Here is a 72,089-nt window from a genome sequence, read left to right as displayed (position 1 = left end):
AAATTCCAAAGAAGTAGGTTCTAATGCAAGTGAAGGAATGAACTTGTTAGCAAGATCAATAGCAGCCAGGTGAAGAAAGAGCAAGATTCCTTCTTCAATGTCCTTTATAGAGGCTGCCAGCAGAACGTGTGGCCCAGATTAAAGGTGGATTTTCCCAGCTCAAAAGATCTGAATTAAAGGTGGATCTTCTTGCTTCAAAAATCCAGAATTTTAGAAGTGAGTCTTCCCACCTCGAGTGATTTAATTAAGAATGAATCCCTCACAGTTTTGCTCAGTCATTTGGATTTTATTTAGTTAATTCCAGATGTAGTGAAGTTGACACCAAGAACAGACATCATTCAGTGCCTGAGGAACAAACAACACTTGAGGTTGACCCAGAGGTTGTACACTGGTGATGAGGGACTGTACCTCAATCAAGACGTTACCAGATATCCCCCAGAAACTAGTTTTTAGAACCACATGGCATGTATAGGTGTAGTGAGCTAAAATGTGTGTCTCTCTCTAGTGGTATCTTCTCTCTCTCTCTCTCTCTCTCTCTCTCTCTCTCTCTCTCTCTCTCTGTGTGTGTGTGTGTGTGTGTACATTTTTGTGTTTGCAGATGCACATGTTCATGCATTTTCAGGTACACATGTAGGTTTTAATGCATATGTGAATGTCAGGTGACAATTTAAAATGTGGTTCTACGTGGGCAGTGGGAGTTTAGACCTTTAATCTCAACAGTCAGGAGGTGATGGAGGAAGGTCATTGGCTAATAAAGGAACTGCCTTGGCCCATTTTATTGGTTAGAACATAGGTGGGAGGAGTAAACAGAACAGAACGCTGGGAGGAAGAGGAAGTGAGGTCAGACTCCACAGCTCTCCTCTCGGGAACAGACACCTCAGAGAGATGCCATGCCCCGCTCCCGGGCAGACACACGCCATGAAGCTCCGACCCAGGATGGACTAGGTTAGAATCTTCCCGGTAAGACCGGTTCTCACAGATTATTAGAGATGGGTTGATCAGGATATCAGAATTAGCCAGTAAGGGCTAGAGCTAAAGGGCCAAGCAGTGTTTAAATGAATACAGTTTGTGTGTTGTTATTTCGGGCATAAGCTAGCCGTGCGGGCGGCTGGGGTGCTGGGGTGCCCCGCCACCCGTATTACTACAAGAAGGCAGAGGCAGGCAGATTTTGAGTTCAAGGCCAGCCTGTTCTACAGAGTGAGTTCCAGGACAACCAGGACCACACAGAGAAACCCAATCTCAAAAATCAAACTGACAAAGAAGAGATGTGGTTCCTTAGGTGCCATTCACCTCGTTGTTTTTAAAACAAGCTATCTCACTGACCTGAACCTCACCAAAAAGGTTAGACCCACTGGCCAGTGAGCCCTGGGGCTCTGCCTCTCTCCCCCTCCTTAGCAGTATATAAACACCTGGCACCATGACTAGCTTTGCTTCTTTAGGTTCTAGGGATTCAAACCCAGGTCCTCGCACAGCAAGCACCTTATCAATTGAGACACACCAGAGTCTCCAGTAGCACTTTCTTTCAAGGGAGTACCTCTTTCTTTCTTCAAAGATGCCGTAGACTTTCTCAGGTTTACATAGCAACACTTCAAATCACGGTTAAGATGGTCAAAATGGGCGGTGGTGGCCCACACTTTTAATCCCAGCACTCAGGATGCAGAGACAGGCGGATCTCTATGAGTTTGAGACCAGCCTGATCTACAGAGTGAGTTCCAGGACAGGCTCCAAAGCTACAGAGAAACCCTGTCTCAAAGAAAAGAAAAAAGAAGACTAAACTTTTGCACCAAAGAATGATCTCATCTCTTATTTCCCAAGGGTGTTCCCTTCAGTGTTCATGCAAGGGTAGCAAACCCTTTATTCTGTACATCTCTCGGGAAAGTTGTAGTCCAAAAGAGTGTGTTGAGATCTCTAAGAAATGCCAAACTGGCTAGGGCAGTGAAGCATGAGACTCCTAAAGGCTGTAAGAAGTACTGATGTAAATAAAAGTTTCTTTTCTTTCCATGCCCTCTAAACTCGTTGGTGCTGAATACTTTTATCTATATGAACCTTTGGAAGACAGCAGTCTAGAAAAATGTCCTTCCTAACCCCACATGCATGGAAACGGAGACAAACTCAAGGGAAGTAGCTTGACTAAGATGTGTAGATTAATAATAAAGCTGAGACCAGGGACAGCTCCTTGCTACTGAGCTTCAGCCTTTTCCATCTCAATCCCACATTAATAGCTTACTGCGGCTTACACAATACAGGGAGAGGATGACAATGAACCGACTCAAGGCCTTCTCACCATGGCAGGTCATCCTCTGGGAAGAACTTCCCGGCTCTGCAGCTGATTCCAACAGCAGAGATCTCTAGGCAGAGTGTTGTCAGCTTTGAGACATGGGAGTGTTCCCTGAGGCAGAAGGTCAAGAGAGAAAACAATGCCTCAGGCATAATTTCATAAATTGTCTCTGAGGACCCAAGAAGGTAGACAGGTGATAATAGGGGAAAAAAAGCAGACTGACTTACAGGTCACCCTCAGCCAATGGACAGTTCTACCCAGGGAGCTCTCTGCCTCTCTGCTGGGGTTGGGGAGGAAGGCAGACATGTGTAAGCCAGGCTCCCCTGGAAAGGAGTTTAGGTCAGGCCTGCCATTGAGAAACTGAGGCAGATTGGAACTGAGAGAAATTAACTTGGAAAAGGTACAAGGATAAGGCCAAGACCCAGGCATCACAGAATAGAAAGAATGATACTCCTAAGTTCTGAGTCCCGGAACAAATCATTCAAACAAAGGCAGTCACACAATCAAGGAGCTATGAGCCCTCTAGCGGGGAAAGAGATGGTCCTGATGCTGGGATTGTGATGGCAGTTTGGGTAGACAGGCCAGTTTTTCCTAGCAGGTCTAACAGATCCTGGATTTTCTCAAGACAGGGTTTCTCTGTACTTTTGTAGCCTGTCCTGGAACTAGCTCTTATTGACCCAGCTGGTCTCAAACTCACAGAGAACTGCCTTCCTCTGTCTCCTGAGTGCTGGGATTAAAGGCGTGTGTCACTGCTGCCTGGCTAGATGCTGGATTTTCTACATCCAAGCTGCGAAGTGAATGCCACTTGCAAACCCTGCCTGCACATCACTCAGTGTCATTGATTAGGATAGCATGAGCTGTGTACCATGTTTGGGACTGAAAGAGTGAGTCTAGATTCTATGGCTCAGCAGGATACAGAGACATTGATTAAATGGCCCACATCATGGGACAGACATTGCATGCGTGATGGGTACTACAGAAGGACAGTGTGGTGTGCAGAGTTTATATTAGAGGCATGTGACCTGGTCAGGAATGGGAGGGGATGATCGCCTGGCAGCTGGGAGTAAATACAAAGGAGCAAGGCCAAGAAGAAAAACCTAGAGGGTTAGGGGTAAGAGCTCCAGGTACCATTTGGGCCTAGGGGCTGAGGAGATAGCTTTCTTGCTGAAATTTTTCTTGGGCTAACATGAGGACCTAAGGATCCTGGCACCCTCATTTAAAAAATAAAAAGTGAGCTATGCCTAAAAAGTCAGCTCTGGGTAGATGGAAACAAGAAGATCCCTGGACCTTGCTCACAAGCCATGCTATCTGAATTGTTGATCTCCAAGTTCCATTAGCAAACCTGTCTCAAAAACTAAGGTGGAGAACAATTGAAGAAACAGACATTGATCTCTGACCTCATTGCACACACACACATACGAGGCATAGCTGCACACACTCTTAAATGTGCAATCATAAACCATGCATCAAGGACCATCTATGGAAAGACTACACAAGAAATTGAGTTTTTATTAGAGAGTTTTATCATTGTATTATAAGGAAAATGAAGCCAGCAAATGTCTTAAGCAAGAAGATATCATGTCTACATTTGTGTGTGTGAAAGTGTTGACATCTATCATGAGACATTTTGAAAACACATCAAAATATGCCAGTGGAATGAATTCCCATTCCACACAGTTCCCATCTTCAAGGACAACCACAGACTCACCTAGCCTGTTTGATCTTTCTTCTGCCTGTTGCTTTCCTGAAATACTTGAAAGTTAATCCCACTGGTACTGCTTCATCTAGAATGCATTGGTATACATCCCCAGCTGATAAGACCATTTTTAGATATATTTTTGAAATAATAGCCCTTGATACATCCCCAAAGAAAAGGCAATATATGACCCAAAAAAGTCACATATGGGTCATTTTGCTGACCTGGGCTAGAAGAGAGGTTTTCTTGGACACAGTCAGTGGAGGCAGCAGGGGAGATAAAGAGTGAACTTGAGAGACAAATACATATTACAACCAACAGGATCTGGAAATAAACTAGATATAGTAGGTAGGGAATAGAAGACCTCAGACTCGTGAATAGGTGAATGATAGACCAAACCTGGAAGGCAGGTGTGAAGTATATCTAGACCCTTGCTGAATATGTTAGCTTAGCAACCTTGAAGACATGCTGTCTGGTAATCGGATGAACATAAAGTCTTCTTCAACTAGGTAAGTCTTGCCTGCATGTGTGCATGTGAGAGTATCCATCAAAGAGACACCATGATGGCCATGGGCATGTGTCTTAGGGTTTTTATTGCTGTGATTAAACACCATGACCAAAATCAACTTGAGAAAGAAAGGATTTCCTTTATCTTACAGTTCTCAGATCATACCCCATCGCTAAGGAAAGTCAGGACAGGAACTCAAGGCCGGAAGCTAGTGGCAGGAACCTCTGTAGAAGTCATGGAGGAATGTTGCTTACTGACTTGTTGCCCGTGGTTTGCTCAGCCTGCTTTCTTGTACCATCTAACACCAGCTGCTCAAATGTGGCGGTGCTCACAATGGGCTGGGAATGCTTGTATTAATCACTAATATAGAAAATGCCCCACAGGCTTGCCTACAAGTCAGTCTTATGGAGGCATTTTCCCCAAATGTTATTCCTTCTTCTCAGATAACTCTAGCATGTTCAAACTGACAAAAAAATACCAACCAGAGAGCAAAGCTGAACTGAGAAAGGAAAGATGCTTGAATGAAGAGAAGGAGAAATGCCAAGACTAAGGAAATCTACATTTACCGACTAAGTACAGGAAAATATTTCTGAGAAGAAAATTAAAGAGAATTCATCTCAGAGATAGGAGAAAATTCAAGAAGTTAAAAACTTTGGTTAAAAAGAAAACACCATAAGCCTTTTCATGGGTGGTGACTAATCTTAATTTCTCACTTGATTAAACTAGCCCTAACTAAGAGACATTCTTCTGGATGTGTCTGTGGGGTCATTCCCAGTAAATAAGGCCCTGCCCTGTAGCTGCCTTAATTGACAGCCAGACTCTAGAGAGACCCGTGGAAGGCAATGCTGCTTGCTCCCCTGCCTTTGCTTCTTGCTAGTAAGTGTATCTCTCCTGTTGTTTTTGCTGACTGCCGCCCTGCATCACTGCCGTCAGAACCCAGCTCCTTCAATCTTCCTAAAGGACTGAAGCTCACTGGACATCCAGGAATCCAGGAATTCATTAGCAGAATATTTCTACCAAGTCATCTAATCTTGTAGACTGAACCAGACCCAGATTTCTAGCCTCTCTGATATGCAGACAGCTGTGACTAAGTTATCCAGACCATAACATGGAACCAATCTAATAAATCACCTTTGTAATATATATCTACCCTATCAGTTCTCTTTTTATGGAGAAAATTGACTCACATTCTTGGGGTATACAGAAGGCCTTCAGTGACCCTATTGCTCAACCCCAGGAAAGAAGTATTCCAATACTTGGAAGGCATGGATATTCCCAATCCCATTCTACACTATTGTGAAATATTTGTTTACGCTATGAAGATGTGTCTTTGTCAAGGCACCTTCTGATTGGTTTACTAAAGAGCTGAATGGCCAATAGCTAGGCAGAAAGAGGTTAGGCAAGACTTCCAGAGACAGAGAGGACTCTGGGTCACCAGCCAGACACATAAGAAGCAGGATGGGCGGTATGGAAACACCAATAAGACTCTGAAGAAGTCAGACATATGGTACACAGCAGACGTAACTGAGCCATGTAGCAGAAGGTAGATTAATAAAGACAAGTTAATTTAAGTTATAAAAGCCACTAAGCTAAGGCTAAGCTTTCATAATTAATAAAAAGTTTCCATGTTGTTAGTTGTGAGCTGTTTGCTGACAAAAATCTTGCTACACACTATCACACATGTGTAACAGTTGTGGTCAATGTGGGATTTTCCCTCTGTATGCTATAATTATCATTGATTAATAAAAAAACTGCTTTGCACCTATAGCAAGGCAGAACTTAGCTAGGCGGAGAAAATTAAACTGAATGCTAGGAGAAAGGAGGTGGAGTCAGAGGGGAAGCCATTGAGCCACTGGAGACAGACATGCTGAAACTTTGCTGGTAGGCCACAACCTCGTGGTGATGCACAGATTAATGGAGATGGGTTAAATTAAGATGTAAGAGTTAGCCAATAAGAAGCTAGAGCTAATGGGCCAAGCAGTGATTTAAATAATATAGCTTCTGTGTGATTATTTCAGGAGTCTAGATGCCTGGGCAATGAACAAGTGGCCTTTTTACTATAAACCACCTCTGAATGTCCAGGGATCTTGATGCCTCCATACTGAAAATCAATAAAGTAGATCATTTATCTGAGAGAAAAATTCACCTTCAAAAGAGTGGAATTCACGGAGCTGGAGAACAGCTGAACAGCGAAGGGCACTTGCTGCTCTTCCAGAGGACACAAGTTCTATTCTCAGCACCCACACTTGGATGACTCAAAATGTCTGTCACTTCAACTGTGGGGATCTGACATCCTTTTCTGCACTTTTTGGGCACCTGCGTTTCCATGTCCACATGCCCATATGTAGAGAAACATGCATACACACAAATAACAATAAGAAAAATAAATCCTATAAACAAACAAGTGGGATTTGGGGTTGGGGAGTTGGCTCGGTTGGTAAACTAACTTGGTATGCAAGCATGAGGACCTGAATGCAGATCCTTATTTATTACTCACATAAAAAGCACATATGTGTAACCCCAGCCCTGAGAAGCAAGATGATGGAGACAGGAAGCTCCCTATAGCTCTTTGGCTGGTCAGTCTAGGCAGATCAGTGAGCTCCAGGTTCAGCGAGAGAACCTTTCTCAAAGAATAAAATGGAAAAGCAACTCTGAACGACATCTGGCGTCAACACCTCTGAGCTCCACTTGCACCCGCACACATGTGCACCCACATATAAAAGTGCACACACACACACATACACACACACACGAACACATAAAACACACGCAGAAGCACTCATGCATGCAAGCACACACGTAATTCTTGCTCACCATAATTCCCACAATGATCTCTACAGGGTCCGTCTTCAGACCTAGAGCCTCCAGCAGAAGCCTGTACCTGCCCTCTGAGCCCCCATGGTCACCCAGAGCTCAGCATAGACAGAACAAAATTAAATACAACTGACATTTGGATTATCTGCACTGCTGCCCCTGCCATTAGCATGAATAGAAAGCTAGCTGAGTTCACTTATTAAAATTTTTCTTTGCCAGAAATATTGTTAATGGCATTTTTAATCAGAATTAGCCTGCAGCGTGTGTCAGTGGTATTTATCAGCTTCCACCCCTGGGCTCAGGCCTATGTCACTGGCTTCTGTCATTTTAGTCAAAGATGGAAGTAAACACACAAGTGTCTCTGGACGGACAGGAGCTACTCTGAGCAAAAGATGCACAGAACTACTATAGCTCGCTGCAGCGGCAGCAACAGAGCAAGGACGCTGGTCTCACTGAACTCAGATAAAGGGAGAAAAACAATGTTGTGGGAATGGAGAGAGGTCTCACATTTAGAGCATACACTGCTCTTGCAAAGGACCCAAGTTCTAATCCCAGCACCCATGAAGCTCACAACCTCCTCTACCTCCAGCTCCAGGGGCTCTGATGCCCTCTTCTGACTTCTGTAGGCACCGCATTCACATGCACGTTCTTACACATGGGACACATTATTAAAACTACCTTCTTTACAGTACATTGTGGATAACCAAAAGTCATGGAATGTCTGTGTATGTGTGTGTGTGTATGGAATATGTGTATATACTTATATGGGGTTTATATATAATACTTGTCCAAGTATTTTCTTCTAGGTGTCTTCTATTGCTCTCTATATTAGCTTTCGAAACACATTTTCTCACTGAGCCTGGAGCTCACTGTTTCTGTTAGACTGGCAGGGCAGGAAGCCCCAGGATCTGCTTGTGTCCTCTTAACCACCCAGTGTTTTTTATACATGTTGCTAAACATGCATGCCACCTTGGCTGGCTTTTATCTGGGTATCCGAACTATGGTCCTCATGGGTTTCTATTGCTGTGACAAAATACAATGACCAGAAAGCAAGATGGGGAGAGAAGGATATCTTTGTCTTATGTTTCCATATTGCTGTTCATTATTAAAGGAAGTCAGGGCAGAAACTCCAACAGGACAGGATCCTGGAGGCAGGAGCTAATGCAGAAACTATGGATGGGGGCTGCTTACTGATTTGCTTCCCTTGGCTGTGAACCCAGCACCAGCAGTCCAGGGATGGCACCACCCACAATGAACTGGACCCTCCCCACTGGTCACTAATTGAGGAAAGGTCTTACAGCTGGATCTCATGGAGGCATTTCCTCAGCTGGGGCTCCTTCCACTTTGATGATTTTAATTTGTGCCAAATTAACACAAAGTCAGACAATACAACGAGCAAGCCCTTTACCCACTGAGCCATCTCCCCACCCTTCGTGGAATTTTGATGAATGGATTACAGCAGAATGGATACCTAGATGAATGGAGGAGGCTCCATTCAGAAGCTCCATCTGTGCTTTCCCTAATATCACACAGGTAGAAACTTCAGGATGTCCTTCTTCTGTTTATGAACCCAGATGAAGAACAAGGTGGATGTGTAAGCTCGGAGAGCGTGGCAAGCTGAGGGCCGCTCAGCTATAGAGATGGGTTCTGTATATTTGTACACAGAACTCCTGGGATTCTCGGATCACCATAGAGCCTAACAAGAACCTGGGACGGTGGCTGCTTGTTCCCTGTCCACCTGCCAGTGCCTTCACTATATGCTGAAGATAGAAATGGGGCCCCAGTTCAGGGTGGCACGAAAGGCCTGCCCTTCCTCAGCAAGCCTCCCTGCCATGAAACTATCTACTTAAATCAAACCTTCCCTTCTCTGTGCTATATTGTTTCATCCGGTAACATAAATAAAGCCTCTCATCAACTAAACAAAATGCAACAGGCCCTCGCACTGTGATTGTCCATGCTGTGCAGTCAACATCTTCCAAAGCTGCCCGCTGCGTGGTCTACGTAAGAGTGAGTTATCTGAAGGCAGAGACCATGTCTGTTTAAATTTCTAGGTCTTCATACTGCTCCTGTTCATTAATTACTGAAACTTAATAAACATCATACTTTAGTAAATGAAAGAGGCAAATACCCCAGTTCATTGGCTTTATCATTCAGTTAACTTGAGATACTCTCATGAATTAGATCTGCAAGGGTCATAAAATTTATCTAGTTCCATCTTCTCAATTCACAAGGAAGGAAACTGAAACCTACCAGCTTGCCTCACACCACTGACCATGGTGGTTTCTTACTGTGGGGTGCTCTGTGTTCACAGGGACATCACACCACACATGCTTTTGTTGTCCCCTTCTAAGCACGAAACCCACAAGATGACAAGCCAAAGAATGTGCACTCAGCTTCTCCAGGAGAGATCCTGCCATCCCAGGCTATGGGGAGCTGGAGAGAAGACAACTATTGCAAACTGTTTGCCAGGAAGCATGATGGCCTGAGTTTTATTCCCCAGCACCCATGTAAAGAAAAACCCTGGCTTGTTCCTCAGTCAGTCTCAGCGGTGGGAAGGCAGAGGCAGGAGAGCCCCAAGGCTTACTTTATGAGCAAATCAATCCCACACCAGTTAGGATTTAAAGGGGTATTTATTTAGGGGGGTAAAACTCACGAAACACCAACCATCAGGAAAGGAGCCTAGTCCCTGGAGCAGGAGCAGGAACCAAGCGCTGGAACCAAGAGAGTGGGCCGAGGCTTGCCACTCTTTTTTAAAAGATAAATAGACCACGCCCCAGTGGGCTGGTATTTCAACAGCTATTGGCTGAAGGAGCAAAAGGCGCTCCTGCAGCACAATGGGCTAGTACGTCAGTGGCTATTGACTGAAGGAGCTGAAGGTCCTCCCGCAGCACTTACTGACCAGTCTGTCTATCTGAATTGATAAGCTTAGATTCAATTAGTGACCTGCCTAAAAACATACGTCTGAGAATGACTGATGAAGACATCTGGTAGCAACCTCTGTCTTCCATGTGCATGTACACAAATGTCCTCCCACTCCTAAAAATAGACACAAGAGTTTTGAGCCCTGATATTTTCTCATCACAAAAACCAGAAGGTCTCTACAGATAATGAACTTTCAGCATCACTATTTAGCAGTAAGCTAACTAGAGACCCAGACAGAAACATCTCAAGGATGCTCGCTCTCAGCCCACCTCCTCCTGAAACTTAGAACCTATTTTCCAATTTTGGACTTTCTATCTTCAAAGTCTCTCCAGAGCCTATGACCCAGGAAACTGAAAGAAAATGTGTCCTGACTCATTCACCTACACAAATCTAACATTGGATGTCTTTTTCAGCCCTGTAATAAAAATTTCTGCCCGAGGCAGCCACCATTTATAGCACAACTGTAATGTGCATGTCAGACCCCAGCACACCCCTCCCCCGGATGTCTAGACAGACTAGACTGACATTTCTCCCTTTCTCTCTGCTGGTGCACTTGAAATCTTGAATTGCATCTCCATTGTGCTCCACTTTTTGCCAACTGTTGCAATTACGTTCTCAAGCAGAGTTGGTCTTTCCCCGGTCCAGCATGGGGTGGGGGCTCTTCTTGCTGATCCATGGATAACCAGCAGCTAAGAATTCCCAGATTGTCTTCTAACACTACTCAGTGTTTCTTCCAGAGCACCCCAGAGTTAGTCCTTGACCATGGACACTGAGAACAGATTGAATCTGGCATCTCACAGAAATCTTCAAGTCAGAAACTGAAGGACTTGAGTCTTAAGGTAATAGCACTAAGACAGTGTGCGCATGTGTGTGGAATCCAGGTAACAACCTCAGCCACCATTTCTTAAGAGCAGCCCACCTTGCTTTGTGAGACGAGGGCTCTTGCTGGGCCTGGAACTCTCCATGACTCTGCCCATCTCCAAATCCCTCGTAATGGAATGATTGGGATGCCTCTAGGAATGTCTTGAATTGAACTCAATTCCTCAGGCTTTCAAGGCAGTTGCTTACAGACCAAGCCCTATTCCCAGCCTGTCTTTCATGACTGTGATTCTTCCTTTACTACAGGGAGCCGATCTTGTCCTGAGAGACAACTTCTTCTGCACAGACATCTTCCTTTTCTTGGAGGTATCAAAGACTGTCAGTTTGAGTAAAGATTTGGAGACTTAGGTATTCAGCTGTGATCTGTCTCAAGGTGATTCTTATATTGCAATGACATGAATCACTGCTCCAGAGGCAGCCAAGTCCAGAAGTAAACTCAAAATAAAGAATGGCTATAAATTCAGGCACCCAAGGGGCCAGCAGGACTCTGCAGACAGACTCTACCAACATTGTAGCACAACACATTGAGTTGGGATTTTAATTATGACAATAAAACGTTGAGTCTTTGTTTGCAGGATGCTCCTACTGGATAAACATAGCTTTTTAGTCAGAATCCCAAAGCAGTTAATGCAGCTGAACTTAATCTCAGGCATTCTTTAGCTAGTCAGCTACAATAGATAGAGTGCAAAGTTGAAGTGGTCAACTTCAATCAGACAATCAAATCCCTAGTCCTCACCCACACCCAAAGATGAAGATTTTAGCATCCACGCAAGTGCATGCCAAGGCCATAGGAACACAAGTGGAAGGAGATCGAGGGGGAGTTTGTCGTGGTAAATTTACTAGATAACAACTGGACACAAACATGGAGATGCAACATTTGTCATAAAAAGAAGTCATTTCCAAAGAGGTTACTCTCATCTCACCCTTTCTTCATCTGGGGAAGAAATTCGCATATACAATCTGCTATGAGCTTGTGTGAAAAATTCAGGCAGATTCACTGAATCCTTTGACAAAAGTTGATCAGCTGCTGGCTGGCTTCTGAGAACCACCCTAAGCAGTGCTCTAGGCCCTGGGAATGTGGAAACAAAGAGAACAAAGCCTCGTCCCTCCCTGTTGGGTGGAGACAGGAATAATCAAGTACATAAAAAGATAAGTAACCTTAGACAGTGGTGTTAGAAATATCCGACTATGGGATAGAGAGTAGCAGTGTGTCCCGTCTGGAGCTGCCGAGGTGCAGACCAGGCGCTTGGCAGGAGGCCATTAAGGTGGGTGAGGAGGCTCAGAAGCAGGCCTCCTGCAAAGATCAGGAAGGTGATTTGAAATAAGACAAAGGCCTGAAAAAGGCCCAGGAAGACATAAAATGGAGTGATGTGCAGAGAGGGGAGGCTGGTGCCGATTTAGGTAAGGGTAAGGACTTTCCCTTCTATCCTAATTGCAACCTAACACTGCTGCAGGGGTGATACCCAGAGATGGCTGTCCGGTGTCTCCACCTCCCGAGACTGCAGAAGCTGAGGGCTGGAGAGGTTAGTTAATAAGGAACTAGAGAGATGGGTCAATAGTTAGAGGATCCAAGTTCAGGTCCTAGCCCCCACGTTGAGTGGCTCTCAACCACCTGCAACTCCAGCTCACTTTCCTGCTCTCTCTGTGACGGTGAGGTACACAGTCACATTACCCGACAGTGCCTTGCATCAGTCGCAGCGCGTCTCTTGCTCACTGTGCGGAGTTGCTTGGGCCCACCACGGAGACCCCCGGAGAAACTCAGTCAGCTGAACTGGTGTACTTGGATGCCAGAAGCGCAAGGGAATTGGCACCACTGCAGGTCTTTGACCAATGGGGGACAGTAGCTAGTGGACAGACACACGCTTCTTTGCTGCCTATGACAGACGCCTACCAAGAGTACACTAGGGGCTTTTAGGAGGCTCCGTGTAGCCCTCAGCTGCTCAGCAAGTCACTCAGCAGGACTCTATTTCCCCTCTGTTTTAACTCCCAAACCCTTACTTCTGCTCCATGACGTCACTTCCCAACATAAACTGCAAGTTCTCAGCTTAAGGTCAGATTTTTGAGAGAGCCAAATTAAAGTCATCACATTTCACATGTGGATGAAATGACGTGCATAAGATAGAGGCCTACCTCAGAGATTCCAGTCAGGCGATTCGGGACAACACCTGAACTGGACCCTGCTTCTATTGCTCACTCTACTTAAGGAGAACACATAGTTTCTCTATGACTCGTTTTTCTCATCTAGCTAATGGAAAGAACAAGATTAACGCTTCCCAGAGTGTTGGGAGAAGATGGGTATGAAGACAAAATAGCGGACATGTGTAGGGTTGGTCAATAGAGTCTTTAAATGCTCGCATGAGCATGCGCTTGTGTGTGGTGATGGTGGTTCTGGTGTATTCTTTTTTAATAAAACTTTCTCTTCCCATATTTAAATTGACATGAATAGAACTAAAGGTTTGTCAACTCCTGGCCTATCTTCTTCATAATTTCGTCAGACCATCAATTATGACCTTGCCCCTAGCAGATCCGTAAACGTTGGTCAATAAATGCATGGGTGTGTATGTACACTTGCAATCTCAGCAACTGGAAGGCTGCAGCAGATGAATCATGTGTTCGAGGCCAGCCAGGAAGACCCTGCCTCAAAATAAAACTTCAGCTCCTCCATCACACCAACCTCAGCTCGTGTCCAGTAGCTGAGCGCAGTTATTAGACAGTAGAGATGGCGACTCCTTCTCATACCATAAAAAGTTCAATGGGACAGATTTGCTACACAACACTCTTACAGCTAAGAAATATCAACAGAAGTGAGGGAATCCAACTTGTAAATTCTCCAAGGCTCTGTCAGTCAGTCAGCTACCCAGGAACATTTCCCCCTAAAGCTTTCTGTTCATCTAGGAGTCAACACCTAGACTTTCTGGGCTTCTGCCAATCCATGCCTCAGAGTCCACAGCTTCTGTAGGTCAGACAACCATCCTCTGATTGACACAATGCCACCCTACCTTAGCCTGCTGGTGAGAACAGTAGAAACCGTAAAAGGAATCAAGCTCAACCTTGCTCCAGAGTCACAATCACCAAGTGGGCCCTGACTGGCATATGGACAGCTATTGGCCATACCATTCTCATACCAAGTAGGATTCCTGAAAGTGGAGGATGTCTCCATGCACATTGATGCCTGCCTAACAAGATACAACAGATCATACTCTCCATAATGTGTAGAGAGGTTTAAGGGTAGAATCCCTGTGTGCCTCGATGCCATTTGCTTCCTGAGTTTTGGGAGGCTGGGGAAATTCCACCCCCCCTTGTGTTGTATTTGCTCCTATACTTCTGTTGCTATCCCTTAGTTTAAACCTGCTTAGAGACAGAGAAGAGTTGTAGTAGAGAAGAGGCATGGAAACTGTGGACAGTTTCTCCTCCAGCCTACTTTAGTCTTCCCACCAAGTTCCCACTACTCTGGTATAGGCCTGGGCCCCACCTATACAAAGCCTGCCTATGTCTACCTGCACAAACTCAAATGGTTAGTGCCTATGATGGTTTGAATAAGAATGGCCTCTATAGACTCACAGATTTCAAGGCTTAGTCACCAGGGAGTGGCACTATGAGGAGGTATAGCTTTGTTAACGTTGGTGTGGCTGTGTTGGAGGAAGTGTGTTACTAGGGGTGGGCTTTGTGGTTTCAAATGCTTAAGTCAAGTTCTCTCTCTCTCTCTCTCTCTCTCTCCCTCTCTCTCTCTCTCTCTGCCTACTACCTGCCAATTTAGAAAAAGAACTCTTAGTTGCCTATCCAGCAATGTATTGGCCTTCATATTACCATACTTCTCACCATGACAATAAGTAAAGCTCTGAACCAGTAAGCCATCCCCAATTAAATGTTTCCCTTTGTAGAGTAGCCTTGGTCATGGAGTCTTTTCACAGCAACAGAAACCATAACAGTGTCGTAGTTGATTCTCTCCCTTGCCCTTCCTTGCAGTCAAAATCTATCATGTCTAAATAATCCATGCTAATGCAAAAATGAAAAAAAAGGCTTTATCTTCAAGGAGCCCAAAGTTAGCAAAATAGTTCTTAAGATGCAGAAGTCTTTAGTCAATATTTCCCCAAGAGGAAATCTATTTGTTGGTCTGGGAGTGACTCATCCCCATCAACGATGCCCTCTGTTTCAGTGGCCACCTCCAGCTCCCATCACAGCCACTCATGCACGAAGAGTAATGATCACAGTGTGTAGAGAAATGAAAAATAATAGCTCTCTCAGTATGGAGAGATGGCTAAGGAGGTAGGAGTTCTCACTGCTCCTGAAGAGGGTTTGAGTTCAGTTCCTAGCGTTCATATTAGGTAGCTCACAACTGCTGGCAAATCCAGTTTTAGTAGATCCAGTGTCCTTTTCTGGCCTCCAGGGGCACCTGCAGTCATGTGCACATACTGACACAGAAACAAGAAGACACACAGAAATAAAATAAACCTTTAACTTTAATAAATAGCTCTTTGTGAGAATCTTTGCCTTAATCCATACTTCAACAAGCTTAGCGCAAGCTCTCACTGTTTCTGCCACCCACACTGGATGGGAGGCTGGTAAAACTCCGGATCATCTTGATCTTTGCCTCCTTGCGGCTCACACAGTCACACTTTTGACTGTAACACCCACTAGGATGGGACATATTTTTCCTTGCCACCTGCCTTTTTTATCACTACCTGACCACTTGGCTGCTCAATTCCATGATCCTGGAAGAAACACCTGGCATGTGCCTAACTATTCATCCCAACTGACTTACCAAACCTAGAAAGCAAGGCTTGAAATACCATCTATATAAAGTTTTATATCTGAAATAGAGGATGAAGGGTTAGATATCACAGTGTCTATTACACCAGTATATAAGCCTATGATAAGCTAGATGTTTGTGGATTCAGAGTCAGGGTGCCTTAGTTCAAAATATCACTATATTACATCATACCTTCAGAACCCAGTTGAGTTCTTCAGCTGTGAATCGTGACCATTATATCATCTTCATGAAAGGGAGTTTTAAAGGATTAAAAGTGGGATAGAGAATAAAAAGCATTTAGCATAGTGTCTTCACGATAGCCAGTGACCAATGGCTGTGATGACTAATAGTATTGTTACTTTATCAATACTTTCATCATTATCATTATTATCCAGTTAATAATTCTCAGGCTTCCTTAATGGTCAACTAGAGTCAGCATTCAAAAGGATGGTAACAAGAAAGCTGAAATCCTTGCAGGGCTGGAGAGATGGTTCAGTGATTAAAGAATATGTACCGCTCTTGCAGATGACTCGAGTTCAGTCCCTAGTACCTGTGCCGGGTAGCTCACAGTGCCTGTACCTCCTGCTCTAGGGAGATCTGGTACCTCTGGCCTCCAGAGGCATTTGCACTCACAAGCACACATGCATAGACACACAGACACACACACACATAGGGCAAATATTTTCTTAGAAGAAGAATGTCTCTGTGGAGCTGGGGAGATAGCTCAGTCGGTAAAGCATTTTCCACTCAAGCCTTAGGACCTGTATGTGAGGTCCAGAATCAACGCAAAAATTAAAACAGTGACGGGCAAAGTCCACATGCTTGTTATCCCATAGCTAGGGAGCAGAAATAGAAAATGGCAGGCTCCATGTTTAAAAAATGAGGTTAGAGTGATAGAGATGACAGGTGCTGGCCTCTGCCCTCCACACATGTGCACGTGTGCATATGAACTTGTATGTACATGCACACACACCTTAACACATTAACATCTATAACACATACACACACACACACACACACACACACACACCTCGCAGGCACCAGGGCACAAAAGCAGTTTGTTTTGCCACTTTTTTTCCTATTCCCTGGACTTCTCCAAGAAAGAAAGGAGAGGAGGAGAAGGAAGAAGTAGAAGAAAGCAGAGGAGGAGAAAGAGAGAGAGAGAGAGAGAGAGAGGAAAGAAAGAAAGAAAGAAAGAAAGGAAAGAAAGAAGAAAAGGAAGAAGAAAGGAAGGCAGAGAGAAGGATAGAAATTGCTGTTTATTTAAACAAATAGTTGAGGGAAATGTCCTTTGTTATTCTCGCAGAACTGAAGAGGGTAAAGAATGTGATCATTTACAAAATCAGAAGAAATGGCTCATTTTCCCTTAATTTTCACCACATGCTTCAGGTGATATTTTCATGAACAGGGCAAAAACAAAAAATAAAAGAAAGATACATTCCTATTTTCTCAGGCAGATTTTTACAGTGACATTTTACAGCAAGATAGAAATTACTTCTCGGGGTAAAAAAAAAAAAGAATATCTCATCTTCACACACACAAACAAAAGGAAGAACAAAACTCACAAAAGTAACATTTTTCTTCCTAGAGAACACGGTGCTTTTTGTGAGACCCGACTTTCACCTCCATAGTCAGCTCCAAGTGTTAATAGAAAAAGCTTTGGTGTGTCCAACTCCTGCGTGCCGTGAATCACTTCCACTCCCCACAGAAAAGAGAATTAACATCCCGTGTCGAAGGAGCCATTCACCTACAAAAATCAAGCCTTGCATTTGAATATAAATATTTCCTGATGCAATGCAAGGACTGAAGAGGACAATCCCAAACTTCGCACACAGACACCCGGCTCAGCCTTTAGAAAAGAAAAGCAGACACGTGCCCAACAATTCTAGACCTTTTGTCCTGATACCCTTTGTGCTAGCTCAGAAATGCTGCTCCTCGGCAATCAAGCAGCAGAGCTATTTGCCCCGACAAAACCCTTTGAAACATCTGGCTGAGCCGTCTGAGAGGGGCATGCTCTGCTCTTCCCTTTAATAGCCAGGCCACAGGTATGTGGGTCATAAATAATTATTGAAGGTGAGGTACAGAAGGGAAACCAGATGAAAAGCTGGATACCGGTTCAACGTCGGTGGCCACAAACAAGGACAGAGCTGCTTTCTGTGACCAGCGCATGCGTGTTCATCCTATTCAACCTGGTACTGTGGATGCCATATTTTTCTAACTTCAGGCAATGTGCGGGAGATGAAAGCCAGGATAAAGACAAATACTTCTGCTTACTCCAGTTGCACAATAACCACTCCTGGAATCCTGATGTGGGGAGAGGGTCCAGGAGCATTCTGGTCAGACATTTTGCCTGGAATTGCTCCAAATTTTGAAAAGGCCCAGCATGTTCTACTACCCAATTCACTAACAGTTTTTTTAAAATATAATATATTCTAGCAATTCTCTGAGAATTTTATACATCCAAAGATAAGCTTTTTAAAGATTTAATTTTATATGTGTCTGTGTGAATGCCAAGTTGAACAGGGGCACAGAGACCAAGAGAGGCCCTGAATCCCCTGAATCTGGAGTTATATGTGTGTTAGCCACCCAAGCTCGGGGAACTGAGCTCCTCCTGTCCTCTGAAAGCACATTAAGGACTTGAGCCACTGAGCCATCGCTCTGGCCCCATACGATGTCTCTAGATCATATTCACCCTTTAGCTACTCCCCTGGCTAAACCCAGATCCACATCCTACTCTCTGGTTGTGTCCTTGCTCCCTCTGGCTCCTAGGATCCTTTATCTCCCGCTTCTGCAGGATTTTCCAAGCTCTGGATCATGTTTGGCTGTGGGTCCGCATCTGTTTACATCTGTTGCTGGATGAAGTCTCTCTGGTGACAATTGGGCCAGTCTGCTCAGTGAGTTAAAATGATGAGCCAATGAGCCGGTATGTCTAGTGCTTTGGTAAATTTTAAATGTATGAGTAAATGTATGTATGGTCATTTAGAAATATGCTATTGGCTAGAGAGAGAGCTCAAGAGTTTAGCATGCTCACTGTTCTCCTAGATGACCTATGTTCAGTTCCCAGTTCCCACACTGGGAAGCTTACAACTGCCAGTAACTCTAGCTCTAGGGGAATCTGCATCTTCTGGATCTATATCTCCTGGATTCTGTGGGCACCAGACACATAGGGTGGGTGTGCACACACATGTACACACAAATAAATAAATAAATAAATAAATATTTTTTCAATATGAGTCTAGAAACTGTTTGAATGTCTGATAAATAAGTGTATGCATATAAAACACAAACATACACATATATAATCTCTGCTTCATAATTCCATCTGTTCATCGATGTTTTTAATATATTCATATATTCATTATGACAAACACGGGAAATAACAGAGTAAGGCCAGACCTCTGACGGGAAGGGCAAGAAAAACTTTCTAGAAGCAGAGGATGGTGGGAAATATTGCATACCTTATTGCTGTAAACATCTCTGTCACTCACGCACACACATGTTCACTGCACAAATGCCATCTCAGAATGACTTTCACTTAGAGACCAACAGGCTCTGCTCTCATTCCACTGTGGACGGTTAGTCTCTCCCAGCATAAAGATGAATGAATCGGTGAAAGTGAGGCCAAGGGAGAGATCTGACTGAAATGGTCATTTTCAAGAAAATTGGTTTCCTCTTCTTGTGTTCTTTGAGGTTTGATCGTATAAGTCTAATCTTCATGCAAAAGATTTAAACTTTTCAAATTATATTATCTTTGATAAGGACCAAATTTATGCTTTAATCTTCCAAATTACAATTAATCAAATTTCAATCAAAATCAATTTCACATAACAATTATCCTTTTCAGCCAGCTCTCTACTTTATTCCAGCCACCAGAACTGCATAAAGTGTGGCCAAAAGAAGATAAGCATGCATCAAACATGGAAATCCAAGCACAGCTAGCATCAGGAATGACCTTAATGAGGATGGCTCGTCAGAGAGATTAGAGAGATAGAAAAACAAAAAGGAAGAGAAAGGAAAATGTTAAATTCAACATCAGTTGCACAAATCATCTGATTTTAGTGAAAATAGAACATCAGAAAAATTAAAGACAGATATAAGGAGAGGAGAGGAAAGGAGAGGAGAGGAGAGGAGAGGAGAGGAGAGGAGAGAAGAAAGGGCTTCCGGAGACAGCTCTGTCAGCAACAAGCTTACTGTGCACTCATGAGTGCCTTAGTGCGTTGGTTTGGAGTCCCAGCACCTGCATAAAAAGCCAGACAAATGCTGGTATATGCATGTCATCACAGTGCTAGAAAAAAAAATGGAGACAGGAGGGTTCCTGAAGTCCACTGTTCAGCCAGTCTAGCCAAATCAGTGAGCCCAAAGTTCACTGCGAGCTCAAAATAACAGTCTGGAAGGTGATCAAGAAAAAGATTCAACATCAACCACTGCCCTTCCAACACATGGGTTATACATGTTCACACATATGGACACATATATACACGTGTACACACAAAGAAAGGAAAAAAGAAAAAGATTAGATTTAACAACAGCTATGCAGAGACTAAATCAAGAAGCATTTATTAAGAATCTAATGCACACTGAATGCTGGACGTGTCTGCTCATGTCAACGATGCTTTCTGTCCTAAAGAAGTTTGTAACCCTGTGTAGGAGACAGACAGATAGATGAGTGGTTATGATACAGAAGCCAATTTATCCACGGAGGGTCAAAACACTAGACAGGGTTCAAAGAATAACTGCACAAAGGGGTTGGGAGTTTAGAGATTCTGTTCAAGCAGATACAATGCCTGGCTATGGGAGAGAATTTACAAGCAGAACTCAGTGTCATAGATCCCACTCTGCCTGCCTCGTGAAGTCAGGACCATCAGGAAGGAAGATCACAAACAGAGGTCATGCAAAGCTAGTCCATGGCTAATTTGTCAGGACTCCTTTCCCATGGGCCACCCTTTCTGCTTTGCAGCCTGACTTTCTAGATAAGTGCATCCAACTGTCTTTTTATTGTAAAGAAATGTTTTATTATTATTTATGTGTATCCACGTATGCACGTGTGGGCATGTGCAAGCGTGAGGGTGCCCACAGAGCCTAGAAGAGGATGTTGCAACCCCAGGAGCTAGAATTACAGGCAGCTGTGAGCAGCGTGAAGCGGGTGCTGGGAACTGAACTTGGGCCTTCTGAAAGAGCGGGTGGATGTACCTAAGCCACCAAGCCATCTCTCCAGGCCTGGATCATACGATTTTCTGTGATGTTTGCCATCACCTGTTTTGTACTCTTGATCTTCAGATGATATTAAGCAGTGTTTGTTATCTAAAATCCTCTCTGGATGTAATTTTCTTGGATTTAGCATCAATAATCACTCTGGGAAATCTACTGCTCCACTTAACAGGGATGAGAAGCACGAAAACAGAACATGGCAAAACAAACAAAAGCCAGGAGTATCTCAAAGCTGAACTCTGTTTCTCTAAGGGGAACCAAAAGGCTTAGCAGAACAAAAAAGGGATGCAGGAATGCAGGGTTGCAGAATGCAGGAGTCTGGGCTCAAGCTCAGATTGCTGCGCGTGAGCTCGCCAGCCTAGAACTGTTCATCTGAAACTCCTTATCATCTTCAGGTTCCCCACCTTGGGGGCTGAAAAATTGAAAGTTGAGAGAAATGTCCCCAAGCACTTGAGGCTGTGGCTCGAAGATGAGACACCTACTATGCTTATAGCCTGTCTCACGCCGCACGCGATACTAAACACGCTACTCTTCAGTTCTCCTCAATCCTTCTGTGGTGCTTAACACTGTAGACCCCTTGTTCTGATGAGAAAATGTCCATCCAGGAATCCTGAACATGGGGATTCACCAAAGCAGTTTGATTGGCAGAATCATGATCAGAAGTCAAACTTAAAACCACAGTCTGTGTTTAGAATATCTTCCAACAGCATCCTAAGTGTGACGTTATTGCCTAGAAAGATGATTTCATAATGAAGACACAGTGTCACTTTCCAGGAGTCACGCTGGGTGGCTCACAAGTGACTCTCACTCTAGCTACAGGAGATCTGATATTCTCGGGCACCTGCACTCATGACTGCTCATAGCTAATCAGAGACACATAATTTTCAAAAGTAAATCTTGTTGTGCATAGTGGTACATACCTTTAATCCCAACACTTAGGAGGCAGAAGCCTATGCGTTCAAGGCTAGCCTTGTCTACTTATCAAGTTATGCTACGGGCCAGTCAGGGCTATATAATGATGCCTTGCCATAGTCAATAAATGCTTAAATAAAGAGTTAATGTACAAATTTTAGAGTTGTCCCTGCTCTTCCAGAGGCCATGCCAGTACCAAGGACCCCAGATAAATTCCAGTTCACAGTACACCAATACTTCCTCATAGCCCACCCAGACTTTATTCAATAGTGCCTCCCTGTCATCACATCCTGGCCTACAATGTCTGCAGAAGCCCCCCGCTTTACTAGAAGCCACACCAACACCAAGAACCCCAAAAATCATGCAGGCCACCAGAACCCCAACGGAGGCCCCCTGTTGGACCAGAGGACACAGCAGCCTCCAGAACTGCAGGGCACTCAGGCCAGAAGACTTAGAGAGGAAACAGAAACCAAAGAAAAAAACACCCACTCAACAAATACAGACTAAGAAACTGGCACCTAAACCTGTAATTTCCTCAAACCCAGATGATTACATGCCAATATGAGAACACAATCAAAAACAGCCAGGGCAATATGTCACCCCCAGAGCCCAGCTATCCTACTATAGCAAGTCCTAAATATTCCAACAGAGATGAAGCACACGAAAAACTACTTTAAAACCAACCTTATGAAGATGATAGAACTCCTTAAAAAAGGAAGTGAACAAACCCCTTAAAGAAATGGAGGAAAAGACAAACCAAAAAAAAATGAAGAAAATGAATAAATTCCTTAAATAAAGCCAAGGAGGAACAAACAGGTTAAAGAAATAATAAATCTGTTCAGTACCTGAAAATGTAAATAGAAGCAATAAAGAAAACACAAACGGAGGAAATCCTGGGTACGGAAAATCTAGGAAGTGAACAGGAACTAGAGGTGCGAGCATTACCATGGAATACAAGAGATGGAAGAGAGAATCTCAGGCATAGACAATACAACAGAAGAAATAGATGCATTGGTCAAAGAAAATGTGAAATCTAAAAAAAATTCCTGAATCAAAGCATCTAAAAAAATCTGGGAACTATGAAAGAAAAACCTAAGAATAATAAGATTAGAAGGAGAAGAATCCCAGCTCAAAGGCACAAAAAAAAAAAATTGACGAAATCATAGAAAAAAAATTCTAACATAAGGAAGGACATTCCTATAAGGTACAAGAAGCTTATAGAATACCAAATAGATTGGACCAGAAAAGAAAGTTCTCTTGCCAAATAACCAAAGTACTAAACATACAGAACAAAGAACAAACATTAAAAATCTGTAAGGGAAAGAGAACAAGTAACATATAACAAAGGCAGACCTACTAGAATTCTACCCAGCTTCCTAACTGAGACTCTAAGAGCCAGAAATACCTGATAAATATCCTGCAAACTTTAAGACCACATGCATGAGCTCAGACAACTATACCCAGCCAAGCTTTCAATCACAGTTGATGGAGAAAACAAGTATTCCCTGTTAAATTCAAATTTAAACAGTATCTATCAACAAATCCAGACAAACCAGAAAGAATATTTCAACTCAAGGAGGTTAGCTACATCTATGACAACACAGGAAATAAATAATCTCGCAGCAGTAAAAACCTAAGAAGAAAAGCACACACACACACACACACACACACACACACACACACACCTACAACCAACAACAGCAAAGTAACAAAAATTAACAATCATTATCATTTATATCTCTCAATACCAATGGACTCAATTCCCAATTAAAAAAAAACATAGACTAGCAAAATGGATGCAAAAATAGAATTTATCGTTCTGCTACATACAAGAAACATACTTCAACATTAAGACAGACATTGCCTCAGAGTAAAGGGTTAGAAAAAGATTTTCTAAGCAAATGGACCAAAGAAACAAACTGGTGTATCCATTCTAATATCTACCAAAATACTTTCAACTAGAATTAATCAAAAGAGAAGGAGAAAGGCATTTCATACTCATCAAAGGAAAGATTTGCCAAGGTGATCTTTCCATTCTTAACATCTTTGCTCCAAAAACAAGGGCACCTATATTTGTAAAGGAAACACTACTAAAACTTAACACACTGACCCTCACACATTGCTAGTACTTCAATACCCCACTCTCACCACTGAGCAGGTCATTCACACAAAACTAAACAGAGAAATTCATAATGAATTATGAATCAAATAAACCTAACAAATAGAACATTTCACTCAAACACAAAAGAATAAATCTTTTTAGAACCTCATGAAACATTCTCCAAAATTGACCACATACTTGGTCACGAAGCAAGTCTCAACAGATAAAAGAAATTAAAATAACCCCCTGAATCCTATCAGACCTCTACAGATTAAAACTCTATTTCAATGACAACAGAATCCTTCAAACTCACTTGTAGAAACTGAACAATTCTCAATTGAATGACTGCTGAGTCAAACAGAAATAAAGGAAGAAATTAAAGACTTCCCAGAATTCAATGAAAATAAATGCACAACATACCCAAAGTTAAGGGACAAAATGAAAGCTGTGCTAAGAGGAAAGTTCATAGCACTAAGTGATTGCATAAAGAGTTCGAAAAGGTCTCATACTTGTGACAACAGCACACCTGAAAGCTCTAGAACAAAAAGAAACAAACACATCCAAGAGGAGTAGACAGCAAGAAACAATCCAACTGAGTGATGAAACCCCAGTAAAGTAGAAACAAAGAGAATAATACAAAGAACCAATAAAACAAAGAGTTGATTCTTTGAGAAAATCAACAAAATAGACAAACCCTTATCCAATTTATCTAAAACATGGAAAGAATACCCAAAGTAACAAAATAAAAAAAAATAACCACGTACACTGAAGAACTCCAAATAATCATTAAGTCATACTTTAAATACCAGTATTGCACAAAATTGGAAAGTCTGAAATTGATAATTTTTGCAATATATAACACTCAACAAACTTAAATCAAGATTAGAAAAACAATTTAAATACACTCATAATCCCTAAGAAAATAGAAACAGTCATTAAAATCTCTCAACCAGAAGAAACTCAGGATCAGACAGTTTTAGCACAGATTTCTATCAGACTTTCAAAGAAGAGCTAACTTTAATACTCCTAAAATTATTTCACAAAATTGAAACAGAAGGATTATCGCCAAACTCATTTGATGAGTCCACAGTTATTCTGACACTCAAACCACACAAAGATTCAATGAAGAAAGATAATTACAGATGATTTTCCCTCATGAACATTGATGCAAAAATACTCAATAAAACACTCTCATACCAAATCTAAGAATACATCAGAAAGATCATCTACCATAACCAAATAGACTTCATCCCAGAGATTCAGGGATGGTTCAACATATGAAAATCAATCAATGTAATCTACCATATAAACACAAACTGAAGGAAAAGTAGCTCATGATCATATCATTAGATGCTGAAAAAGTCTTTGACAAAATCCAACACTCCTTCATGATGAAAGTCTTGGGAAGATTAGGGATGTAAAGGACATAGCTAAACATAGTGAGTGAAATTTACAGCAACTATACAGGCAGCATCAAATCAAATGCAGAGAAACTCAAAGCAATCCCACTAAAATCAGGATCAAGACAAGGCTGTACACTCTTCTCATATATATTTAACAGAGTACTTGAATTTCTAGCTAGAGAAATAAGACAATTGAAGGAGATCAAGAGGATACAAACTGGACAAGAAGTCAAAGTATCCCTATTTGCAGATGATATGTTAGTTTACATGAACGCCCCCAAAAATTCTACCAAAGAACTTCTACAATTGATAAACACTTTTAGGGAAGTAACAAGATACAAAATAAACTAAAAATATATCAGTAGCCCTCCTATACACAAATGACAATTGGGCTGAAAAATAAATCAGGGAGACATCACCCTTCACAATAACCATAAATAATATGAAATACTTGGGGTAACTCTAACCAAGCAAGTGAAAGACCCATATGAGAAAGAAAATGAAGTAGATATCAGAAGATGAAAAGATTTTCCATACTCATGGATTGGCAGGATTAACATAGTACTACAGATAGAGTGGAATCCCTATCAAAATTACACCACAATTCTTTACAGACCTTTATAGAGGATAATACTCAGCTTCGTATGGAAAAACAAAACCCCCAGGTGTTGGGGACTGTGGACCCCCAGACCCTGAATTTCCTCTGACTCCCTGCCTGCCAGAGTAAACAACTTGTTTTTCTATGCTTGCAGCTGCTCTGAGCAAACAACTTGTTTTGCAGCTGCTCTGAAAAGGAGACCCTCAGGAGTTCTTGATGGCATGGGAGTGGTTTCTGGTGGGCTTGCAGCTGAGAGTTAGGGCATGGCTATTAGTCAAGGAGACCCTATATAAGCTGCCCTGGAACACAATAAAAGGGCATTCTGGGCATTTTTGGCACTACCCCTCTCTCTCTCTCTCTCTCTCTCTCTCTCTCTCTCTCTCTCTCTCTCTGTGTGTGTGTGTGTGTCTGTGTGTCTGTGTGTCCGTGTGTGTGTCGGTGTGTGTGTTTCAATCTCCAGTCCCTTGCCTGATTCACAAATCATACCATAGCGCATAGAGCAGGCATTGTGCTACACCAGGAGAGCCAAAACAATCCTGTGTAATTAAAGAACTTCCAGAGGTATCACCATCTCTGATTTTAAACTGTACTACAGAGCTATAGTAATAAAAACTGTGTGGTTTTGGCATAAAAACATGCAAGTTGATCAATGGAATGCAATTAAAGACCTAGTGTAAATTCACATACCTATGGCCACCTGATTTTGGATAAAGAATCCAGAAATACACAATGAAAAAGAAAGAAAGCACCTTCAACAAATGGTACTCATCTAACTGGGCATTAACATGTAGAAAAGTACAAACTGGTTCATACCAATCACACTGCATAAAACTCAAGTCCAAGTGGATCAATGTAAAATCAGATACACTGAACTTAGTAGAAGACAATGTGGGGAATAGCCTTGATTGAATTGCCACAGAAGATAACTTCCTAAACAGAACACCTACAGCACAGGCACAAAAGGACAGTTTGTAAATGGGACCTCATGAAACTGAGAAGCTTCTGTAAGGCAAAAGACCATCTCAATAGGATAAAATGCCAGCCTATAGAATGGAAAAACATTTACATTTGACAAAGGGCTAATATCAAAAATATATAAAGAACTCAAGAAACTTAACATCAACAAACCAAATAATCCAGTGCGCCTTTAATCCCAGCACTCAGGAGGCAGAGGCAGGTGGATCTCTGTGAGTTCAAGGTCAGCCTGGTCTACAAGAGCTAGTGCCAGGACAGGCTCCAAAGCTACAGAGAAACCCTGTCTCAAAAAAACTAAAAAAAAAAAAAAAAAAAAAAAAAAAAAAAAAAAAAAAAAAGGTACAGATCTAAACAGAGAATTCTCAACAGGAATCTCAAGTGACCAAGAAATATTTAAAGAAATATTCAACATCCTTAACCATCTTGGAAATGCAAATCAAACCACTTTGAGGTTCCATCTTATACCCATCAGAATGGCTAAGATCAAAAGCACAAGAGACAGCTCATGCTGGTGAGGATGTGGTGCAAGGGAAACACTCCTCCATTGTTCGTAGGAGTGCAAAGTAATACAGCCACTTTGAAAATCAATATGGCATTTCTCAGAAAATTGAGAAATGACATACCTCAAGGCCCAGAAATACCTGGACATATACCCAAAGGGTTCTCCATCCAAACACAAGAACATAGTCAGAAACTGGAAACAGCCTAGGTATCCCTCAACCAAAGAATGAATAAAGAAAATGTGGCTCACTTACACAATGTTGTTAAAAAAAAATGGCATCATGGATTTTTCAGGCAAATGGATAGAACTAGAAAAAATCACCCTGAGTGAGGTAATACAGACTCATAAAGACAAGGGTGTTATGTACTAGCTTATAAGTGGACATTGGCTATTAATTAAAGGATAATCATGTTACAATTCACAGATACAGAAAGGCTAAGTATCAAGGAAGGTTCAAGGAGGAACATGGATCTTCCTTGGGAGGAGAAATAGATTTTGCAGGTGGCCTGGGGGAGAGGAGGGATGGGAACAGGAGGGACCAGATAAGTGGGGGAAGGATGGAGGGAGTACTGGGAAAGATGACAGGATTTGGGGGGCATTTCAAGGTGATGAAGAAATCTAATGCAGTGGAAATTTCCTGGATACTGTGGGAGTGACCCTAGCAAAGCCTCCTAAAAATAGGAATAGATACGGAGCCTGAACTAGCTTCCTTCTTTAACCAGGTAAGGCTCCTAGCAGTGGGTCTGGGATATCAACCTAGTCACAAAACCTTTGACCTACCTGCATGCCAGATGTACTGGGGTAACGGTGGCACAGACCTTTAGGATTGGTCAGCCAATGACTAGTCCAACCTGATGCCCTTGCCACAAGATGGATCCTACACATGACACTGCCCAGATGGCCAAGAGTCAGAGACAGGACATCACAAAGACCCAGAATAGAACCAAACACAACTGGGAAAAACAGTCAATGAAATGATTCCTAACGATATCCTGCTATACTCACAAGTCAGTGCCTATTGTCATCAGGATGGTGTTATCCAGCAACTGACGGGAGCAGAGGCCAAGAATCACAGCCAAACACTAGGCAGGGCCAGAGTAACCCAGCAGAAGAGAGGGAGGGAAGATTGTAAGAGCCAGATGGGTCAAGGACACCATGAGAGCATAACCCACAGAATCAAGTAAGCTGGTTATAGGGTCTCACAGAGATTGGGGCAACAAACATAGATCCTGTATGCGTCTGAGCTAGGTCCTCTGCATATATGTTATGGTTGAATAGCATGGTGTTCTTGTGGGATTCCCAGCAATGGGAGTGGAGATGTCTCTGATTCTTTTGCCTGTGCTTGGCACCCTTTTCCTCCTTCTGGGTTGATTCCCCCTGCCTTGATATGAAGGTTTGTGCCCAGTCTTATTGTTTCTTGTTAGACTATGTTTAGTGGATATCCCTGGGAGGCCTGATCCTTTTAGAAGTGAAATGGAGGAACAGGGGATCTGGAGGAGAGGGGAGGTGATAGGGAAGGGACTGGGAGGATTGGAGAGAGGGAAACTGCAGTCTGGATGCATATAAGAAGAATAAAAATTTTTTAAAAAGAAATTTTAGAATCAATAATATAAAACTCATACAATCGATGTTGTCTTACTTCTGCACCTAGAAATATAAGATTAGAATGGAGGAGATGGCTCAATGGTTTAGAGTTCAAGCATAGTTCAATTTCTGGAAGCCATGTAGGAAGCTTTAATCCTTTCTCCCATGGTAAGATGCGAGATGGAGACATGAGAATTCGCTGGAAGTTCGTGGGTGAACTAGCCTGGAATATGCAGTGCCGTGTCAGAAATTTAACAAAAGAAACTCAACTTGACAAGGAAAGCAAGAACCAATCCCTAAAAGTTGTCCTAAGACCTCCACATGTGCACTGTGATACACATGTGACTTTACACACATTTGCACACTAAAAGACACATGCCACAAAGGGGGCATAAGATGATGCTGGTGCTACTTTTTTGTCTAAATATAGCAAGCATTTAAAGATTCCTTTTGTGTTGTATGAAAATATGTTTCATGGCTGATGTATGAAAGGTCTTGGATGAGGGAGTTAACAAAAAATGATGTTGAGGCAGATTGTGGGGTTAAGAAGTTTAATAGAGGCCGGGCCGTGGTGGCGCACGCCTTTAATCCCAGCACTCGGGAGGCAGAGGCAGGCGGATCTCTGTGAGTTCGAGACCAGCCTGGTCTACAAGAGCTAGTTCCAGGACAGGCTCCAAAACCACAGAGAAACCCTGTCTCGAAAAACCAAAAAAAAAAAAAAAAAAAAAAAAAAAAAAAAAGAAAGAAAGAAGTTTAATAGAAGAGTAGAAGAGTTATTAACACCATGGACAGAAGAAAGGACAGAAAAAAAAAACAGGCTGTGAGCAGAGTTCATTGTTCAGGCCCCAGCTGTGGAACAAACACCATGGCAAGAATCTAAAGAGAGCAACCAGGACTCATGTGGAAGAGATGGGGTGTCTCTTTTTTATAGCTTTCTGAGGATAGGGGTTTCACAGTACAAGCTATAGACAGGCTCTCTGATTGCACCATGGGAGGCAAGAAAGGGTGTAAGGAACGAGGACATGTGGTCACCAGTATCCCCTTTGGTGTAAACTCACTCCCTACGGAAGAGATCCTGGCATCTTGGAGTCTATGTTGAGATTCATTGGCAGTGTCTCTGTACAAAGTCTGTATCTGTGAGAGAAGAATGGCTGCAGCATTTTTGTGTCCTGAACAATGGCAGGACCCAACATTATATTCTCATAACCTCTAATTTATAGAGCCTCACACTATTCTCTTACTACTAAATATTGTTGGGAGCACATTACTTGCTAAAGTTCTTTGTAAATATGGTATGGCTATATTGAGTGTTTTAATTAGCCCCTGATATTAGATATTGATAGTATATTCCTGGTGAGTTTTTAAATGGATAAGTGTTAAGTGTCTTTTCTATTGTCATAGATTGCCAATACTCATGGTCATTTAAAAAAATGTAAGCAATTCACTGTGCCCCCATACGCAGGCATTCTATAAAAGTGTCTGCTAAATGTGGCTTTCCTGGCATCGCTTTTCCACATCTTCAAACATTACGATCTAAATTTAGACCAGAGTGTCCAGTGCCATATGCAGCAAAGGATAGTTTTAAATGTGCCCAAACACAAAACCATAAGCTAACTTAAAGCATTCTGAGTTCGTTTTCTATAGTGTGTGTGTGTGTGTGTGTGTGTGTGTGTTGGCGTGCATGCGCAAGACTTGATTGTGCAATTCTGAAATATCAACATTGTAGGTGACAATATTATGTCACAATGTACAAAGGTTGGAAATGCCTTCAATTTTATTATTTTCTTAATTTTGAAAGAGATCAAATGTGGGTTTTGGGTTTTATGCTAGTTATTTTGATTTCCTCCTCGATGCATAGGCGCTCTGACTTCCTGCTGGGAACTCAGCATCTTGAGTATGTCCATGTGCATGGTAGCCCTCAAGATCAGTGTCTTCAGCTGTCTTTGGGGCTTAGCTCTTCCAAATGAAAGAATGTAAAGTTAGAATCCAGCCCAGGCTGCTGCTCAGGCCACAGAGCCTCTGCAGCTCTTCCCTTCCCACAGATACTGACAGGGCCGCTACTGGACACTGTCTGTGAGTCTCTAGCTAACAGGCTTCCCGATGCCAGGGAAGCGATTCTACATCAAAAAGAGATACTAGTGTCCACATACTGATCCCCAACCCTCTCTGCCTCCTCCTGGGAATCAGAGAGCCTGCCTACAGGAGTATGCCATAAAACCTCCCCATTTTCACAAGCACAAAAGAAGGAACCAGAACTCTGTCATATGAACCCTGTTTTCATTCCTCGAACCCTACCATGCTGTTGTCTGTCTGTTCATGGCATCAGTAACTCCTAGAATAAATTCCTTACTCCCCAGTGACACATCTCAGTGTCCCTCTTGAACCCATATATGAGACCTTTTCCAGAATAGGAATTTGTGGGGTACAAGAAAGATGGCTCAAAGGTTGAGAGAGAGCACTGACTGATCATTCAGAGAACCCAGATTTTTGCGCCAGCACCTGCATGGCAGCTAACACTGTCTGTAATTCCATTTTCAGGAAAACCAATCTTCTCTTCTCACCTCTATGGGCACTGCACACATGTGGTGTATATATTCATGCAGGCAAATGTTTATACACAGGAAATAAAAACAACAAAAGTGTCTTAAAAAGGGTTTTGTCTTCTGTTTTCTCACTCAAGAGCATAAATGTGACCATATACAGCTGATGAGCAGGGTCCATACATGGAAACTTACACAAAAGATTATTTTTAAATCAGCCATTCTTCCTGTGTGCATTTAGAGGCTCCATTCTTTGTTCTTTAGTATGCTTGAACATGTATACGTGTGTGCATGGAGTTCACAGGACACCGAGCTGTTTTTTTCAAGCATCTATCATTTTTTATGACAGGGTCTCTTGCTAGTTTGGAATACACCAAAAAGGAGAGGTTAGCTGACCAGAAATCCCTAAGGATCTTCCTGGCTCTGCCTTTTTGGTGCCGGATTACATTCACACACCACCACCCAACTTCTTCGCGTGGGTTCTGGGGGTCAAAGTCATGTCTTCATGCTTGCAAGGCATGCAATGTGCTGACTGAGCTATCTCCTGAGCCCCCACATCAGTCAATCTTGACAGTCACTTGATTGTCCTGTGCCATGGTGATTAAGTTGGACCATTATGGTTTCTAGGAATGTCCTTTAAATTTTCCTGCCACTGCCACCTTCAGGTTCCCTGTGTGTTGTAATGACACCAAGAGGCCAGTCATCTTCACAGAATTGAACTGAATATATGGGTCCCTGTCTCCCACTAGAGAGTCCCTTGCTGCTGGACTGGCTCAGAAAGTTCAAGGCCTGCTCAGGACATGCCATATGATAGTTCTGGGCCAATGAACCATCCTAGTTTTCTTCAAACAGACTAACCCTAACTTAGGGGAGGAAAACCCTGCAGAGGCTTTAAAAATCCCACCCTTCAAGAAGTGGCGGATTTTTTTTTTTACTTTCTGAGTCCCCCTCCCCCCGCTCTACAGAGGGTCTTTTTCTTTGTATGTTTGGTACATATGCCCCCTTCCAAAATGAAAAGAATCATGATTTTTTTTTCAGCTGCTGATTCTGTCTGTGGTGCTTGTGATTTTTCTGATGCTGCCTGGTACACTTCATGTTTTCCCTGCCCTTTAATTCTTTTTTATTATTATTATTATTATTATTATTATTATTATTCTCTTATTCGTTGAATCCTGACCATTTTCCCCTCTTTCCACTCCTCCCAGTCCCCCTACACACACCTCTTCTCTCTCCCAGATCCACTCCTCCTCTGTTTTCCTTTAAAGATAAAAGAGCAGTCCTCCCAGTGATATCAATTGCACATGGTATATCAAGTTGTAATTAAGACTAGTCACAAACATCTATGTCTGACCGAGGCAACTCAGTAGGAGGGAAACAGTCCCAAAAGCAGGCAAAAGAATCAGAGACACCCCCTCCCACTATTAGGAGTCCCACAGAACACCCAACTACACTACGATAACATATGCAAAGGACCAAGCTCAAACCCATACAGAGTCTGGGTGTCACTTCAGTCTCTGTGATCTCCAATGAGGACTGATTATCGGATTCTGTGTGACATGTCCTTGTAGTATCCGTGACCCTCTGGCTTCTGCAATCGTTCCCCCTCACTCCCTGCTTCTTCTAGGTCCTCCCCCACCCCGGCTTCTACTAGGTCCCCCTGGCTCTGCCTAATGTTCAGCAATGGCTCTCTGCATCTGGCTCCCATCAGTTGCTGGATGATGCCCCTGTAATGGCAATTTGGCTAATCACTGACCTATGAGTACAGGAAAATATCATTAGTAAACATTCCATTGTATTTTGTACTATCCTGGGTCTCTGGGCTATCCAGCCTCTGGTTCCTGGCCACTGGCAGAAAAAAAAAAACCTGTTCAGAGCCCCCTAGATAGTATTCTAAGACCCTGAGACTGTATCACATTTACCCACTGAGTCAGCTATCTAGTCCCCATATTTTTTGTGGGGGGCAGGATTCCAAGAAAGGGTTTCTCTGTGCAATAGCCCTAGCTGTCCTGGAACTAGCTCTGTAGACCAGGTTGGCCTCGAACTCACAGAGATCCACCTGCTTCTTCCTTCCAAGTACTGGGATTAAAGGAATGAGCCACCACTGCCTGGCCTAGTTCCCATGTTTTAACTTTGGGCTTTTGAGAGCCTGAACCCTTGCCCATAAGTCAGTGAGTGTGTCCTGATCTCTACTCATTCTTTGGCACATCCACTATTTCTGATAACTGTGTGTTAAACACTGGCAATTCTCTAGCATTGTGCATGGCACTGAAGAAAAAAGTAGTAAGAAAAGTAAGTCTAATCCCCAACTTCACAGATTCTGGTGAGAACAAGTTTGGGGGTGGGAATAATGTATATTTTAGTGCTAAATTATCATACTTTGTTTGAACTCGTTGACAAGCTGCCTCAGGAAGCAAAGTTGTGTTCCTTCATCCCCATTTCAGATCCAAGAAGTTTAGTCTCAAAATGTCCAGCTAATCATTTTTCTTATTCTAGCTCTGTCATGATTTTTGGTTTGCATGAAAACATATTTGATAATTCAACTATAAAATCCATTATGAAACTCCACATCTTCTATTCCAAATGGTTACCCCAACTGCATAGATGCTCACAAAGATGTATAGACTTTTGGTCTGGTTAATTTCAGTGTGTGATGGTTTGTGTTTTTTTAATCACTAGTTTCTATAATAGTTTGTAAAATAAATTGAAAATATTTTCCCCAAAGATGTTTTGTCTGGGAATAGACCAGCCTCCCTAACTCTCAAATGGAGGGAGGAAACAATCAAACAGTGTGCCCTTTTCCTATGGGTCACAAAGACCAGGACAGCTCAATAATCCTTGCAGTGCAGTAGTGGCACACATACTTCAGTGGTCACCAACAGCCCTCTGATCGGACAGCATTATTTAGCGTGTTCAATCTGAGCACCCAGATGGATGGAAGTTCCATTCACAGTTAAATGCAGGAGAATAAGGATTACCCTCTGTTCCCTTTTCTCCCAGTCTGAACTTCCAGATAATCACTCACAGCCTGGTCATTCATGACTGGGAAAGAACTTTGCAAGAGTATTCTTCCATGAAAACAAAAGAGAACAAAACCTTCTAATATTGCCCCTTACATGGGACTCTAGGGGCTTTATTGAGAGATGGAAAGAAGAGGGGAAAGGGGAATATTTTTAGGTCCAAAGACTGCAAAAACACAGCTTTCTTACTATCCAGAGTAACTTCTGCAATGCCCACAAAACAAAAAGGACTCTAACAGTTCAGCACTATAAAAAGAATGTACCAATGGCCTGGAACAACTCATTTTAAGACATGTATTGTTTAGACTACAAATTCTGGACAACTTTGCCTGCTTCTCTTCTACTTTACCAGTTTATTCCTGCTCAACAGCCATAAAAATAACGTGAGCAGAACAATGCCTCATTTCACCTAGAATTATATCCTCTTCCTTTCGGTTCCTTTCCTTTTTTTTTTTAGCAACCATTTACTTGTATCCTTCAGGCAGGAATTGACTGAGATAACAGCCCTGAAAGCAGAGTCCTTACAATTGTAATGTCACCCCGAATCCTTCTCCTGGTCTAACAGATAGCAGGGCCTTCATTAAACTTATCTCCAGGAGACGGGGCGGCACCTGGTAGTCACCAAGCTATTTGTTCAGTCTTTGCCCCTGTCAGCCTCCCCTTTACTTTGTTTCTTTATCAAATGCCTGCTTGAGGAGCTGAACCAGGCAGTGAGCGGTTGCTAACAGTGAGTTACTTCTTCTTCTTAAAAGGAAGCAGCACTGTAGAAGCTAACAGGGGTTGAACATCCTAGTTTCTTTCCTGTTGTGATGAAACACTCTGACCAAAAGCAGCTTAGGGGAGAAAAAGGTTTATATCAGCTTACAGGTCACAGTCTATCACTGGGGGAAGTCAGGGCAGGAACTTAAGCAGTATCTTAAAGTAAAAATCATGGGGGAAAGCTGCTTGATGGCCCATTCACAGGCTCATGCTTAGCTAGCCTTCTTATATTGCCCAGGACAGCCTGTGCAGGGAATGGTGTTACCCACACCAATCAATCAACAATCAAGACAAATCCTCACAGGTATACCTACCGATCAATGTGATCTGGGCAATCTTTCCATTGAGCATCTGACTTGCTTCTCAGATGATTCTCTGCTGTGTTAAGCTGGCAATTAAAGACAACCAGGACAAGGATATAGAGAGCCAGATCATAGTGTTCCTCATGCCTCAGGAAGTAGCTCACAAGGGCCACTTTAGACACAAGCACCAAGACACCAGGCTGGACTCCTTCTGTCACTGCTACTGTGTGGAGTCCAGCACAGACTGCAGTACTCATTTTTGCCCTATCTTATCATACACATCTTAGCACAACAGCATTCTAAACTGCAAATCAAGTAATGTCTCTCTCCAGCTACTGTCTCACAGAAGAACACTGTTAAGGTATTATAAAGTACTGACTCATTAGCACAAGGTCCCTCACGCTATTGACTCTCATCTCTCATATCTTCTCATCCTGGGTTAACCTCATGTCTTGTATACAAAAAAAGAAAAGCATAGTGATGATGAGGTGAGCAAGCCTGCTTTTTGTCCTGTCCGGCTCCCGCAAGGCTAGCTTTACACCCGAAATAACAACACACAAATTGTATTCTTTTAAACACTGCCTGGCCCATTATATCTAGCCTCTTCTTAGCTAACTCTTACATATTCGTTTAACTCATATCTAGTAATTTGTGTAGCACCACGAGGTGGTGGCTTACTGGGAAGGATTCAGCATGTCTGACCTGGTGGCTGGCTCCATCGCATCTGCCTCACTGCCTTCTTTCTTCCCAGCATTCTGTTCTGTTTACTCCGCCTACCTAATTTTCTGTCCTATCAAAGGGCCAAGGCAATCTCTTTATTAACCAATGAAAGTAACACATAGACAGAAGGCCCACCTCCATCAGAAAAGGAAGGAAGGAAAGGAAGAGAGAAAGAAAGAAAGAGAGGAAAGAAGGAAGGAAGGAGTGGGGAAGGAGGGAGGGAGGAAGAGAAAGAAAGAAGGAGGGAAGAAGAGAGGAAAGGAAGGAGGAAGGGAGAGAAAGGGAGGAATAAAGCAGAGGGGGAATAGGGAGGGAGGGGGAGGAAAGGAGAGAGTGAGGAACGGAGGGAGAAACCGGGGAGGGAAGAACAGAGAGTGGGAGAGAGGAGGGAAGGGAACAGGAAAAAAACACCTTTCCAATCTGTTGTCCAGACTGATAGCCTTTTCTGGCTACCCTTCTGTATGTCAGCACTCAACCACTCCCTGATTCCCTCTCAAACTGTGGGAGATAAAGGGCATGTTTGTATTTTAACCATCCCGGCAGGAACAAAGGCAATAGAAAGAGACATTTCATCCCCTCCCCTCTGGCTATTAGATCATTGAAAGAATGGACCCCAGAATACTAGAACTCCATCAGGAATCTCCTGCTGAAAGAAGTAGAAGTTTGGGGCCTGTTGCCAGCCAAAGGTGGGAGAACTTGTCTCCCAGGGAGGAGATTTAATAAGTATCAACATTTGTCAGGCCACCTTACAAGAGTGTCTAGAGGTCAGTGATGTGCAGGACCGTACCTTGACCGTGACAGAACAGCTACACATAACTTTGCTCTCCATTTAAAACTGAACCTCATATCAGGAGCACCATGAGGAGAGACTTGGGGAGAGGAGAATGGACACTAAGCCTCTTTAATCAATCAAATAATCAAACAAATAATGAATAATCTCTTTCCTTCTTTTTGCTATTACTTACTTGTTCAATTTCTCATTGGAGATGGGTGATCCAGCCTAGGTTTTAAAGCTCACAGCTTACTCTGCTACTACACATGGAATGATCCTCTGAATTTAAGTCATGTTTTTATATCTCATTTTTATAGTAATATGAAATTAAATTCTCTTGCCCGAAGTATTTATCATATCGTATAAGGCATATAAACAGATGCCTTTTTGTCCTGGTGCACTGTTGAGACTCAAAAGTGGGAACGACCCAGTTCTTGTCTTACAGGAGCAGAAGCAGAAAGAACTGTGGGACAAACAACAGCCACTGATGATTCTATAATGAGGAGAAGCTACATATCAAGAGGTTCAAAAGTATATTCAATTTCATTACTTTTAGTTTTAGGGTTTTTTTTTGTTGTGTGTACTCATGTATTGTGTGTGTGTCTGTGTGTGTGTCTATGTGTGTGTGTGTGTGTGTGTACTTTGTCTCCTGAGGCAGGGCGTTTCATTGGCCTGAAGCTCAATCATAAACTAAGCTGATTGGCCAATAAGCCCTAGGGATACTGGACCTCACCCCCAGTGCTGGGATTACAAGTACAGACCAACGCACCTGTTTCTTTTTAATGGGCTTTGGGGAATCAAACTCAGGTCCTCCTGCGTTCCAGGCAAACCCTACACCAGCTGAGATTTTTTCCTATTTCACACAAATGTTTCTTAACGAGAAGTAAGGCTACGAGCCTGAAAATATGGTTAGCTGAGGCTATTTCATCTTTTGTTTGCGGAGATAGTGATAGATAATGTTGTTTATTCAGTCTGTGGTCCTCTGGTTGTCAGCATGAATACAAATCCCAGCCACACTTCTTATTTGCCCTAGAGACTTGGGTGACTTCCCTGCTTTAGTTATCTGTGAAATGGGCCTGTGAGGATTGGATTAAATTCAGTACAAAAGGAGCTTATGTTACTCCTTGGAATATATTTGTATTTCTGTTACTGTGTTTATATTTTGACTGTGTGTTTGTGCATGTGTAAGCATGCTGCACTCATGTGTGTGCTGTTTCTGTGTACATGGGTAAATAGATGCAGAGCCACCCAGAGGCTAGAAGAGCACACCTGATTCCCTGGAGCTGGAGATACAGGCGCTTCTGAGATGCCTGACAGCGCTGGGAACCATCGTCTGGTCCTCTGGAAGAGCAATACAGAAGCTTAACAGCCAGGACGGCTCCCCAGCTCAGGTGTTTCTTCTCAGTAAGTATGAAGAGTGAAAATCCCCAGGCCAGCTCAAGCCCACATTTCCAGGCCAGCTCAAGCCCACATTTCCAGGCCAGCTCTCTTCTCCCGCCTTGGGGTAGCTCTGCCAACGCCAGAAGCAGAGGCTGAGAACTGGGTGGGAACCACACCAAGAGCTGCAGTGGCAGGAGCTGCAGCAGCAGGGGCTACAGCAGCAGGGTCAGGAAAGAGCAGATCAGAAATTGATGGCAAAATGAGCATGTTGCAGGCATCCTTCCCTTGTTCCTTCCCTTTGCAGAGCTGACTAATTAAGATCCAACACCTTCCTTCCTTGGTCCTTTTTCATTTTCACAGTTTTGATTCACAGAAAAAGTCAGTATCAATGTTTCTTAACATGTTCCAATTACTTTTCCTTTTGTGAAAATAAAAAGACAAATTAAACACACACTGTCAAAGACATTCCTCATTGTTTGTTCATGGTGGTGCACCTAAATATTTTCTCCATGCTCTGGAAAAAGAAAAATAAAGGCATTCCTTTAGCAGCCACTTCTGGGCACAGGCAGACTCCGATGCTGGTTCCTTTCCGGAAATGGCAATGCCAACTTGGTGAGGCTCTCCAGTAGCTCCCTGAAGGAGCAAGTGATGGATGCCTGCTCTATAAGCTTCCAGGCAAGGGGCTAAGCTAGGTTGGCATGAGAACCATAGGAACACCTGGCTCCCACACGTACCCTCCACAAGGGCTTTCAAAGTGCTTTTTGCAAAGTCTATTTTAAGGGCTTCTCCTTCCCCGGCTATGTCCCTGACCTCACAGCTTCCGAACACCAGCTCGGAGCTATTTTTATGCTTGTGATGATGGTTTCCGGCTAAGGCACAAGCCTATCGCCTTTACCGGGCCTCTCTTTGACAGCACAGACTGTGGTGAGCTGTGGAGGGTGGTTCTCAGCTGCAGGGAATGGACTTGGCCTCATTAGCCAGGCTCTCCTCACACAGTCAGGGGCTGCAGCACAGTCTTGCAGCACTCACCCTTAGCTCTTTCTCCTAATACATTTGGTTCCTGTATTCTTTTACTGTTCCCCATTCCATTTTTTAAAACTTCCCTGAATAGGCTGCCTCCCCAACCTTCAGGCCATGCCAGTCCTGTGTCTAGAGTTATAGGCCTGACCATCAGTCTTTAAGAATTTGGTGGAAAAATTAGTTGGCAAAGTTTGCCTTGCAATCACATGGACCCAAGTTTGAACCTCAGAAACCATAAAAACTATTGCAGTGGTGTGCACTAGGACTCCCCGTGCTAGGAGACAGACTGGCTCAGTGGTCAGCCTGCCCAGCCTACCTGGTGGGGTCCAGGACAACATGAGACCCATCTCAAAATACTAGATGGATGGTACCAGAGTGTTTTAGGAACAATATCTGATGTTATCTTCCAACCTACACACACATACACACACACACACAATCACATGTGTGGACAAGCATATAAGCATAAAAGAATTTACTTTGCTAATAATACTTACTAGAAAAAAACAACAACAGAAAAAGAAACTTTTTAAATGTTCTAATGTCCACTCAGGATTTTTTTTTTGTTTTGAGACGGGGTTTCCTGTAGCTTTGGATCCTGTCCTGTAACTGGCTCTTATAGATTATATCTCATGGAGTAGGCCTTAAATTCAGTTTTTAAAGTGTACGGTTTCTCCTATAATGTCTGTGCCAGTATTGCACCAGTATATCTTGCCAATTAAGTTGCTACTGTAGGTCACAGTTTATAGCTGGATGATATTGGTAATTGCTTTTCTGATAGAGTGCTAAGTACTGATGTGGGATGTCCTTCTGTACGTGTGCTGTTTTCATTGATTGACAAATAAAGCTGTTTTGGCCAATGGCTTAGCAGAGTAATCTGTGCAAAGAGGGAGAGAGTAGGCGGAGTCAGAGAGATGCCATGTAGCTGCCAAAGGAGACAGACACCACTAGAACCTTACCACTGGTAAGCCACAGCCTCGTAGAGATACACAGATTAATACAAATGGGTTAATTCAAAATATAAGGGTTAACTAGGAATTTGCTTGAGCCAAACAGTGGCCAAAATATGGTTTCTGTGTCATTATTTGGGTCTGGGTGGCCAGGAAATGAATGAGCAGCCTCCAATTACATTAGAGCACCTTTCATCCCATGAGTGCTAATGAGTAGGGGTGAAGTGTATAGTTGGGCATAAGGTTGAATTCCTGTTGTAATAGGAGCGGCGGGGCTTCGTCCCCAGCACCCCGGCCGCCTGCTAGCTTATGCCCCGAAATAACAACACACAAATTGTATTCTTTTAAACACTGCTTGGCCCATTATATCTAGCCTCTTCTCGGCTAACTCTCGCACCTGGACTAGCCCATTTCTAATAAAGTGTGTAGCACCGAGGTGTGCTTACCAGGAAGATTCTGGCCTATGTCCATCCTGGGCCGGAGCTTGATCGCATCTGCCTCAGAGAGCAGAGCTATGGCATCTGCCCGGGAGAGGGGAGCATGGCGTCTCTGAGCTCACTTCCTCTTCCTCCCAGCATTCTGTTCTGTTTACTCCACCCACCTATGTTCTAACCAATAAAATGGGCCAAGGCAGTTTCTTTATTAGCCAATGACCTTCCTCCATCATTTCCCCTTTTTCTGTTTAAACAACAAAAAAGGAAGGCTTTAACATAGCAAAATTACATATAACAAAACAGTTATCAAGTAGGAATTACAGTATTTATATCTATTTTATCTTTATCATAACTAAGGAAAACTATAACTATCTATATATTTTTTAACTCCATCAAAGACTCCAGAAGGATATAATATTACCTAAGCAAACAAGAAATCCAAAACTCTAGAAATGACAGAGACATCTCGCTGCCTGTACTGTCTCTCAAAGTTTCTCTGTACCGTTGGGGCATCCATCTTCGGCCTACAGACCCATAGTTTCCAGAAGACATTTCCATGAAGCAGGAAATTTCAAAGGCAGTTCAGTCACTATCTGTTGTATCCTGCAGAATGTCTCGCAGACTTTTTCATGAATCAGGAACCCCGATAGACCATCTCACCTTTAGGCAAGTTCAGCAGTCCTCTGGGGGTTCTTTGTGTCCAGTTTATGCATCAGTCCAGGCAAGAGCAGTTTCTTGCCCAAATGGCTATCAAATTCCATAAGGATCCTCTTCGATGCCATCTTCCTTTTGAAGTAGATTGGTGCTGCCAGGAGCAGAGTGTCTCATTGTCATGAAAAGCCCTAAGTTATTAAAACATTTAAAATGCCATATTCTATAATCTTTGAAAGATATAAAGAATGCCTATATAAAATATATCTATGTACATCTAGAAAATCTTAACTAACATGACTACAAGCTTGACTATTATTGATTATCCATTAACAACCTATATACATTACATTTTTAAGTGAACTACACAATCACAATACCTTAATAAAGATCAGAAATACATATACATATAACAAAATTGACCTTAAATCTCTATCAATAAAGCCAAATCTATACTAATGCAAATTATTCATATCTATATCATATCCCCCTTTAAATGCAAAAGAATGTTTATAAACCATATTTGGGAACATGGGCGCAGTTTTTTCTCTCCAAACTGCTTCCTGCTGAATGGGGGCATCATTAATTAGGTCTTTCATGGTATAATCTGTGTGCTAGTTTCATCTCAGTTGGCAGTTGAGCGAAGCAATTTGCTGAAGGTGTTCACAGCAACCCTTCAGGAGGGCGTGGTCCATCATACCATATGGAATAGAAACAATCCACAGACTCTCACCCTCTGTGAAAACAAAATAAGAAACTCCTTTCCAAAGCATCATGTCCTTAGATCCAAATTTCAAAGTCAAGGCATTTTCAAAATATCTATGTTGGATTAGTTCAGCAGCATTTATAAACAAATATCTTTTAGCAGCTGTTGCTCTTTTCTCAGCATTCAAACAATTCAAACAGAGCATAATAGCATACAGTATCAAAATTCTCTATGTATTTTCCATCTTTGTGCATTTTATTTTAACCTCTATTTTGTTTATTTTTATTTTCATGTTTTGCTTTTTGAGACAGGTTCTCTGTATCTTTGACCTGGAATAACTCTGTAGACCAGGCTGTCCTTGAACTCTCAGAGATCTGCCTGTCTCTGCCTCCCAGGCATTGGGATTAAAGGTGTGTGCTATCACACCTAGAAGACACAGAGGTCAATCACCCTCTGCCTCCCAAGTGTTGAGGTTAAAGGTGTGTACTACCACACCCAACTACTCTCTTTCTTCCTTTTTTTTGTTTTTTACTTTTAGAACTTTAACTTTTAGCCTGCATATATTTTTAACACACTGTAAACCATTTAGAAATTTTCTTTGCTTTTGAATCTCTCTTTACTGTATCTCTCTTTTTCTGAACACATGAGCCTTTAAATTACCAAGCAATCTCAGTAGGACTAAAGCCGTAGCTTTGACGACTGGATCCAGCCCATTCCTTAGCTTTCCAGCCTCATGGCTGAGGTACTGGCAGAGCCATTTTTATTGCCACAACTCTGTGGCATTTCAAGGTCCCTCCAGCAAGCAAGCTTCAGCAGCATGTGCTTGCAAACCACACGAACAGTCTGCATGAAAGAGTCAGAGTTTGCCCTGGCAGGACAGCCCAGAAAGCCGGCATTTTTAAACGGTGCAGCTTTTTTCCTGCTACGGCTGAAAACTGAAAAGCATGCATTCAGCTTTTCGTCAACACTGTTTAAGTGTTTTGTGTCAGGACCTCTTAATGAGCTGCAGGGTTTTGCAGCTAAAGCTGAGTTAGGAAGCCTCTCTTAGATGAGAGCGCTTGCTTGCCTCTAGCAAGCAGAGTAGACCCGAGAAGTTGTTGCTAACAAGAAAACATGCTTTACTCTTTCCCAAGCTTTCTCAGGCTTTCAGTGGATTCAGTTGTCCACACATCTGGGCGCCATTCTGTAGTAGAAGCTGCGGGCCTGCTTTTTGTCCAGCCCGGCTCCCACACGGCTAGCTTTACACCAGAAATAACAACACACAAATTGTATTCTTTTAAACACTGCTTGGCCCATTATATCTAGCCTCTTCTCGGCTAACTCTCGCACCTGGACTAGCCCATTTCTAATAAAGTGTGTAGCACCGAGGTGTGCTTACCAGGAAGATTCTGGCCTACGTCCATCCTGGGCCGGAGCTTGATCGCGTCTGCCTCAGAGAGCAGAGCTATGGCATCTGCCCGGGAGAGGGGAGCATGGCGTCTCTGAGCTCACTTCCTCTTCCTCCCAGCATTCTGTTCTGTTTACTCCACCCACCTATGTTCTAACCAATAAAATGGGCCAAGGCAGTTTCTTTATTCGCCAATGACCTTCCTCCATCAAATTCCTTGTGTTCAATGGCATATGAAGAGTAACCAATAGCCATGCCAATAGCCTGTGATGTTTGAGGAAAGGGTCTATGGGACACCATTTGCCAATGATGCAACATAACGTGACCTATTCTTGACACTGAAGGTTTTACTTGGTGGTTTAAGATGTCAAGTTGGGGCATTCTCTCCCCAAGTATATTGTGACCCTATTTAAATTTCATTCATCTATTTAGATATTTTAGGAAGGTACTACAGTAGTAGGTTTCCATTTTGGCTTTTCAAAAGTCCTTTGTGCTAGTTGTTCCTCCCCGTGTCCTCTTTTTTCCCATACTCCTCCTCAATTTAATCCTCCTATTCTTATTCTTCCTTTGTCTTTTTATAACACTGTATTCTATGTTCCCTTTCTTGAAAAATACCTTCTCACTCCTGGTCATGTACTAGACATCTAATTTCTGTGGTTATTAAAATAATAACACACATATCAAAAAAGCTAGCATCTACATATAAAAGAAAACATATAACCATTGTCCTTTGAGGTTTGTTACCTCACTCAGGATGATGGTTTCTAGATCCATCCATTTAACTGGAAATTTCATTTTTCTTAATAGGTGAATAATATTTCGTTGTGTAACTGTACTGCAATTTTAGCTCTTTTCAGTTTCTGGCTATTATAAATGGAGTCATAATCTGCATGAATGAGCAAATGTCTCTGTTGTAAGATATGGAGTGCTCTGGGTATATTCCCAAAGAGATAGTATGGATGGATCTAGTGATAAATTGATTTTTGACTTTTTATGGGACCTCCACATTCCTTTCTATAGGGGCTATACTAGTTTGTACTCCCATCAGCAAGAAATAAGTGTTTCAATTTCCTGGCATGTGCTGCCATTTGTTTTATTGATCTTTGCCATTATGTCTACAGTAAAATGAAATATCAAAGCAGTTTTAATTAGCATTTCCCTCATTACTAAGGATATTGAACATTCTTTTAAGTGTTTCTGAGCCATTTGTGGTTTCATTTTGGGGGGAAATCCATGTTTAGTTCTATGCCCCATTTTTAATTGGGCTGTTTCCTTCATGTCGTTTTATTAGCTCTTTGTTTATCCTAGATACTAACCGTCTATAAAATGTATAATTGGTAAAGATCTTTTCCCATTCTGTAGGCTGCCACTTTGCTCAAATGGTGTCCATTGCCATACAGAAGCTCTTTAGCTTCACAAAGTACCATTCATTGTTTGTCTGAATGCCTTGCTACCAGTGTTCTGCTCTATAAGTCCTTTCCTATACTAATGAATGCTAGCAGATTCTCCACTTTCTCTTATAACAGATTCAGGGTGTCCAGTCTTATGTATAGATCCTTACCTCATTTAGAGTTGGGTTTTGTGCAAGGTGTTAGCTATAAATCTATTTTTATTCTTCTAATGCTGCTATCCAGTTTGACCAGTATCAGTTGTTAAAGATGCTGTCTTTTCTCCAGTGTGTACTTTTAGCTTCTTTTTTTCAAAATGTATATATATATATTCATAGGTGTGTGGACTTATGTTTGAGTCTTCAAGTCAATTCCACTGATCAACATATTTGTTACTATGCCAATACCATGCTGGAGTTTGTGGTTTTCTATTTGTTTTTACTATAGTTCTGTAGTACAACTTGAAATGATGGCAATACCTTCTGCAGTTCTTGAGTATTTATGATTACTTTAGCTGTGCTGGATTTTGTGTTTCCGTTTGAAGTTAAAGATTACTTTTTCAATTTATGTCAAGAATTTTGATGGGGCTTTAATTAAATCTGTAGATTGCTTTTAGAAGGATGGCCATTTTGCTAACATTAACCCTACCAGTCCACAAGCATGGGAGATCTTCCCATCTTCTTGGTTCTCCTTCAAGTTCTTTCTTTATGTTTTAAAGGTTTTATTATACAAATCTTTCACTTATTGTGTTAGAGTTTTCCCAATATATATCTTTTTGAGGCTATTTTTAAAGGTATTGCTTCTTTGATTTCTTTCTCAATATGCTTATTATTTGTATGTAGAAACGCTACTCATTTTGGGGTGTTAATTTTGTTTCTTGCTACATTGCTTAAGTGATTTATCATCTATAGAAGTTTTTTGTGGAGTCTTTAAAGTCATTTCTATATCAAATCATATAATCTGTAAATAAGGATAGTTTGACTTCTTCCTTTTTGTTTGAATTACCTTGTTTTCCCTCCATTATCTTATTGCTTTATCTAAGACTTCAAGTTCTATATTTACTAGATATGCAGAAAGTGGGCATACTTGTCTTATTCCTGATTTTATTGGAAATGCTTTGAGTTTCTCTCTGTTTAGGATGATGTTCTTTGTGGGCTCACTATAAACTACCTTTATTATGTTGGGGTATGGCCCTTATATCCCTAGTCTCTGCAGAGCTTTTATCATGAGGCATTATTCGATTTTAACAGAGAGCTTTTCTGCATCTAATGAGATGATCATGTGTTTTTTGTCTTTTAGTCTGTTTATGTGGTAGATTATATTTACTGATTTACATATGTGAAACCATCTCTGCATCTCTGGGATGAAGAGAGCTGTATCATAGTGGAGAGGAAATCCATTCTGTCAGCTCTCATATCTTAGGGAAGTGACCTGGCACCCTGATAGCAAACCTATTATTTAAAATGGGCAGATTGTACAGACAGTTCACATGATTGTAGAGCATTTCTTAAAGTAACTATTAAAGTTTGCACAACATGAGGTGGGGTGGAACAGCTTGTGGATCTTGTAAGATTCAGGAGATTGTGAGACTTGTGTTCTTTATTTATTACCTCATCCTTTTAAGTTTTCTTTACTTTCTGAATCTCTTTGAGCCTTATTCCAGAATGGATTGCTTAAGTTCAGAAGGAAAGGCTGCACAAAAGTTCAAGTAAATCCTTCCTCTATTTGAAAAGTAATAATGATAATAATAATCAATAAACTGAAGCCAGGAGATATAACTTGGTGGCTAAGAGTGCTCACTGCTCTTGAGGAAAACAGGGGTTCAGTTCCCAGCATCCACCTCAGGCAGCTTACAATCACCTGTAGCTCCAGCTCCAGGGGATTGGACACCCTTCTCTGGCCTCTGCAGGCTTCTACATGCACATAATGCATATAAACTCCTATAGGTACATGCATATACATAAGCAAAAAATAAATTTTAAAAATATACTAAGCTGTGCTGGATGTAGGGGTTCTGAGAACGAGGAAGAATGACACATCAGGAATCCGGGAGTCAAACTGCCACAGCCCCAATGTGGGAGGCAATTCTGAAGTGGAGTGCCCAGTACTGACAAGGCAATCATGTATTCATGCAGCAAGCTGAGCACTGAATTGTACATTGGAAGGAAGCTGTAATCTCAGAGGCTAACCCTGATGAAAATGTGGTTACTGGAGACAGAGAGACATGGAGATTAACATGTGCAAAAGGCTATTTAACAGAGCAAGACTGGAAATCTTTCCCCATTTGAGCCACATACAAAACTGAGCATGCTCACTCAAGGAAAGCCCATACTATACAATCATGGCAGATGTAGGTGTCCTATAAAGCATCACCCAGCTCATGACCCAGCACTTCTGGGCACATATGTTTCTCTGCACTCATTAGCCCACTCTCTTTCTAGGGGATGTTTTCCTCTTTGTGATAAAATGCTTCTATTTCTATTCTAAGCATGTCTTCCTGGTTGAATTCTTTGCCCTAAGACACAAGAGCTTTGAAGAATCAGTATGTGCTTGTGAGCCTCTGGTCCATGCCAATAGCATTGCCCAAGAATAACTGTAGAACCTGACAGCCCCAAACCTAAGGTTAGTGGGTAGCTGAATTGCCACAGGCACCTGTCTGTCCCGAGTTTCAGGGTTGATGGGATTAAAAACTCTGAACCTTTTGCAGACAGACAGACAGACATAGCCCAGTGAAACAGAGCAGAAGGCTAAGAAACAAACTCGTACCACTACAGCCACCAGATTTTTTTATAAAGGCATCAAAAAATGTACCTTGAAAAAAAGCCAACCACTTCAACAAACAGCGCTGGGGAAAGTTCATGTAGAAGAATAAAACTCGATCTTTATTTCTCATCCTGTACAAAAATCAATTCAAAATGGATCAAAGACCTTCATGTAAGACCTCAAACTCTGAAACTGCCAGCAGAAAAACACTTCAAGTCTCAGGGGCGGCAGGGACTTTCTGAAAAGGGCTCCAAGAGCTCTGGAATCATTTTAAGAATTGACAAAAGGGGGCTGCATGAAATTATAAATTATCTTTACAGCAAACAGAGCAACTGGCAGCGTGAAGAGACAGTATGAAGAAATTGTATGTAAACAGTACATACGATGGGGGGGGATAATATCTAGACTCTATAAACAACTCAAAATTGTTACTGAATACACATCAGAGCCCATGAATCTGAAGGAGAGAAAAAGGAGTGTATGGGAGGGCTTGGAAGGAGGAAGAGGAAGGGAGAAAAGAATAAAATTACAATCTCTAAAAGAAAAAGAAAACAAAGATGAATGTTAACTACTCTCATGTGAAACATCTGAATGACAGGTTTTATGTGTGTGTGTGTGTGTGTGTGTGTGTGTGTATTATCTAAATCACAGATAAATATGATAGTTGATAGATGATATATAGTAGATAGAGGTATGGATAGGTGATAAATAGATATGATAGATGACAGATGGATGATAGATAGATAGATAGATAGATAGATAGATAGATTGATAGATAGATGATAGATTAGATAGATAGATGGTAGATAGTAGGTAGATAGATGATAGATAGATAGATAGATAGATAGATAGATAGATAGATTAGATAATTGTAGATAGATGATAGATAGATAAATAGATAGATAGATGATAGATAGATAGATAGATAGATAGATAGATGATAGATAGATTCTAGTTAATCAATAGATAAAAGGGAAGGGATGACCAAGGTAAGGTAATGGAGCATAAGAAAGATAGAATGTTACATATGTTCTCTCATATGTATGATCTAGATGTAACTGTGTGTATACATACACAGGACATGAAAGCACAGGGGGTTATTTAGAAGGAAGAAGGAAACCAGGAGAATGAGGAGAACAATGGAGAATAATATAGGAAGCTGAACATGAGAAAAGTACAATAAATATAAGATTTACTTTCCCCTTTATATGTATTTTTTCTTTAAAATGGTTTTCATACAATCATTTTGATCATGTTCTTTCTTCTCTTCCAAGTTCTCCCAGATTCTCCCCACATTCCTACCCACCCATCTTTATGTGCGTGTTCTCTCTTTCCCTCCCTTTCTATTTCCCTCACTCTCCCTAAAAACAAAACTCTAAAAATAAAACAAACACAAAGCAAAATCTGTACATCCTCATGTTATCCTTTATTTCTGTGCTCTGGAGTGAGAACCCACAGTGGAATTCAGTGTGACTCCAGGACACATTCTTTCACAAGACATTGTAAAATGAAAAGCTGAGCTCTTAGGCAGACCAACTGCAAGGAGAAGTAATGGGAAGGCCCTGATCTGTAAGTGGAGCCTCCAGCTGCCCATGTGCCCAAGGGCAAACACCTATACTCCTTCCAGGCTGTCTGCTGGAACACTTCTAAGACCTTGGCTCTAACCGTCTCAAACAGTGCAGCCTGTACCATGCTTGTTTCATGGACCTTGATTTTCTTTTAAACTGGCAGTTCTCAATTTGTGGGTCATGACCCATTTGGGGGTCACATGTCAGATATCCTGCATATCATATATTTACATTACAATTCATAACAGTAGCAGAATCACAGTTATGAAATTGTAGTGAAAATCATTTTGATTGGGGGTCACCGCAACATGAGGAACTGTATTAGAGGGTCGCAGTGTTAGGAAGGTTGAGAACCACTGCTTTAAATGAAATTAAAAACCTTCCCAGTGTTTATGTTCTTAGCAGACTTGTTTGTTTGTTTCTCTGTGATCTTACTGGCATCCCCTCTTCTTCCTTTGGCTGCTCTCCTAGCCTAAAAGGTAAAGCTGGGCCAGCCTGACACACGCAGACTCCCATGTCTAATACTTTTTATTCACCCCCCACCTCTCTCTGTCTTATCCTTCACTCTTTCCTAGCCCTCCCTCCAATCTATAGAGAAAAGAAGGGCACGTTCTTCTTCATGGACATCTGGGAATATGTCTTATTTGCTATTTGTTTTAGGTCTAAACTTAAGAAGAAGTGGAGAGGACTATTTAGCCCTGAGTTTCAATCCCATCTTGTTTACCTGATGGGGAAATTCTGAGGAATTTTCCCAAAATTCACCTTCCTCTTCCTTTTGGAAACAGATAAGACTATGTTCTCATACATCTTTTAAAGGGGACAGGCAAGACCAGGCTTCACCACATCCTATGAAGAGGGTAAATAAGACTGTGCCTCTGCATCTTTAGATGCTATATTTGCTTTCACCACTAAAATAACAAGGAGTCTTTTCGGAGGACAGGATCTTGTGTGACCCAAACTGTCTTCAAACTCTTTGTGCTGTCAAGCACGACCTTGAATTTGTCATTTTCCTGCCTCCATCTTCTGAGTGCTACTGTTTAAGACATTTGTCACCACTTCCGGTTATTAAGCTCTGAGAATCAGACACAAGGCTGTGTAAGCAGGCACGTTACCAAGTGAGTTCTACCCACTCCTCTACCCCTAAAAAGAAGTTTCAAAAGCCCCTTTAGTCTTTTTTTTAAGAGAGGAGGAGGGTTTCTCTGTGTATCCCTGACTGTCCTGGAACTGTAGACCAGGCTGGCCTCGAACTCAGAACTCAGAGATCACCCTGTCTCTTCCTCCTGAGTGCTGAGATTAAAAGCTTGCACCATAGTCTTCTACCTTGTCTCCCTCAGAAAGCTGTAGCAATCATGGCACTCCTCATTAAGATAAAACTTCTCATCACTCTGAGTCCCTGAACTACAGTGAACAGAGCACCTTAATGGATATTCAGGACAGACAGTAGAATGGTGGAGTAATACATCGGTTATTTGAAACCACTGAGACTCTGGAGGAGCCTGTGTGTCCAACAGAGAAGGGTGAGTGACACATACATTAAAATGTTGGTGTTCACACTGGGTTCCTACCAACTCCTGGGCCTGGATCTCAATTTATCTGAAACTCAGTGGCTGGAGAATGATTTATGGTTCAGTCTACTACAATGCTTTCTATCTATACAAATTTTATCTGCCCTTCTTATCCAAAATTCCACATATTTGTCTTAATAGTGCGCTTTGAGCTCTTGTTTCAGTGTCCCCCTTTTCTCCTGTGATGCAACTTAAAAGCCCCAAGAGTTGAGCAAGTAGCATAGCCAGGTAATGGGGAAAGCCAGAAAGAAGTCTGCTCTAAAGACACTTGGGTTTAAGGTCTATATCTCTCTTTTCTTGGTTACCTTCCTGGACTTTCTCTGGAACCCACTAATTTTTGTAACATGAACCAGCTTCATCCTGATGTCATTAGCTTCCTGGGGCAGAGGTGTTTATTGTTTATCTTTCCTTGTAGGCCTCCCGGAACTTGTTGTACTCCAATCCTTCTCCCTGGACTATGCCTGAGTCCTCCACTGATTCTCAACTATATGTTGTTGAGATTAGTAGAGAACTCTAGGAAATGTTCCTGACTCCTCTCTGCTTCCCTGTAGACTGTGCTACCACTTGTCTCTGCATGCACGCTATTCCTCAAGCCTCCCTTTAATCCTATGTTTAGCTTTCTTTTAGTGACTTTTTTTCTCTGCCAGTCAGAAAAATTATTATCTATATTTATTATCTATATTTATTCCTTGGGGGTCTTTTGTTAAACAAACAAAGAAATGCAATTCTATTGCATTTAAGGAAAGAAAGTTTCTGCCTTCTTAACCTACCATCTCATCCTATTAGCTGATTGGTTGTAACATTTGACAAAACAGTTTGAAAATTCACCTGAAAACTAGGTAGGTAGAAATATAATACACTTTAAGAAAATGGATAAATGGCAAAAGCTTAATTACCATCCATTGCCTCTTAGATGGTTTGTATTGACTGTCAACCTGACAGCATTAAAAATCACCTTGGAGTCAAATCTCTGGACATGGTTTGGGGTGAGTTTCTATATTAAGTTAGTCGTGGTAAGAAGTCCCATCCTAGCTGTGGGCAGCATCATCCCATGGGTTGGGGTCCCAGGCTGGCTGAAAGGGAGAAAAGGCAAGTTGAGCACCAGCATTCATCTCTCCCTGCTTCCTGATTGCAGCTGCGATGAGACCAGCCACCTCACTGCTCAGCCATGACTCCCCCTCTGTAACGAACCATTTCTCACACTGTAAGCCAAGATGAACCTTCTCCCTTCCAGATACTTTTATCAATACATAGGTGCAGTAATGAGACAGATAACTAAGACAGCTTTGGTTAGGGCAAAGGCCATTTCACCAGAACTTCTCAAACTCGAGAATATTGCTGCTTACAGCTGTCTTTCACAGCAGAACAAAATACTGAGTGTCTATGGCCAGGGATCTGACGGCGCGTGAATTCATGGAGGTTGCCACCTGTGATGAATTCCAGTTAAGTATAAGTATCAGTGGCAAGCAATTCTGCTCTTCAACCCTAACAACCCAGCAGCCTGCAGCCTGGCTGCAGTAGATTTGAGGCAGTGGTGTCAGATGCAAAAAGGAAGAATGACAATCTGGTTAATTGTCATACCTCAATAAAGAGAGGTCTTATTCATTTGAAGATAATGTAGACCTTGGAGTCTCGGCAGAGGCTATGAGCCATGAACAATCTGGAGCAAAGGTGTCCCAGGCAGCAATGGACTAGGGTTTAGGTAACCTGATGAATGGGGCTGGCTTCTGACTGCAATGGTGAGTGATGCTCATCCACCCACTTCACAGTATTACACCACTGAGGTGCTTTCCCCTGGGGACCAGAGACAGCTGAAAGCAAGAATACATCGTCCGTCGTGGGCTTCTTTCAATTTGTGCCACGGACAAAAGACTAGATAGATAAAGAGAAGATACAGGCTTTTGAGAAACTCTTCCCATAATGGGTAGAATATATGATGGAGGACGGTCATTGGTTAATTAATAAAGAAACTGCTTGGCCCTGGTAGGTTAGAACATAAGTGGGTGGAGTAAACAGAACAGAATGCTGGGAGGAAGAGGAAGTGAGGTAAGATGCCTCAGACAGACGCCATGCAGCTCATCACCAGGGCAGACACGATGAAGCTCCAACCCAGGATGGACATAGACTAGAATCTTGCTGGTAAGCGCACCTTGGGGTGCTACACACATAAATAGAAATGGGAAATCAAGATGTAAGAATTAGCCAGTAAGAAGCTAGAGCAAATGGGCCAAGCAGTGTTTAAATGAATACAATTTGTGTGTTGTTATTTCAGGGCATAAGCTAGCCAGGTGGCCGGGAGCTGGGTGGCAGGAACACAGCCCTCAGCTCCCTCAACAAATATATCAGATTTTTCCAAAGATGCCTAGAAAAACTCCACTGTTTTAATGGAATTCAACTTTTTTTGAGAACCTGTAAAAAACTGTGAAACCCATGTCTCATAAAAATGAGTGTCCAAATGTGAATCAAAGGCAGTCTCTGCTACCGGGGAACTCATGCTCTAGTAGGCAATATAAGCCCTTGGAAAGTAATTACTAACAAAATTCAATAGCATTTTAAATTCCAGGTGATGGTCCCAGTAAAAGACAAGGCATGGAATTTAGTGGGAGAAGGAAACAATTACCAGTCAGACCAGCAGGGAAACCTTCGAATGATGGAGAATGAACCCCGAAGTGTGTGTATAGAAGAGTCTGCTAGTGAAAATCCAAGTGAAGAACGTTCTTGGCAGCACCACATCGTCTTCTAAGGCAATATGGCTGAAATGTAGTGTATCCAGCAAACTACAAGAAGGTGGATGGTTCAGAACAAGGCTAAGTAACAAATTCAGACACTCTTACCTATGATGTGCATTTGAACAGAGTGTATAGATGCTTTTCTAGATCACTTTAGGGTCACGTGGGGTCTCGGACACGGCTCATTCAAGCAGCTACAATTCTCAAGTGCTATCTAATAGGTATTTTGAGAACATATTCTTGCTATTCCTGTTCCTTAGAGTAGTGGCTATTCCTGAGAGGGAGTGCCAAGCCAGGCCTGAAATGGAGAATGAGTGAGAACTTGGAATTCACGAGCGATGGTGGGTCATGTGACTGCAGAGAACACACCGTAAATGTGAAAGAATGTCTGAGTCATTAATACACGCAAGAATAGTCCTGAGTTTTCCTTAGTTAGATGAGTTCTTTGTATAGGGGGCTGTGGACACTCTACTGGGAGCTTTATTTAGACCGTTTTCTTCAGTGGTTGTGTTGTTGGTATGGGATATGTGCATTGCACAACGCTCTGCACATAGACCCACAGAATACTGCAGTGTAGGCAAGGAATAAACAAGTCGACATTGTCTTCTCTGTGGCAAGTAAACTCACGACACTAATGCAATAGCAGAGACTGCAGCATGGCCCCGTGACAGGCGCTACATCAAAATGAAAGTCCGTGTGTATTCAAGCACATACCTCCACAGGTAAACCACGCAAGGAACCTGCAAATATACTAGGGCTTTCCACTAGACGAAATTATTTTTTATTGTCACCTTTACTGGGTACTAAAAAGATTTTATGCCTGAAATTGCCAGCAAAAGCAAGGCTGTATCCATCACTGTCTCCTCTTTTTCAAATAGACGTGAGTTTAATAAATAAAAGGTAGTGAAAAATACATCTACCAGCCCAAAATTTAATATTACATAACCTAAATTGTTTGATTTGTTCTTAGTTCTTTTACAACCTGTAATTCAGCCAGTCTCCCAAGCAGAGGATCTCTCCTTAGGAAACTTACAAACAGCACACTGTGTTTCTAACCGATTGCTTCTCATTCTCATTACCACAGACCTCAATTTCTGCCTCGTGCATTTTACCCAGAGTTGGCGGTTGTTATTGGATCCCAGAACTGCATTTTCAAGAGAGTTGTGCAGACAAGAGGTGCAATTGGTTCATTTTTCATGAAGTAGAAAATGGAAAAAGATCTCACCAGTAACAAGCTATATTTCAGAAGACAAAAAAAAAAAACTTGGTCAAAAAAGCTTTCTAAATATTATGCTGATTGATTCTAGAAACTTACTTGACTGGAAGTATCGTGACAAGCCCGCAGTGCCTCCTGCTTCTCTACTACACTTGTCTTTTTTTAAAAAAAAACTTTGGCCCTCATCAAAGAATGGTTAAACATGGCTATTTATTTCTGATTATCAAAAATGTTCATTTCTATTTTTAAAATGAAATATCAACACCAAAAGTAAGTTGGGAAAAAGCTTAAATTCATGTTGGTTTTATTAGGGTCAGGATGAATATTTTGAGAGTTTCATATTATACTCACAAACCTGTGCACAGATCATTTTTAATGTTTCTTGCTTCTTTGTACGGGGGTGGGGGAGGGCACTGAGAGAGGGCGTGCAAGTGCTCCAGATCATCCGGGGATGCCACAGACCGACCATGCCAACATTTCCCTTCCACCTGTGACAGATCCTGCTGGTTTCCCACTGTGTGCTCTAGTCTTGTCATCCTGTGAGCTTCCAGTAACTCGCCCTCCTCTGCCTCTGATTTCACTGTCCAAGTGCTAAGATCACAGATGCATACTGCAGCATCTAGCTCTATATGAATTCTGGGGAACCGAACTCGGGTCTTCACTCCCATGTATCAAGCACTGTGCTCACCCGGCACCTCTCTCAAGTGCATGTTGCTTCTTACATCAACAAGATTTAGGTGAGCAGATTCTCTGATCTGAAAAGAAAACTGAGCAATCAACAAGTGGCTAGACCAATCTGAGAGGGATCTATACAAAGCCCTCCCAAATAAAAGTCCTGCACTTATGTCCAGACAGTCTTTGAATACCAGCCTTTGTGATGCATGCTGTGTGCAGCCTGCGGTCTGGTCAGGCTGTTGGGCCTCAGACATCTGGACCTTTGGCTCTTCTCCCACTAACTTCACAAGTGTGGTCTTTTGACACAGGAAGAAAATCTCCTACTAACTAGGGCATGGGTTTAAGTGAACGAGGGGAACTACTGTTTCTGAAACTCCTCTTCCAAGCATGAAGATGGAGTCATTGCAGGGTTCTGGGACAATAGCAGAGCCACATAGCAAATACACACCAGCATCTGGTCTAGTGTGTGATTTGGGATCTTGGAGTCTATTAAAGTCTTGCAACTCAAACAGGATGGTTTGAACGGTATTTTACAAACATTTGCCAGTTTCAGCTCATAGCACAGTAGCATATGCTTATCACTCAGCCCAGCCCTGAGGCATGAGATCGTAATTTAGACTTGATCTTCTAAACTGGGTGCTTGTGTGGTCAATGGCCACTTCACAGAGGAGCAGACATTGCCTGACCATTGCTCCCTCTATGGGTTCCTACCCATCTAGTCAAAATTAATTACAAGAGATTGGAAAGGTTGGTATACATTTTATCTACTCCACATTTCTCTTTCATTTTGGGGGGGAAATAATAAAAGGCGAAGGCATTTAAAATCAACCACGTATATGGGGAGAATTTAAAAGTCCACTAGCTATGCTCACAGAAAAAAGCTTGTGACTTTATAGGCTCAGAAAAAGATTTGATAGACTCCTTAACTTTACAATTCAGGCTGGGTCTAAGCACAGAGACACCCCAAGAATTCAAGGCATATGGGAGAATATGATTTGTAGACTTGCCACATAAAGGATCATGTTCAGTTGCCAACATAGTAGCAAGCCACATGAAGGAGGGAGTGTGGTCCATCCAATGGGAAAAACAGAAACAGTTCTTGAACAACACAACTCACTAACAGAACACTAGATTATTTTAAAGATTTGTTTTCATGTGTTTGTGGAAGGTGTATGACACTTTGTGGGGGTGCTCGTGGAGGCCAGACGAAGGCATTGGATTATGAGCCACCTACTGTGAGTGCTCATAATCCACAGGCCCTCTGCAAGGGTCCTTAAATGCTGAGCCATCTCTCCAGTCCAGAAAATGACTTTAGAGCAACAGACTGGCATGTGCTCTCAAAAAGCAAAACAATGCATGGGGAAAGTCAAGAAGATGAGACATATATAAAACATAAATATCAGTAAAAATGGGAATCCTGATTGCTCTTTGGGCTGATGAGGGAGGAGAACTTGATTGGGGGAGGGGGAAAGAAATGGGAGGCGGTGGAGGGGAAAAGACAGAAATCTTTAATAAATAAATAAATTAATAAAATAATTAATTAATTTTAAAAAAAGAAAAAAATGCCATAAATCGCAAAGGAAGCCAAAAACTGTAATTGCTGAAATGGTTCACTAGAGGGAGTCAAGGGCAGATCTAAAGAGAAGAAAAGGCCAGAGCTTGAAGATAGAAGATAAAAGCCAGTGAGCCTGAGAACAAGAAGAAAAGCAACCCTAGAAAGAGGACCTGAGGAACAGCATTAAGGGGGCTGACATGCACTGGGGGAGCTATGAGAGGACAAAACAGGGGGCAGAAAAAAACATTTGGGGGCAAAAAAGAGAACACACACACAACATGATAAAACTCTTTTCCACTTTTTACATAATTTAAGATGTTGATATATTTTCCAGAAAGCAATGTTAAAATTTTTTGTCTAAATTTTAAATTAAAAATCTAGCATTATAACTACATGTGTTGTTTTTCTACTTAAGAGAACACTGTAATCCTTAAAAATGGTTAATTCCCATTTTTGGATACCTTATTGGTTTTTTTTTAAAGTTTTAATATCAGTTATCTACTTATTTGTGAGTCTGTGTATATGTGTACAGGTATGCACTTGCAACAGTGCATGCATGGAGGTCAGGGGACAACTGGCAGGATTCAATTCTGGGTCCTGAGGATCAAACTCAGTCTGTCAATCACAAAAGCAAGCACCTTTACCACTGACCCATCTCACTGGCCCAGGGCACACACTTTATAAAGGTAGCACATGAGGCATCAACAGCTGAAAGAGTGGAGATGAAGATGTGAAAACACGGAGTTCATGTGTGCTACTCAAATTAAGATGCTGTAAATATAATAGAAATATGACATTAGGCTATTAAGTTTAATCTCCATTGTAAGCACGAAAACATTACAGAACACACACAGAAATAACATAGGACGTGAGTGACTCCATTAGCAAATCACGTGTTCTGCGAGACTGGGCACCTGAGCTCAATCCTCAGAACCCACGTAAAGGCAGATGGAGAAACCTGACACTTAAAAGTTGTTCTCTGAATTCCACATACGTACTGTGTCATATGCATGCCTGCATTGACACATCTCTCTCTCTCTCTCTCTCTCTCTCTCTCTCTCTCTCTCTCTCTCTCTCACACACACACACACACACACACACACACACACACACACGTGCACACACACACTACTCTACTAGTAATATTATAATATTTTAAATGGTTTGAGAATTCAAATTCCTTACTAAAGATGAACTGAACACATGAGAAGACAGTGATACAAAAACTTAGGAACATAAAATATACTATAAGGAATATAGAAAAGCATAGTCAGACACAGACATAACTCAGCCTTGACTCCACATTCCTCCTACACTTTTGTAAGGACGATGGGAGAACGAAACCACGTGAAATAGGTGCTTCCTAAACTGCAACATGTAACGCAACAATAGGAGACTATTAAACACTAAAGACAATAATTTTGTATGTTTAACTTCTTGGCTCTGTCATTTTCTAGCTCTGTGCCCTTGGGGAAATTTTAAATAACTAGAAATCTCCATGGCTTCATCTATAAAAATAACAGTACCTACCTCTGAAAGTTGGTGTAGTGGTTAAAGAATATGGAATATGTAAAGAATCTAGTTGCTCTTGTCAGAAATTGTTTACTGGGCATAGAAGGTAATTACTCAGACTTGCCTAAACAAAGTGGTTTTATGATGGTGGATTTCACTTAACTCAAGAGCCATGTGTGTGTCTAGAGCTCCCATGGAGTAAATACCAGCGAGTGAAGTCCTTTCGGCAGCTAAAGCGGCACATTCTGAGCAATTCTTCCTTCACTGGGATCACAAATGTTCCCACTTCTGCCTGCTAACCCCAAACCCCTCTCCCATACGCCCTTCTTTTGTGGTGACAGAGGATGACTGCTCTTCCACACCCTGAGGAATGTCTTTCACGTTTATGAATAGTCGTAGAGTATGAAGCACACTTGCCACCCCAGATTCCCAAAGTGCACTGGAGTGGAGTCAATTGCCTATCTTTGGTTCAGTAATTATGACCAGGGATGCAAAGATGCAAAGAAGAAACACAGCCAGTTTATTATTCTTGTGGCACCTAATATCATTCAGGTGCTCAATAAGTGAATTTTATAGTCATTACCTCCCCAAATGCCAGGACAAATAAATACCATAGCACTCATCCAATAACCTTGTGTAGGCAGAGTTTTTCTGTACTTCAGTTGCTCTCGAATAAACGCACTGAGGCTTATACTAGTTACAAATGCTTGGTCAATAGCCCGGGCTTATTACTAACTAGCTCTTACAACTTAACCCATTTCTATTAGTCTATGTGTTGCCCTGAGTCTCATGGCTTTTACCTCTATCCTATTTTGTATCACTGATTTGTTCTCCATCTGACTAGGGACCTTTTTGTCTTTCTCCTTCCTCATCCCATGATTCTCAGTTTGACTCTCCAGCCTAACTTTATCCTGTTAGGCTATTGGTCAGTCAACTTGTTTATTAAACCAATCACAGCAACAAATATTTACACAGTGTACAGAAGGATTATTCTACAGCAGCCTTGCCTTCTAATACATGTGAGATTAATCTCCCAAAGATAATTACAGAAAAAACTAGGGAAATAGATTGTGTATCATCTTCTCCAATCCACTACTGAATTCCAAGGAATTTATTCTTCGGGCTGAAATTGGAAGACTGGGGCTGTTCAGATAAATTGGATATCCAGATCCGTCCTCAAACACTTAAACTTGAAGACTTTCAATAAATGTAGTTATTGAACAAGAGGTGAATTTTTCTCACGGGGATCCCTGGAAGGAACCAGCACTCAGCGAGGGCCTGTCAATAGGGCATGTCTTCCTGCTCTTTGTGGAAGGTTTTATTTGATAAACTTCTTATTTACAGGAGCACACTGTGGAGAAAAATCTTTATAGATGTTGTGGGCTTGCTTAAACAAGACCAGATAAACTCAGCAGGAATGACATGTGACAGGAGTTTAATGTTGATTGTTCTCCCTTGGAGTATATAGAACATTCGGCCCTAGCGTCACCTGCACAAGGACAACCACACACTCATCTCAAATATCATTGTCAGAAACAAAGCCTTTTCAAGGCCAGCATGGAAGCCATTTACCCAAGATGCATATTCACAGCCAGGCATGATTTGGGTGAACTGTGAACGCACTACAGAAAGGGTACGGCTTTGCAGATTTCATCAGATTTGATTTTGAATCTTGACAATACCACTTGCAAGTTGTATGATGTTAGGTGAGTTATTATTCTCTTTGTGCTTTTATTGAAGGAGAACAGAGGACTCCTCCATGGGTGGGTGTTTATGAGGATTGACTAAATAGGAGCTGAGACATTATAGACAAGAAAAAGAAGAAAAACCAATGCAATAGGAAACTAGCAGCCTCTATGAATAACTAAAGTAGGGTAGACAGAAGATAATAAAGGGAGATGAAATTTTTCTTGGCCCAGAAATTAAATTGTACCCTTTAAAGTTTTATTCTTTATATACATATTATATGTGCCTGAAACAGCATATGCAAGATGGAGGCACAAGGATCATGAGTTCAGATTGTGTGTGTGTGTGTGTGTGTGTGTTGTCTGTATGTGTGCATATGTTGTCTGTATATGTGCCTTATGTGTACAGTGCCTGTGGAAGCAAAAAGAGGGTGTCAGATATCTTGGAGCTTGGGTTACAGAAGGCTATGAGCCACCTGATGTAAGTGCTGCGAACCTAACTTCAGTCTTCAGCAAGAGCAGAAAGTGCTCTTAACTGGAGAGTCTCACTCCAAGCCCTCAAACACATTTTGAAAACATGTTTCTGAGAAGCAAGCCTCATTTAGGTTTTGTGTTCACATAACAATGCATCAGGTGAGCATAGTTTCTGCTTCCTCCCCTCCCTTCTTCTGTGCTGATAACACGTGCTATTTCTCCCCCTTTCTGTCACAGAAATTCTATATGGAAGGAGCTTTGAAACCTTCAAGGTCATTTGGATGATGTAGGTGGGGAGATGGAAAGTAGTGGCCAAGATAATGAGTATCTCTTCTCTTTTATGATGATGAAACTTTACAATCTCCCGAGCATAGAACCTACTTTTTAGAAGAAGAAGAAGGAGGAGGAGGAGAAGGAGGAAGAGGAGGAAGAGGAGGAAGAGGAGGAGGAGGAGGAGGAGGAGGAGGAGGAGGAGGAGGAGAAGGAGAAGAAGAAGAAGAAGAAGAAGAAGAAGAAGAAGAAGAAGAAGAAGAAGAAGAAGAAGAAGAAGAAGAAGAAGAAGACTGAACCTCTGCAAGGCTGACTAACTCCTCAGAGCATCAACAACTGGGAAGGGTTTGGATCCAAATTATCTTGGGTCATCTATAGACTTCTTAATAATTCTTGATCATCTTTCTCTGTGCCTAAGTCAATAGTTTTGTGACCATTAGGTAAATAATTTGAAATGTACAAACAAGCTACCAACTTCGACCAACCCAAAAGCTGAGAGTGTCATCAACTAGTGTCTGAGGCCTATAACAGGGGATTCCTGTTTTGCTGTAGCCCATCTCTTTGATATTTCCACTAATGCATGTGAAACATGTCTTGATTTGTGGCCTTTCTATTCTATTAAAACTTTCTCGATCTTTGCCACGTTGAGCATGAAATTTGGCATTATCTAAATCTGCGTTCCTGAGCCATGCTCACTCATGTTTGGTTTCAGAATAAAAGAACTCAACTCATTTGAAGTGAGAGTTGTTTTCTTTTTTTGTTGTTATTTTTGTTTTCTTTTGTCAAAACTTAAAACTTAGAACTCAGATCTTTTTGCTTTCATCTCCAAGTACTGGAGTTCTGGGCACACAATATCACATTTTGTTTTTGTGATGCTGGGGATGGAACCCAGAGTCGCGTGCAAGTTAGCGATCACTCTACCAACTAAGACATCTCCATCCCTAGATTCTCTGTCCATTTACAAAAAGCAGCAGCTCTTCTTTGTGGCTTATACAAAGTAAATTTCCAGGAGCATAAAAAACAGGGAAATCAGGGGAAGGATGTGTTTCATTTTCTCAGAACTTCACTGCTTCAAAAAGCCACAAGAATGAATGGATGGATGGATGGATGGATGGATGAACGAATGCAATGTCATTGAGCATTTGAGTGAACAACAGAACTCAGATTCTTTATTCAATGTGATTGTCCCTAAGGGTGTAAAAACTTAACAACTTTATTGTATTTGATTATGCATTTGAATTTTGAGATAGATATCAATTTATTACAAATTGCTTGCATGTTATACTGTTGCCTTCCAGATAAGGAATTATATTGATTCGTATGAATATAGATAGGTAGATTATATTATCTACATAGTTTTATTTGAATCTGGTGGGAATGATATTACAAGGTATTTTCAATGAAAAGTGAGAGGTAAAATCTCTAGAGTAAGAAAATGCTGATGTGGATTTTGACTTCCAAAGTGAACTGTGGAGGGGGTCTTCAATTCCAAATTCTCAGTGCAAAGGTCTAAAAGAAGACGTGAAACTAAGGGGGAATCAATCACAAGGTGATTGTGCCTGTTATTAGAGTCTCAGGCACAAAACGCAGATAAGAACATCCCCTCCCCCAGCAGGGTGTGGCCGAGGGTGGTTAGAGAATGCGATTCTCCACTCCTTTCCTGCTTGGTTTTTCATTGAGCCTTTTTCATAACATTGATTTGATTTTAGCATAACTCTTCCTTGGGATAAAATTTATATAGTTATAGCTTTCTAAAGTAACCACTGTAATTAGAGGAAACCACATACTTAATTAAAGAAATCTGCTTATTCATGGGGAATGAAGCAGGATTGTGAAGCCTGTGCTTAACCCAGAAATGCCAGGTAATGATTTTGGAGAACAACCATTTGAAACTGGAAATTAAATGAAAGCCAGCCTCTGGGTAGGGCACCAACATATTGATTTCAGGAAAAGCTTCGGGTACTTCTCTTTCCAGGCCTAGCATACAAATTTCAGTGAAATTCTAACAAGCAGATGGTGAGAGAGGACTTTGGTCCACTCTGAAATTCTTTGGGTGAAGAATCAGATTGACTTGTTTGCGGAACTACTCGCACTTTTGGCTGAGTTGCCCCATGTGTGCGTGGGTTTGCTGGTTTGAAGTGTAGGCCCCTTTCTACCAGCCTTCCATGACATCATCCGAATGATGGGATGGTGCCTGGATTGCTTCAGAAAGAGCTGGGCCTCTCTTCCATGCTGATTTCTCAGCCAACTACAGACAGGCTCTATCTGACCCTCTAGAGTAGGGCTGGAGGATTTTTGTCTCAATGAGCATAGTAGATATTCACCAGCCCCTTAAACTTAAGGAAATATATGACAGAGGATAGGCTGGCAAGGGCCTCTGTCCTACATGCTCCATTTTGACTTTAGCGAGTGAACTTTATGCGCCCTGCAATCTGTCTATGACGGTTAATTTTGACTGGCTTGTGTTGTCGGCTTGACTGGGTCAGGAATCAAATAAGAGTTTGTGTTGATGGGTGTGGAAAGATCCACCCTGTGGTCTATGGTCTTGGGTGCTGGGTTTAGCAAAAAGGAGAACGTGAGCTGAGCACCAGCTTCATCTCTCTCTGCTTCTTGACAAAGGATACGATGTGAGCAGCCGCCTCTCACTCCTGTCCCCAGCCCTCCTCACTGGGATGCGCTGTGCCGGCAGGATGGGAGCCAGAGTAAGCCCTTCACTCCTTAAGCTGTTTTTGTCAGTTGTTAGATCACAGCCATGAGAAAGGCAACTAACATACCGGCCTCAGTGGGCTCCCGTCTCTATAGAGAAAGGTATTTGGTAATAAATACGTCATGAATGCCTTCTCTAAAAGTTCTTTATTCTTATTCGGAGATAAATTAAAACATTGTCATGGTTCCATTAAAGAAAGTGAACCCCAAGACATGAAAGTATTAACTTATCTGATGTCCGTTCACTCAGATGACCTAGGATCACACTGCTTTACAGTCTGGGCAAATTTCCTAAAATGATGCTGAGAACTACAGGGGTTTTATGTAGCTGATTTAATCAAAGAGAAGGGCAGTACACTCAGAAAGAGGGCACGATAAAAGAAACAGCATTCTAGAAAGTTGTTGAAGTACAGGACCCATCTCCTTCCCTGACAACCTACTGGGTTGCAGTTGAGGACAGGTAAGGTCTGAAAGACAGCTTGCGTCACTCCCCAGCCCCTGGTTCCTGCTCCAAAGGCCCAAACCTGGCACTCTGCTTTCATCCTGCTCTAACGGGGTTTGATCCATTCTGCTCTGTTGGCCAGTGTGCTAAGTGATACACAACAATGCTTCACTCTGTCTTCCCGATAATTACACCCTATTTCAGAGAACTAGACACTGAAGCCCAGAGCAATGGAATACACTGCCCAACCACACAACTAGCGAAGATTTGAACTTGAGTGTCTGGCAACAGAGGATTTGTTCTCTGTTGTATGATAGTTTGATTTTGTTCTAAAACATAAAGCTTGCCTGGAGTCAGAGGGCAGAGTTAGCTACTGGCCGACCAAAATTAACCACCAAGGTTTTGGCAGACTGTGGACAGAGAGGAGAGGAAGTAGAAAGATGGAGCAGAAAGGGAGCTGGCTCTCTGTTTGGAAGAAGGAACGAAGCAGGTAGGGAGGACTGGTGGTTTCTCTGTTTCTCTGATCTTTAAGGCTTTTATCCCAATATCTGACTCTTGGATTTTTATTGACAAAGAAAAATTAGAGCAATGATTCGGTTCTCGGCCCCGCAACCAAGCTCTCTTCTTCCACCTCCTGAATTCACCTTCTGTTTCCTTATGCTGGAATTCCTGCCTTAAAAATCTACCTGGAAGCCTCAAAGCAAGGGTTCGCCCTTCATTCCCCTTCCTCTCCATACACCTGGGTCTCCCCTCCACACACTGCCAATTCCAAATGGCTGCCATATCCTTCTGCTCACCTGCCAGTCCAACCACTTCTCCTTGAATGTCCCTTGGTGTCTTTGCATTTGGTTTGTCACAGACTCCCTCAGTTATGTGACATTCGGTGTGTCTCTCCCTACCAGCAGCCTGTTAGGCACGTTAATGCTGACCTTTTCCAAGATGCTGTAGCTCCCTGGAGGGAAGCTGCATGGGCCATATGGATGGGAGGCGCCTCCAAGGGTCACAACCCAGAACCAGTGGCCTCAGGGATAACGTGACAGCCATCAAACCCTGCATCTGGACTCTGTCCCAGGGCCAAGCTACACCTGTGCCCTGGTACCCTGTGGATTGCCAGATCGTTTGTGGTCTTTTAAGGGTTGACTTAACCACTGACTGCCCAAGTCTGTATTTGGGGAGTTCTAAAATGTTTGGACTGCTGAGCACATACATGTTTCGTAAGAGATCGTTCCTCTCATTAGTCAACCTGCCCGGAGAAAAAGAAGTCTTTTAAAAATCTGATTTCCCTATTTACACAGGCATTCCACTGCAGCACTCCAAAGTGGAAATCGGTGTGGTACAAATCTTTTCCTCAGGGGGATTTCTTTAGTGAAGTACTGAAAGACTTCATTATTAGAAGTGGCCTTACCTTTAAGCCAGCCCCATGTCATAGACCCCATGAACAACAGAATAAATAGGTTTCCCCGGATAGCTTGAAGTCCAATTATTTATTTAAGGTGGAATCAATATTTCACGTTAATATCAAATAAAGAAAAATGTCTTCTTAAAAACCTTCCTGCAGGGGTACCCTCAGCCTTTCTGGGATCACTCTTTTTGGTGTGTGTTATTTTTATTCTGCCTGCGACAGCATTGGCAGGACTGAAATTTAAGGGCTGTGCTGTGAGCCACCGTGCTCTTCAAAAGAAGCATTTCATGCGCCGACAGCGGCAACACTTGGCGAGATTCTGTCCACAGACCCCAACTTTATAGCCCGTGCATTCTTTAAATTATTAAGAATTAATTTCCCATGATGTGGAGATAGCTCACTCATTCAAATCCTTACCTTGTATCCTATTCGGCATTAACTGTCTACTTGACATAGCAGGAAAATCTCCTGAAGTGCAGGCTCAACTGTGTCATTGTATTTTGTATCATATCAAGTTGGTCTGTAGGCATGTCTGCGAGAGACTGAGTTGATTGCTAATTGATGTAGGAATACCTAAACCACGATGGGCAGCCCCCTTCCTCAAGAAGGTGGTCCTGAGTTGTATAAGAAATCTGGTTAAGCATAAGCCCGAGCCTGCTAGCAAGCCAGTAAGTAGCATCTCCAACAATTCCTGCCTCCGGATTATTGCCTTGAGTTCTTGCCCTAGCTTTCCTCAATGATATACTGAGACATATAAATCCTTTTCTCCCCTAATTGTTGTAGGCTGGAGTGTTTTATCACAGCAATAGAAAGAAAACTAGAATGCCTTGTAAGCATTAGAACATGGCTCCATCACCAGAAATGTAGGGCATGGTGGCAGATACTTGCGATCCCAGCACTAGGACGGCAGGGACAATTGGATGCCTCGGGCTTTCTGGCCAGTCAGCTAAGCCTGCTTGGTGAGGTCCAGATCCTTGAGAGACCCTGGCCCAAAATCTGTGGATGGTACCCGAGGACTTGACACTCAAGGTTGTCCTCACGCTACCAAATGCATTCACATATACACCACACACACACACACACACACATACACGCACGCACACACACACACCAGAATTTCCTGAATTGTTGAAAATTTTCATAGGAATTTCGAATTTTTCTAGGAAACAAAGTCAGTACTGACATGAGCTTCCACGTGCCAGTAATCAGCTTAGGTAGAGAATATTCATATCAATAGTTTTTGCAGGTCTTTCTTCCTTCCACTTTTTAATCCACTCCTGGCAACTGGCACCAGCCTGTTTTGGAGAAAACCATGTCTTTCCTTGGCCTCTGCAATAGTGGCTTGTTTGAATGAATTCTTCCGCGACCCTGCTCCCTCTCAGTCAACCTGTACACCGCTCAAGAGACTATCCCAAAGCAATAGAGATAAGTGACTGAAATTCAGAGAGAACAAGGGGCCACCTGCTGAGAAAACTGCAGCAGAAAAGAAGAAATCGAGGTTTTTCTACCATGTCCCTCCACCCCAGTGTTTGATGGTTATCCCCAGGGGCAAAACCTGTCCGAGTCTCTCAGATTGTATCAGCTTTGTAAGCTTTCAAGTCCCAGAAAAACACACCACCTTTGGGACAGAAGGCTGGTGGAGCTGCCTGTCAGCCAGGGCTGAAATCAAATGCAGGCCAGAGGCCAGAGGCATGACATAGATATAAGCAATGTTTGCTCGTTCTAAAAATGATTTATAGTAGCCTCCAAAGATGCAACTGTCAGCTTGCAATTATATATGTAATGTATAATGAGTTTCAGATGAGGGGTAATTAGCAAAGTATTTTGAAAACAAAGGTTGTTTAATCCTTTGTGCTTCTAACTTGTGGAACCCAAATAAAGCCTCGGAACTTTGAACAGCCTGGATGAAGAGCAGAGAATAGACAGGTGTAAACTCTAGGAATTGATTGGAAAAGTGAGCCAGTTATTCTCAGACGCGCACCTCCTCCTGGCGCTGATAGCAGAAATGTCTCTTGTCTGCGGAGAGGGCAACAGGGAGGCAATGAATTATGTCCTTGTCAAAGCCTTTAATGTAAAATTGGATGCTACTTTCATTATGCTTCTCCTTGTGTTTGAATATGAGTAAATGGATTCTTCCACTGTGATTAATAAAGTCCAGCCAAGGCAGAAAACAGGGAAGAGGATTCGATCAGATACAGTTGAGATTGGTTCTTCTCATTAAAAAAAAAAAAAAAAAAAAAAAAAAAAAAAAAAAAGATGGCTTTAGAATCCAGTGGAATGGACTTCTGCACTGAGACTTTTTCTGTCTTTTTTTCTCCTCTCTCAACTGTCCTCCTATGCTTATTTTCTCTTTGACCCTAGACAGCAGAAAGGGCATAGGTTCTTATCTACAGCTGAACTACAAAAACTCAGAGGCTGCTCTTTAACGACACTGCAGTTTTTTAATGTGTTTGCTTTGCTGTGCTACTCATTGGCTGTGTGGTTTTCAGCAATGCCATTCACTTTTCTATAGTAAAGGAGCAAGAGATGTAAGGTGAAGGATGGCTTGGATCCATGGTGCCGACTGCTGTGCTCCTATACACATCAAAAAATTAGAAAGAGCATCAATCTAGCAGTGAGGGAGATAAATTGTCTGGGAAATGTCCAGGTGCTGGTCTTGTGAGCTTCTGCATGCAGATTCCTGAGTCACAATGCATTTCTTAAGGGTACTTAAGACCGAGAATGCGGAAGATGATGCAGGAAAATGGGGTGTGTGGGGTGAAGGTGGGACCTGAGGTCAGTGGTGCTGGTGCCCAAGGGAGAACTCTGCACAGGGTAATGAGGAGAAAGGGGGCAGAGAGCTTCAAGGAAGGAAGGGCTGTTAAAGGTGTTGATGTAGCTTGTTTTTTAAGATTGAAAAAATCTGATGGAATAGAGTTCCCATTTCTGGAGTTCGGGACATGACTCAGCAGTTTTTACAAGCGTGTGAAGTTCTGAATTTCCAGAGCCCATACAGCCAGATGTGATAGCATGTGTTTATAATCCCAGCCTTCCTGTGAGGAGACAGAAGGTAGAGGCGGGAGAATTTCTAGAATCTCACAGACTAGCTAGCAACTATAGACAGCAACAGTTACAATGAGGCCCCATCACAAACGAGCTGCAAGGTGAGGACTGACCTCAGCATGTGTGCTGTGGTAGGCACCCCCTGATACACACACACACACACACATTCATGTGCAGACATATATATTGTGAAAGTAAATAAAAAATTAAAAACTCACATTTATTTTTCTTTGAATATTCTATTTTATATTTATTCATATATATATATATATATATATATATATATATATAATGTTCTTGTATCTACTCCACCCCGTTCCTTCCCCCTTAATCTCTTTCTTATCCCCCTACTTTTCCTTAACGACTTCATGTACTCTCTTTTGGTCTAATATCCATTGAATCAACTTAGTGTAACCTGTTTGTGCATGGGTATAGGACCATCTTCTGGAGCCCAGATAGCCTTTCAGAGGAACCATACCTAAAGAAAAGCAATCCTCCCTCTCTCAGTACAATAGCTCCTCAGTGAGACATGGAACTCCTTCTCCATCCACGCTGGGGTTTGGTTGGCTTGGTCTTGTGCAAACCTGGTACACACAATCCCAACTGTGAGTTCATGTATGCAACTGTGCTGTCGTGTGGAGCAAACAGCATTTTTTCACGGACATTCACTCCCTGTGGCTCTGAGAATTCCCCTGTGTCCTCTTCTACATTGATCCCTGAGCCTTTGGGGAGGGGTGTGATATAGATGTCCCATTTAGAGATGAGCATGCCACAGTCTCCTGTTCTCTGCATGTTGGCTCTCTCTTTTCATTGCCATCTACTGCAAAATAGAAGCCTCTCTGATAAGAGCTGGAAGATGCACAAACCCTGGGTTTGCAGCTCCTCTGCTGCCACTGAAGGACCGGAACTCACATTTCTTAGAATGATCCCAATAATGTACCTTCCTATTAAATTTTGTCCATCTCTATCTCACTCTCTCCTTTCTTACTCCTCTTTCTAGAATCATCCCTGCATGACCAAGCCTATTGCATAGATCTGCCTCCAAAGAAAGTAAAACTGGAGTGGAAAGAGAAAAGAGAGAGAGGCAGAGGGAGAAAAAGAAGGGGAGAGAGGGAGTGGGGTGAAGGGAGAGAAGGAGAGAGGAGAAATGAAAGAAGAAAGGAAGACTACAGGAAGGAAGGAAGGAAGGAGGGAGGGAGGGAGGGAGGGAGGGAGGAAGGAAGGAAGGAAGGAAGGAAGGAAGGGAGGGAAGGAGTTACTTGCTATTATTGAGTGATGGAAGTCAGCTCACAAGAGAGAATTCTTCCTGCCCATATTGCTGAGTCCCTGTTTTCTGATACCCATGTCTATCACACACTGCTCTCCCCTCAGATAATAATTTCTAGACCTTTGGGCAAATAGCAGCTAAAATTTGATATTTGACCAAACACAGTACTGAGACGCCATGGATATCCCAAATCCACTTTTAATATTTCTGGCATCAGATGAAGGTGAGCCCTTTACAGGCAATACCTCCTTTGATGCCTGTGGTGAGCCGGGGAGTGGAGTCCCAAAGAGTAGGGTGGGAGTGGTAAGGTAGCAAGGCACTGCTTCCATCTCGAGCCACCAGTGTAGTGAGGATGCACGGGGTGGATTGGAGGAGAGGTTCAGGGGCCACAGCGACATTCAGTCATAGGTAAGGTTATGCCAGAATGAGTCTTAAAGCTTTGTGAGGTTCTCTAGCCTCCCAGCATGCTCTACTTCCCACTCTTCGGTGGAGCTTCTTTGCCTCATGTAGCAAGCATCCATCAAAGAGCTAAGGAATTGAGAGAGATGTGCAACACTCTACACAGCTCAACTCGCACAACTGCAGCTGCGTTGGTACTGTGCTGGCGCTGGCTCGTCCTGCTGGTTGGTCACTCTCTGCTCCTTCTTGAGAGTGCTTCTACTCTTTGCCTGCCAATGCTAGAGCCATCCTGTACTGATTTCAGAGCCCAGTCTTTGGCATTCCAACACGGACTTAAGAGGAGTGTCTCTCCAGCAGTCCCCCAGGCCTTCCCCTCAGTACCAGACTGAGACGATGGAGACATCAGGCCTGTGGGCTGAGCCGCTATTGAGGGCTCAGATCACCCAGCATGCAGAGGGCCATTTTTGGAATACCCAGCTGCATCATGTAAGCCATTGTAATAAAGCCCCTTCTATAATACATATTTAACCTATCTCCTCTAGAGAACCCTAATGGAGCAACACAGCACAGGACGTCAGGTTAAATGAAGCCTTCTTCCCAATGTAAATACCCAGGTGTTGACAATGCTGGAATCCGGATTCCCAAGCCAGCATCCATTACTTGGCGGGGGGGGGGGGCATTTCTATTTTTTTTCACTTTTTTTTACTAATTTTTATTGAGCTCTACATTTCTCTCTGCTCTCCTTTCTGCCTCTCCCCTTCCCTTCAACCTTTGGCACTTCTATTTTTAATGAGAAGACAAGGTGGCAATTTCCCAGCCTCATGCTGCCTTAAGACAGCTCTGCATGGATACTAAAAGCAATCTTCTCTCCAGATAAATTAGGAGTTCTTCTTGGTCACTCTGAATTATAATAATGTCTCATTCATAGACCATGGCCGTGATCCTTGCAGTAGAGCCTGAAGGAGGCTTGGGTAACTAAAGACCCCAGACTAGTCAACCCTAGCAACTCTTAGAGACAAGCTGGGCTTGACTGTTTGCCCCAGAATATGTTGTAAGTAGAATCATCATTTCTATTTTATCATGAGGTGAAGCCGTAGCTTTCACAGTGAATGTACTTAATTTATTAATCTTCCTAAAGCCCCACTGGAGTTCAGCTGCTAACAGGTTTAGTTTTCCTTCCCAGGAAACTCTTCCCTGCTCTACCAACCCCACCTATGATAATAGTTCTGATTAAGTGTCTCCAATAGTTTTCTAAGGACTTTCAGATCCAAAGTTCAAGCCCATCTCTAGCCTTCCTCCTTGACTTTGAAAAACATAGTTCACTGTAAAACAAACTTGAATCTCACCAACTCCTTTTTCCCTCACATACTGACAGACTCCAAGCACTTCTCCTTCATCTCTGTTCACAAACATATGTCCAGAGAATTCTGTCCAGGTCTGGCAATCCCAGCCCAGGGACTGGAGATTCTGGAGAGATAGCTCAGTGGTTAAAAACTTCACTATTCCTCCAGAGGACCAAGTGTGCTTTCCAAAGCCAGCACCAGTTTGCTCACAACCACTTCTAACTCCAGCTCCAGGGTTCTAACACCTTCTTCTGGATTCCGCAGCAGCTTAGGCATGTGGCATGCACACACACAAACAGAAAGAGAGAGACAGAGAGAAT

This window comes from Microtus oregoni, unplaced genomic scaffold, assembly GCF_018167655.1.
Source record: "Microtus oregoni isolate MIOR12 unplaced genomic scaffold, Mior012 000003F_ref0000135, whole genome shotgun sequence".
Taxonomy (NCBI): domain Eukaryota; kingdom Metazoa; phylum Chordata; class Mammalia; order Rodentia; family Cricetidae; genus Microtus; species Microtus oregoni.
This window is presented reverse-complemented; position numbering follows the sequence as displayed.